The sequence below is a fragment of the Clarias gariepinus genome, chromosome 4 (genome assembly GCF_024256425.1).
Source record: "Clarias gariepinus isolate MV-2021 ecotype Netherlands chromosome 4, CGAR_prim_01v2, whole genome shotgun sequence".
Classification (NCBI taxonomy): Eukaryota; Metazoa; Chordata; class Actinopteri; order Siluriformes; family Clariidae; genus Clarias; species Clarias gariepinus.
Genome location: NC_071103.1, coordinates 12,435,496 through 12,507,584, shown reverse-complemented (window position 1 = coordinate 12,507,584; position 72,089 = coordinate 12,435,496). Strand labels below are relative to the sequence as shown.

The 72,089-nt window shown below is 39.6% G+C and overlaps 2 long non-coding RNA genes across 2 annotated transcripts; one reads left to right on the top strand and one right to left on the bottom strand.

Moving 5' to 3' along the window:
- Positions 1–26,546: 26,546 nt before the first annotated feature.
- Positions 26,547–28,194, top strand: LOC128520005 (uncharacterized). The gene is made up of 3 exons (XR_008357896.1): positions 26,547–26,713; positions 27,543–27,589; positions 27,774–28,194. It is a non-coding gene; the product is annotated as an uncharacterized LOC128520005 (long non-coding RNA).
- Positions 28,195–44,682: 16,488 nt separating this feature from the next.
- Positions 44,683–53,179, bottom strand: LOC128520012 (uncharacterized). Its single transcript, XR_008357902.1, has 3 exons — positions 53,142–53,179; positions 52,917–52,939; positions 44,683–44,747 (listed from the first exon to the last, which is right to left on the bottom strand). It is a non-coding gene; the product is annotated as an uncharacterized LOC128520012 (long non-coding RNA).
- Positions 53,180–72,089: the final 18,910 nt, after the last annotated feature.

The following is a 72,089-nucleotide window of genomic DNA, read 5'->3' as shown; positions in this document are numbered from 1 at the left end:
TTATAGAAACAACCAGTGTGATTCTTATACTCGATAACTAAGAGCAGGTCTAGCGACAATATTTGTCTATATGTATATCTAACATCTATGATTATATTATAAGAATTAGGTTTATGCTGCCGTATATAGATTTACTAGAAAAGTGTATAGTTCTGCAGCAGAACAGAGAATTGAAATGCAGTAGGGTTTCATAACAAATTTAATTATGTAAACAGATGGTTTAAAAAGATTAAATTAATTCTGTAAATGTGTTTTATTTTATGTGAGATGCAAAATAAAAAATACATTACACAGGTATGAATATGCAAATGAGATTCAGTTGAATTATAAGAATGCATTCCCATGCAAATTATTTTGCATTACCAAATAATACAGTATGTACCCAATACACACATTACACATAAGGATTTGATAAGTTGGCATTTTGTAATGTTTTAATTAACATTAAATACAGTATGTCCCATTCATTGGTAAAGCAGTTAAGGTTGAATCTAAAACATTTAGTGTTAGTATCCTGTATGCCAGTTCTTCAAAGACTATTGACAATTTTGTGATTAAAGTAGTCACATAAATGCAATACCTTGCTGGCTTGTTTAATACTCCCCTTTTACAATTATGGCTAAAAATAAATAAAGAGAAAAGGAATTGTTACACATAACCTACAAATACTCAGTTGTTAAGGGAGCCATAAAGTTTTTGTAGCAGCTTAGGGCAAACCATGCACTCTCGTGTCAAATTCTGTAAAAATCAGTATAAAGATGATGCAAAACTCATCTTAGAAGTCCTTGAGAATGTAGCCCCTGGGGTCGTCTCTCCCAAACTCAAAAGAATTCTACTTGTTTTCAAAGCACTTGTTGCACTTGTAATGGAAGGAAGTCCTTTTATTGGCTTTATATGCAAGCAGTTACGTCAAGCAAAATAAAGCAATGTAAGATATACATGGATAACTAAACAAGAATGGGTCTAAAGAGAATAAAATGAGTACAAGGACCAGTGTATCTAAAATGCGAGAGGGAGTAAAATCTTTCCGTGCCACGGGCATATGCCACTCCACATGTCACCGCTGTGCGCGCATGTCACTGGCAGCTGTTATTCCACATGTCACCGCTGTGCGCGCATGGCACTGGCAGCTGTTATTCCACATGTCACCGCTGTGCGCGCATGGCACTGGCAGCTCCCACTCCACGTGTCACCGCTGTGCGCGCATGGCACTGGCAGCTGTTATTCCACATGTCACCGCTGTGCGCGCATGGCTCTGGCAGCTCCCACTCCACATGTCACCGCTACTTGCGCATTGCACTGGCAGCTGTCACTCGCACGCTACCAGTACAGTAGCTGCCACTGATATGTCCGTCTGTCATCGGTCTCAACGCGACTATTAACGTCTGTATACGCCACTGGACTCCTCACGGTTAAATACGTGGGTCACATGACGGCTGTATAAGCCGGTTACGGGACTCATTGTGTGTAAAGTTTTTCTAAAGTTGCGTAGTAGAAGAAGCGAGTTGCTCGGTCCGTCCGCTGTGCTATTGATAAGCTTTTCTGGCGCCAGGAGAGACTCGGTCAAACACACACACGCGTTGTCCGTCAGAAAGGTCTCTGTTTATTAAGAGCAAAGATGGGGTTTTTATATGTTTACACTTTCAGGTACGTTCATAATCCTGTGAAAATTAATATTATTTTATTCTGTCGACGTTAATAATGTGTTTTAATGTCGGTAATAATTTCACGACTAACGCATATTTCTTAATATGATTCAGTGACGCTCCCTGTAACTGTTACCTCTGCTGAGTGATTCTTTTTTAAATGAAGCTCATCAAAACGTACTTGCGCTCATCTATGGCACAAGAGAGCATGAGTGGTCTGGCAACTGTCAGCATCAACTCTGAATTAGAAAAGGCTTTATCATATGAAGAGCTCATGTACGACTTTGCCTCAAGAAAGAAGGCAAGAAGTGTGCCTTTGTAAATTTTAAACATTGGAAAGCTCCAGCAGATGACAGTGTTGATTTTACTTCAGTTTATTATTGTTTTTTATTTTTATTTTATTTATTATAAATGTTTTATTTAAAGTATAATTTTATTTTGTATTTTTTTGCTGTAGAGCTACAATTGTAATTTTTAAATGATACAATTTATTTATGTATTTACTTTTAATAGAATAAAGTTTTATTTTGGCCCCTATAGTAGTAAGTTATATTTTATACTGTCTTAAGTCTTACCTTAGGTTAAACGTTTTTGAGAATTAGACCATCCAGCTAAGATGAATGTTATGTTGTTGATTGATAAAATCTGGATTAAGGATATTTTATTTTATTTTGTTTCATTTATTTAATTTTTAGTTTTTAGTTTCCCCCTGAGGGATTGCCACCTTATTGTGGTCAGGGGGTTTGCGTGCCTCAGTGACCTTAAGATCTATACCAGCAGGAGCTTAGTCTTCAAGTGGGACACCCAAGTTGGACAGGTCTGAAGGTAGAGGCCTGACAAAGTGCCATCCACTTCTTCAGGCTTTGGACGCAGCTAACAACACAATTCAGCAAAGACAATACTGTTACTATAAGCACAGGGGGAAAAAAAGAGTGCTCGATCATGACGTGTACACATGATGCCCCCTTCACATTTCTGACTGCTCCCCCAAATTTTCTGGTCTAGAACCGGCCCTGGTATGCTGAGCAAAATTAAAATAAAACTTGAACGTGCAATCAATGATTCAAAAAGGCTGCATAAAGACGTAAAAGGCTGGCACTAAAGAATAAATCCATACATCCATACATGTTCATATGACAAGAAAAATACAACACAGTAGGCTAATTAATTAAGCCTTGTGAGGCTTGGGGAATTGGGTTTATGAACGGGGTACAAAGGTTTGCTACACACACACACACACACACACACACATACACACACACACACACACATATACTGTATATATCTATATCTATATCTAATATATATATATATATATATATATATATATATAAAGTTAATATATATAAAGTTAATATATACAAATATTAACTTTTAAGAAATAATCCACCACTTCATCCTATGTTTTTCTCATGTTTGTAACTACAAACCGGATGCCAAAATAGTTGGGACACTATACAAATCGTGAATAAAAACTGAATGCAATGATGTGGAGGTGCCAACTTCTAATATTTTATTCAGAATAGAACATAAATCACGGAACAAAAGTTTAAACTGAGAAAATGTATCATTTTAAGGGAAAAATATGTTGATTCAAAATTTCATGGGGTCAACAAATCCCAAAAAAGTTGGGACAAGGCCATTTTCACCACTGTGTGGCATCTCCCCTTCTTCTTACAACACTCAGACATCTGGGGACCGAGGAGACCAGTTTCTCAAGTTTAGAAATAGGAATGCTCTTCCATTCTTGTCTAATACAGGCCTCTAACCGTTCAATCGTCTTGGGCCTTCTTTGTCGCACCTTCCTCTTTATGATGCGCCAAATGTTCTCTATAGGTGAAAGATCTGGACTGCAGACTGGCCATTTCAGTACCCGGATCCTTCTCCTATGCAGCCATGATGTTGTGATTGATGCAGAATGTGGTCTGGCATTATCTTGTTGAAAAATGCAGGGTCTTCCCTGAAAGAGATGACGTCTGGATGGGAGCATATGTTGTTCTAAAACCTGAATATATTTTTTTGCATTGATGGTGCCTTTCCAGGCATGCAAGCTGCCCATGCCACACGCACTCATGCAACCCCATACCATCAGAGATGCAGGCTTCTGAACTGAGCGTTGATAACAACTTGGGTTGTCCTTGTCCTCTTTGGTCTGGATGACATGACGTCCCAGATTTCCAAAAAGAACTTCGAATCGTGACTCGTCTGACCACAGAACAGTCTTCCATTTTGCCACATTCCATTTTAAATGATCCCTGGCCCAGTAAAAACGCCTGAGCTTGTGGATCTTGCTTAGAAATTGCTTCTTCTTTGCACTGTAGAGTTTCAGCGGGCAACGGCGGATGGCATGGTGGATTGTGTTCACTGACAATGGTTTCTGGAAGTATTCCTGAGCCCATTTTGTGATTTCCTTTACAGTAGCATTCCTGTTTATGGTGCAGTGTCGTTTAAGGGCCCGGAGATCACGGGCATCCAGTATGGTTTACGCCCTTGACCCTTACGCACAGAGATTGTTCCAGATTCTCTGAATCTTCGGATGATGTTATGCACAGTTGATGATGATAACTGCAAAGTCTTTGCAATTTTTCGCTGGGTAACACCTTTCTGATATTGTTCCATTATCTTTCTGCGCAACATTGTGGGAATTGGTGATCCTCTACCCATCTTGGCTTCTGACAGACACTGCCACTCTAAGAAGCTCTTTTTATACCCAATCATGTTGCCAATTGACCTAATTAGTGTTAGTTGGTCTTCCAGCTCCTCGTTATGCTCAAATTTACGTTTTCCAGCTTCTTATTGCTACTTGTCCCAACTTTTTTGGGATTTGTTGACACCATTGAATTTTGAATCAACATATTTTTCCCTTAAAATGATACATTTTCTCAGTTTAAACTTTTGTTCCCTGATTTATGTTCTATTCTGAATAAAATATTAGAAGTTGGCACCTCCACATCATTGCATTCAGTTTTTATTCAAGATTTGTATAGTGTCCCAACTTTTTTGGAATCCCGTTTGTATATAACATTTCAGAACTTACACAAAGGCTTGGAAAATAGCGCAATAAGATCCAACAGGATGTTTTTATTTAAAAATCCCACATTTTTTCCAAAGTTGAAAATGAAACTCAGTGAAAAGTTTTGTTTTTTTGACGAAGAACAGGTAGATTCATATTCATTTATATTATTTGCCTTGTCTACAAATGTATATACTTTGAATAAGTTTGTGTTTGTTTAATTTGCTGTATATAAATATATATATACTGTATACAGACAGACAGGATCATTAAAAGGATATACACAGTTACACAATTGCCTAGAGTTTCCCTGGGAAGCACGACCTACATTCTTGAAGTTTTGACCCCTGAGGTAGATATACAGAAACTTTGATACAGGACATGAAACAATATCAATAAATGCACTGTGCATACTGCTCATAACTGTCTCCTAAAAAAAATCTTACATTCATAATTCTGCACAAGACAGAAGGATTTCACAGATTCCAGGCAGAAATGGCTTTACAATCAAACACTGTTATGGAGTAGAACATGTCCTGTTTCTTTTTTAAAGGGTAAAATGTTCAAACCCAAAATGGTTTTAATAGAAATTCATCACCAGAAATGTTGTCCTGTGTGATAATGGAGGCACACAACAACTTTACTCAGTACAGTATACATTTTGGACCAAGGCAAGAGGAGGAGGCCCACTGTTTAAAAACAAAAACAAAATTCTAGGCCCTGTCCCCAACTTCTTTTTAAATTCCTAGTGGTTGAAGTTAAATAATTTCACTGACATTCAAGAATGTATGTAAAAATTGTTAAGTAATTATTTATTTTCATGTGTTTGCATAAATTAATTAAGTGTCATTTATTTTTTATCATAGAAATGTAAATAGGGAACATTGTAGAGGTCTTATTAAAGGAAGTGATTGGTGTAATTATATATAGTGTTTCTTTTCACTTTATTTCTGTCACTTTAGGTTGCAGTTACTATATATTAAAAGCAATATAGTATTACAGTTTAGATTGAAACATATTGCTTAATTTAGCCTTGACAGTAGTCTTAATATTAATGACAAATTTAATTTTCTTGATCTCCTTTGGTTGTTTAATAGTAATTTGACAGAATGCTGTGACAGGTGCATAAAGAGAATACCAGATCAAGTGACTAGTGTACAAATGAACGGTGTAGGAAATGGGGTCGCTATAGGCCTCTGAATTTGTAAAATTTGATCAAACACGAGTGCTTAAGGTATGAACAGACAAATCGGTGAGGGATAATTAAAAATAAAGGGGTATTCAGAAACAATTTAAACGTTATGCAGATTTGCAAATAGTTGGTGTAACTACATAAAACTATGTATTGAAATGTGACCAAAAACAAACAATACTCAGGGACATAAACAAATGTCAAAGATAACATGCGTGTGAATTCCCATCTCGACAAAAATACATAGAAAAACGGATGTTTTTATATAATTACAAGTGCTCTGAACGCGCATCCCTGCTAATTCTCTGCTAACCTCTGAAGTTACAAAAGATACCGTGCCCACCACCACGCAAACTGACCCACCACGCAGTCATTTTCGCCGCGCGCACCTCTGCGACTATAAACCAAGCTTTAAGTAGTGACAGTCGCACGTAGCGGTGACAGGTCGAATGACAGCCAATATGTGAAGACACCATGTCGAGTGACAGGTTCCTATTGCCGTGTCGGGTCGCGTGAAATGCGCGCATGGCCGTGCCGGGTTGGTTGCCATGCGCATATAACAGTGAAAGATCGAGTGCCATGCGCACATAGCGGTAACATGTGGAGTGCCATGCGCACGTAGCGGTGACATGTGAAGTGGCATGCGCAAGTAGCGGTGACATGTGGAGTGCCATGCGCACGTAGCGGTAACATGTGGAGTGGCAGCTGCCAGTGCCATGCTCACGTAGCGGTAACATGTGGAGTGCCATGCGCACGTAGTGGTGACATGTGGAGTGCCATGCGCACGTAGTGGTGACATGTGGAGTGCCATGCGCACGTAGCGGTGACATGTGCAGTGGCATGCGCAAGTAGCGGTGACATGTGGAGTGGCATGCGCACGTAGCGGTGACATGTGGAGTGGCAGCTGCCAGTGCCATGCGCACGTAGCGGTGACATGTGGAGTGGCAGCTGCCAGTGCCATGCGCACGTAGCGGTGACATGTGGAGTGGCAGCTGCCCGTGGCACGGAAAGATTTTACTCTTACTGTAAAATGCTCTAATCTAAGAACAAAATCTAAGTACATCAGAGCTCCCTATATACCCTGGCTCTGTGACTGACGCTTTTCCTTTACAGCTTCCCCTAAGGTTCGCTTTTACCATTAAAGGTCATAAACACTTTGCAGAGATGTGGTCACCTGTGGTAAAACTTAACATACATATAAGATAGGCTTTGGGTTCCTGTTGCCTCTAAGATTATAACCATAAAAGAAAAATAAAATAGAAATAGCAGTCATCTACAGTACAGACTGACAGCTGCTACTGATATCCATGACCCGAACATCACACAAATTCTTCAGAGTTGCAGGTAATCATGTACCAGACAACACACGGAATATTCAAGGTGCTAACATCATTGTCTTTCTCTGTCTGAGTTGCTGTATGCACCTGCTCAAAGACCTTCTTTCTCTCTCCAGAGGTTATTGCAGTTCCAATGTAAGGCAGCAGCTCTCTAGTACCTTTTGCAAGAACTTTATGGAGCTTCTTAAGACTTTTCTTCTCCCTCGAGGCTGCCGTCCTTCTAGCATGCATTTCAGCAACCTGTTCAGCACAGAGCATTACTTACATTACAACTATAGTCAACTAATTGATTCAACCACCCAAAATGAACATGTTGATTAAACAGTGCCACACCTATAAAAGATGCAGAACACATAAGTGACAGTAGAGCAGAACAGTGGTGGGAACGAAATAGCCCAACACATGATAGAGCACATGTGACGCCATACATAATGCTGTAGATGGGTAATTGTGAGTAAACTCATATTTCTGACCTCATCTAGGGTCGTTTTCAGCCTTCAGGTACATCTAGTCAGGGATTTAGAGTAGACCGACACACAAGTGGTTATGAGGGGGTGTTCCAATATTGCGAATATGTTGTTAAGTGTGGGAGCCCCAAAGTAGAAGTTAGAGTGGAACGTTGGGACATAGGGTGATTATGTGTACTTTGGCGGTTAATTCGCAGCACCAAAGTAATGGCGCTTCTACGCTGCTTTGTAACTCTTACAACTAAAGAAGAGAGTTTGTCTTTTACCACAGCATGGAGGCACGCTTCTAGCAGTACGCACCGCCTCACTTCTTATTCTCTTCCCCAACTAAGGAACTCCCCAATATGTGTTTCTAAACCTAAATGTATATCCATATGTACCTTTCGATCTTTTATTTTATTTAAATTTTTTCATTTATTTATTTTTTTATTTATGTTTTCTTTGTGTGTGGGTGTGTGTGTGTGTGTGTGCTCTGGACTCACTTATCTGGAACCACCAACTAATTTTTTTTTCCATTTGACACTTTTTGACACCTTACCCAGGCAACTCTGAACTCTTTCTTTCTCTCTCTCCTTCTCTCTATCTGAGAGCAGGAGTCTTCCTTGATGTTTGCACATGGTGCACTAGTTTCTAGGGGCTTAAGTAGCATACATGTCAGATCAGAACCTAGAATACTTTACTCCCCTTGAAGAGAATGAACTAATTTCACTCATCTCTTCTGCAAATTCATCAACCTGTTTATTAGATCCTTGACCGACACATTTTCCTAAACAGATAGTACCAGCAATAACAGAACCCCTGTTGAGAATAATTAATTCTTCACTCAGCGTTGGTTATGTTCCAAAATCTTTTAAATTAGCATTTATCAAACCTATAATTAAGAAACCTGACCTCGACCCCTGTCAGCTGTCCAATTACAGGCCAATATCAAACCTCCTCTTTATCTCTAAGATTCTGGAAAAGATAGTAGCGGAGCAGCTATGCTCATATCTACATAGAAATGGCATACATGAACTGTATCAGTCAGGATTTAGGCCTCATCACAGCACAGAGACAGCACTCGTTAAAGTAGTAAATGACCTCCTATTGGCCTCTGATCAAGGTTGTGTAACTATGTTTGTATTACTCGACCTCAGTGCAGCTTTTGATACCATTGATCACGCTATTCTTCTTCACAGATTAGAAAATGTAGTAGGAATTAAGGGTACAGCCCTCTCCTGGCTCAGATCCTATCTGACCCATCGTTATCAGTATGTAGACTTAAATGGTAATTATTCTGCATGTTCTCCAGTGGAGTTTGGCGTTCCGCAGGGTTCAGTTTTAAATCGACTGCTGTTTTCCCTTTACATGCTTCCTTTGGGCAACATAATCCGTAAGCATGGTATTAGTTTTCATTGTTATGCTGACGACACACAGTTATATGTCTCAGCATAACCTGATGAGAAAAAACAGCTTACTAAAATTGAGCAATGTGTGCAGGACATAAGAAATTGGATGCTAATTAACTTACTTCTGCTTAATCCGGATAAGACAGAAGTTCTAGTCATAGGACCGCATACAGCTAGGAGTAAAATTTTAGATCACAACGTAACTTTAGATGGCCTTTCTGTTCCATCAAGTGCAACAGTAAAAGACCTTGGTGTGATTATAGATTCCAGCCTTTCATTTGAAGCTCATGTAGATAATATTACCAGGGTAGCATTCTTTCACCTCAGAAATATTGCCAAGATAAGAAATATATTGTCGCTAAACGATGCAGAAAAACTAGTTCATGCTTTTATCACCTCTAGGTTGGACTATTGTAATGCCTTACTGTCTGGTTGTTCAGCTAGGTGCATAAATAAGCTGCAGCTAGTCCAGAATGCAGCAGCGAGAGTCCTCACTAGAACCAGAAGATATGAGCACATCACCCCTATCTTATCTTCACTCCATTGGCTCCCTGTGAAATTTCGCATTGATTTTAAAATACTACTCTTGACATATAAAGCATTAAATGGTCTTGCGCCGCAGTACCTGAGCGAACTGCTAGTGCTTTGTGAACCGCCTCGCCTACTTCGATCAAAGAATGCAGGCTGCTTGTCAGTACCGCGTATTATAAAAAATACAGCTGGGGGCAGAGCTTTTTCTTACAAAGCCCCAAAATTATGGAATAGTCGTCCAAATAGTGTTCGGGACTCAGACACAGTCTCAGTCTTTAAGTCCAGGCTAAAAACATATTTATTTAGCCAAGCATTTTTATAAATAGATTTGTCTTGGGTAAAGGAGCAGATTTGGGGGACTCATGGACGTAGAGTATTATGGTGAACTGGTATGTTTAGATGCTGTCTTCCTCACTCTCATTGATCACTTTGCTGACGGTAAAGTGATGGTTTGCTTTACATCTCATGAAGCCCTCATGTTTGTGTTTCCTTCTGGCTCTCCCTTTTAGTTATGCTGTCATAGTTAGTCCTGCCGGAGTCTCTGCTTGCACTCTACAGTTAATATACATTCACATTATACATTGTGTGACTGTGACCATACCTAACTGCCATCTCTCCTCTTCTTCTCTTTCTCCCCCTCTTTCTCTTTCCTCTCTCCCCCTGTCTCCCCCTTTTACTCTTTCTCTCTCTCTGTCGAGCTACACATGTCGTTCCTGAGCTGCCAGTGATCCAGACTCCCTCTGCCCTCCGGACCTGTCTGACCCATCCTGGTGCCCCGCTTCTGGCTGAAGATCTCGTCACATGGATGCCCCGTGTGTCTCTCTGGGATGCGTCTGGTGTCTGGGGATGATTCTCTCTACCTAGAAGACGGTTCTGGTCTCGACTGGTGTTGGCAACTGTTTCTCTGGGGACTTGACAGTTCGATAGTTCAGGACTAGAACTTCCTACAAGTCTACCTGGGTCTTCAATAACTACCTGGACTCCATATTAACATCAATTACCATCAGTAATGGTACAGTAGCTGACATGCCTGCCACCTAACACACTGTATCAATGCAGATAATTTACTGCTTTCTGTTTCACCCAAATGAGGATGGGTTCCCTGTTGAGTCTGGTTCCTCTCAAGGTTTCTTCCTATGACCATCTCAGGGAGTTTTTCCTTGCCACTGTCGCCCTCGGCTTGCTCACCAGGGACAAACTGACCATTTTGATTCATACAGATTCACATTTCATACAAACTTATATAATTCTTTTGACTGTGTGAAGCTGCTTTGCGGCAATGACAATTGCTAAAAGCGCTATACAAATAAAATAAAATTGAATTGAATTTAATACCCAGTCAGGGAACCAATATCAGCCCTTGGGGTTTGCATGAGTGAGTGCACCACCTGAGGGTGCGGCTGATACAGCCGGATGTGGCTCGGTCATCTCCGGCCCAGACTGCAATAAATTGGGTAGGGTGGCATCAGAAAGGGCATTCACTGTAATATCTACACCTCAGCAAAATATGGGTGTGCAGTGACCCTAATAACTAAAATGACAGAAACTGAATATAAAAAAAAAATCTGCTAAATCTGTAAATCTGCTTCCACAAGTTAAAACACCTTAATGGATAGTTTTCCATTGTAGGTAGACAGATAAAAAAAGCAGATAATTGTATTGTGCTAGTCATAATAAATAAATAAATAAATAAATAAACACAGTGGCACAAAAAAACTGACAAAAGGAGACAAAGCTGGGCACAGAGGATAGATGGACACATGTATTCCTAATGTGCAAAACAAATAAGAAAACAATTTAAAAATCCCAATGTTTCAAATCGTCCTAGACTTATGGACCCCACCATAAGAGTTTTAGCATCCTGGGAGGGGAAAATAACTCTTGCTGGATGTTATAATACTAATTTGGATTGACAATCAAAATTGCTCATTATGTTGCCTAAACATCAAACAAACCTCTAATTTATTTAGGTTAGCCAGAGAGCATTTAACAGAATGAGTGGAGCATAAAAGAGTGCAAACCTAACCAAGTTCTGTTTTTTCCTGAAATATCAAAGACAAGATTCCTAATAAAAGCAATAGTTCAGATGTTCAAAGTTGTGTGGTGTAAGTGCTTTTTAAAGAATCTAAATAGAAGTAGGGTTACTACAAGGTGTCTTGTTTACAAAAATATTTTTAGCATTCACTGAAACTTCTACTGTCTTTTTTGATTATTTTATTTTTATATAAATAAATTTAAACATGTAACAAACCACATGAAACAGAGCTAGGAAAGGGCTTGGTTTAGTAAACTGGTTTTCTATTGCTTTAAATGGACAGTAAATGAGTTTTGAGACATCTAAAGTAGGAAACTGTTATAGTAATAGTTTCTGCATGTGGTTATGGTGATTAAAACAATTAATATGGGAGTGTGAGAAAAATATTGAATATCAACAAGTGTTAATAGGCATTGCAAAATGCAGTCCCCAACCCTATGCAGTACTTAAAAATGCTCTTAAAATTACATGAACAATCATTTAAGTAAGTAGTTAGTATCATACCACTTTTTAAATCTTTTTTTCTTTATGTTTTACACACACATCTAACTGTAATAAATTAGTTGTCAGAGAAGTTCCATACTTGCAATTAGACTTACACCATCACTGCAACATTTCCTTGTGCAAAATGATATGGGGAAAGTCTGTGGACAAAGTCTTGCTCAAAACTCTTTTAGTGACTATAGTGCTATATTGCACAAATGTACACACTATTTTTAAACAAGAAGCATGATTGGACGTGTTTTCCCATCATTTTACATTTTGTATATAGTGAAAATATAAGTGACATTTAGAAGCTTTTAAACTCCTGGGCCTTTGCTAGGGGTGACGCAGCAAGGACTGTGATTGGTTGATAAAAAATAACCTCTGACCTTTGCAAAGGTCTTAAAATGCGCTCTTTGTGAAAATAGACTATATGATAATAAAATAAACAGTAAATTCATAATGTTTGTATATAATGAAATTGTATAATCATGACTACAGGCTACTTTATGCAAAGTGTCTGTTATAGGCTAAATATCTTAAAGTTAATTAAAGCAGTTAAATGTTGAAAATGTGTCTACTTTTAAAGAAATACTTTTAAAATCCAGACCCCCTCTTCCAGTGATCCAGACCCCCTCTGCTCGCTGGACCTCTCTAACTCATCCTGGAGTCCTGCTTCTGGTTGGAGATCTCATCACATGGATGCCCCCATGTGGTCTGCCTGAAATGCGTGTGGTGACTGGGGTTGGTTCCACTTTTCCATGAAGGTGGTCCTGTCCTCGACTGATGCAGACAGCTGTTCTTTGAGGACCTGTGACTTCAGTCGCTCAATAGTTCAGGACTGGAATTTCTCACAGTCTACCTGAGCCTCCAGGAACAAACTGGACTTTAATCTTACACATCTCCTCTTATACTGAACTTCCAGTCTCGCATATTATTATGCACATCAATCCCTGCTATCTGTTTTCACCCAGATGAGGATGGGTTCCCTGTTGAGTCTGGTTCCTCTCAAGGTTTCTTCCTATTACCATCTCAGGGAGTTTTTCCTTGCCACTGTCGCCGTCGTCCTAGGCTTGCTCATCAGGGACAATCATATAATTTTGATTCATACACATTTACATTTCATACAAACTTAATTCTTTTGATTGTGTAAAGCTGCTTTGTGATGATGTAAATTGTTAAAAGCGCTATACAAATAAAATTGAATTGAATTGAAAATTTTAAAGCAAACAATTTGCACACAGTAGTTACTATATTAAAGTCCTTACATTTATTTACCATACTGATTTTATTACTTGTGATCCATTTCAGATTAATGGGAGCAAAATGGCTCAGCTTTTACCAATTTACATGATTGTAGGACAGTCTATTTTAGTTGCACTTTTGGATGGTATGTAGTCAACAATCCAAGAAAGCCCCGCCTCTGCAAATCGGACCCCCCCCCCGTTATTTCTGCTGTTATACCCCTATCTCGCCTGTGCTGTTTGTCTATGCGAGGACCGACGCGCGGAAAGGTGGAAACCTAATTACGGTGACAAAACTTGCGGTGAATTATGATGACCAGCCACCGCATAGGTGAGATAGGGGTACTAGTAGTTAACAGATTATGGGCCAAACTTTGCTGAGTATTAATAGTAGAGTGATTATAAAGGTCGACTAAAACAACATGCATGAGAAATCACAAAGGAGTTTTCATTTTCTGCAATGGAAAAGTACTCTAACTAGTTACTTTTATCAGAAAGCAAATTTATCTGAATATGGCATAAACAAGTTAATTGATTCCATTCAGCTGAATAAAACCTGACCAACACATTTCATATACATTGATGTTATTAACATAGTGAATCTCCTTTAAACTCTTACAGATCTAATTTGTGATAAGATCCACTGATCAGTCAGTGCTTAACCAGCAGCCTAAAGTGGGGTCAAGGTCAATGTCAAATTTATTTATATAGCACATTTACAACAGTTTGTGCTGCCCAAAGTGCTGTAAAAGCAGACAATAAATAATAATAATAAAAAAATGATCCACACAATAAAAATACAAAAATACAATCAAACTAGTTAAAAGGCCATAAACAATTTAGGAGAAAAATAAGCAATTAAATAGTTAAAGTAAAATAAATAAAATGAGTAAAAACATCCAAGTCAACCTGTGCTAAAAGCCAGTCCATAAAAGTGTGTTTTTAATAATGATTTAAAATGCTCCAAAGTTTGTGCAGATCTGACATTCAGAGGCAAACTGTTCCAAAGTCTTGGGCCTGCCACAGCAAATGCTCTGTCCCCTCTGGTTTTTAGCTTTCTTCTTGAAGTGGTTAAAATAAGCTGAGTGCTGGATCTAATGGTTCTGGCTGGAGTATGCATAGACAACAGCTTAGAAAGATAGGAAGGAGCTAAACCATTCAAAGATTTAAACACAAGGAGCTGGACAATAAATTGGATCCTGTATGCAACAGGAAGCCAGTGAAGAGAGGCAAGCACCAGAGTTATATGCTCTTGCCGCTTGGTACAGTACCAGTCAGCAACCCAGCAGCTGCATTTTAAACAAGTTGGAGATGCTGTAATGACAACTGGTCTAGGCTGTAATAAAGGAAGTTGCAGTAGTCCAGTCGACAGGTAACAAAGAGGTGAATAACCTGTTCAAAAACGTGAGCTGGAAGGTATGTCTTTACAGTGGCTAAGTTGAAAGAAACTTGACTGGACAACTGCACTCACTTGCTTATGAAATTTAAAGGACTTGTCAAAGAACACTCCCAGGTTTTTGACATGCGATTTGCAATACAAGGATAATGTGCCCAAAGCACTATCCACTCCATTTGAAACCGCAGGATCACCAAAAAAGAAAGAAAATTAATGGACAGCCACTGTTTAATTTCGGTAAGGCAGTCCATTAAGTGGCTAAAAGATCCTGTGTCTGATCTTAACGGCAAATAAATTTGTTGGTCATCAGCGAAGCAATGAAAAGTACTATTGTATTTGGAGAAAGAGGGCAGCAGAATTGCCATAATCTGTAGTTAAAAGGAGATCGTTAAAAACTCTTAAAAGTGCAGTCTCAGTGCTGTGCTTTAAAACCAGATTTAAAAATAAAATAAAAAAAGACCTAAAATTTTTGAGAGCAAAGGCAGCTTCGAGATTGGTCTATAATTTGACATGACGGTCGGGGTAGATTATGTTTTTTAATAAGTGATTGCACTGTGCCCTGTTTAAAGCAGGATGGAACAAAACCTGTAGCAATGAAAACATTAATTAATTTTAAAATATAGGGCCCAATAGTGTTAAGTGTTTTAAAACAAGCTGGGTGGAAGACAGTCCAGTGGGCAATAGGAGGGTCTTAAGAAATGAATTAATTTAGATAATTCCCTCAGAGAAACAGGCTCAAACTGCTCCAAGACAGCTGTGCACACTGGACAAGCACTGGGGTCTACAGCAGAAGTTAAAGAGAAAGTGGACCTAATTATTAAAACCTTATCTATAAAAAAATGGCAAGAATTGTTTACACATACTAGGTAAGGGCACAGAACCAGCAGTATCACATGGATTAATAATATGATTAAATACATTAAAAAGAACTTTGGGTCTTAAGATATTAGCAGACACAATGTGAGACATAACCTGGATCTTAGCGGTCTTCACAGCATGTTAGTAGGTATATAAACACTCTCTTAATATTTGTAAAGACACATGCAACCTGTCCTTTTCTCATCTCCTCTCAGCGCGTCTACATTCGCGTCTAAGAGCGTGTGTACGCTTGTTCAACCAAGGCTCGGCCATTGGTTTAGAGAGCGCGGGCGCGAGAGGAGCAATGGAGTTCAATATCAACATATTAACACAGGTGAAATTAAAATGTTCAGCCAAGTCCTCAGCACTTTCACAGCCAGAATTGATCAGTCGAGAGTCATTAAAGACTGAGAACATCAGAGAACTTGGAAACGGTGAGGCATTCGTCTCCTGCGCGCAGGAGCACGCTGGTTATTCACCGGAGAGTGTAGCAAGGGTTTAGAGTCACAGCAGAGATGAATATTAAAATCCCCAACAATTAAAAAGCGATCAAATTTAAGAGCAATGCCAGCCGTCAAATCATAAGACTCTTAAATAAAATCTTTATTAAATTTGGGAGGGCAATAAACAAGTGCACACAGGACAGGAGTATCCAGGTACAGCTCAAAGAGCTGAAGTTGAAAACTGGAGACTGAATTCGGTTGGAATAATTGTTGACAGTGAAAACAAGAATTAAAAACTGTGGCCAAGCCTCCACCTTTACCTGAGGTCCGGTGAGAAGTAACAATGTGCAGTCTGGAGGGAGAAGTTCAGAAAAGGCTACAGACTCACCATCTTAAAGCCATTTTCAAAAACAGAAAATCCAACTGCCTCGATCTGAAGAATTCATTCAGTATAAAAGTCTTGTTTGCTATCGATCTAGCATTGAATAAAGCCATCCAAAGGGTACGGTCCTGAATGTCTGAGGGACAGGCACGAGCCAGGGAGCAGAGGTTAGTAAGATCCACGCCACGTCCGTGGATTCGAGGCCGCTTGGGAAGGCAGACCGAAGGAAACTGATTGAGGCCTTCAGGGACAATAGGCAGGATCCAAGAGTGTAGTCCACTAACTCTATGTGACCAGAGGCACAAAAGTAAGCCCTGGCTCTGACGGGCACACCGGCTTGCTTTTCACGCTTTCTTAGGCGTTTTTTCCAAGGTATGGCATAATGGATGCAGCTCAAATAAGCCGGAACAGCTGATTTAAAAGGTGGAGAAGGGAAACTATACTCTTGTCCTCTAGCAAATTGTTTCAGAATTAGTTCATAAGACGCTTAGATGCTAAGAAGTGGTGATCATACACAAGTAGTCCTGAGACATTTCCAAAAATTCCATATAGTAAAACGAACAATATCCAAATCCTGACAGACAGACGTGTCGCTGTAAACACTGTTAACGCCATCTTGTCCGGGCAATCATTATATTTAGCATGCGATGGAGCCTTTTTACCAGGCATTATAAGATAGCTTAAAAAGGAAGTGCACCTCTTACGTTAATCATCCAAGATGAACTTGGATCCATGGACAACGCAACTCTGTTTTTTATCTTGGATAAGTCACAAATTTCAAATGGCAGATAGGGTCAGATTATAAACATGGACTCCCTTTACAATTGGATATATAATCTTTAGCCTGACTGGGCCAAACTGACCTGAAGTAGGCATGCAAAGTGAGTACACCTGGGATGCAAAATGGGATGGATTGCACTGTGCTATAGGGCTTGCATGCAGGCTTTCCACAGGAAAGATTTTTTGGAAGGATACATTGGACAAGTCTCCTGTATCACTCTGAACCTGTAAGTAGTTAATGTTGAGCATGTCTCCAAAGAAGTTACAGGAGATCATAACCAACAGAATGCTAGAGCCACTTGGTGGTTATTGGCAGACATACTGGTCCACATGTCAGCTGTATACAGTATAAATTATGTGTATACTATAGAATTATGTACAGTATATCATGGGAATGTGTTGTGTGTGTGGTTAAACACACAAAACCCCGAGCCTAAGCACAGATATAAGAGCATGGCTTCTGGAAAGGCAGTCGATGTCGCTGTCTTGTGCCTCGGCTCTGTGTAGGATGAAATAAGAATAGTCCTGTAGTGATAGAAACCAGCAGGTGATGAAGGATTGGTATTTTTTTACCCTCAACATTTACTGCAGGGGGGCATGCTCTGTGACCAGGGACAAGTGCCATCCTGTTAGATAGCACCTGAGCTCATCAACCTGATAGCTATGGGTTCCTCGCTTGAGAGCCGCATACTTCTGCTCCAGCGAAATCAGGGTTGCGGAGGATGGAGGAGCTGCTAAGGTAGGTTTTTAACAGCTAAATTGAGTGCTCTGTCTCTTTTATCCACTACGAGTTGGTAATAACCAGCTAGGTCTAAGAATCTACACGCCTGTGCGTACAATACCGCTACCTTTTTTCCTGGGGATTGAGTAGACCGCTGCTAATTCGGTACCCTAGGTACTGCACTTCTGTCAGGCCAAGGTGGCATTTTTTGGGGGGTTCACTGTTAGCCCAGCTTTTCAGAGCTCTTCAAGGATTTGGGGAAGGTGGTATAGATGATCTTCCCAGTTCCATAAAGTCAGAGAGGCCAGATTGAGGTGGTTTGGACATGTTCAGAAAGGTGATTGTGAGCATATTGGTTGAAACTTCCAGGCAGGAGGTCTAGAGGAAGACCAGAGAGGACATTTATGGATGCAGTGAGAGAGGACATGGAGTTAGTTAGGGTAAGTGAAGAGGAAGCAGAGGATAGGGTTACTGTAGGTGGCGGCAGATGATTCGCTGTGGCAACCCCTGAAGGGGATTAGTCAAAAGACAAAGAAGAAGTATACTGTATCAATCTGTGTCTCAGACTTTTAATTACAAAGTAACATTTTACAATGTCTACAACTTTTAATTACAAAGTAATTGAAAGTACAGTGAAACCCCGGATTATAAGTAACGCAGTTGGTCTTGGTTTACGAGTACCGAATATCATGTATCACGCATGCGCTTCTTGTTTTGACGCCGAGCGTCACGTGATCACAAATGAGCCAATGGTTTTTCATCCTCTTGTGGAATTGTGGGTAATCATATCCCCTGCTCGGTCTTAGTGCACGTCTCTTACAGGTATAATCAACATCCATGCATGCGTGTACTGTTTACTATAACACTGTGACCATGTGTGTGCACGTAAATTATATTTTATTTTGTGCCTGTATGCATGTGTGTACATTCGCATGTGTAAAGCAAAAGCAAGTCTCATTAGAGAGGTTAAGATCCATTTTCTCTCTCTGCAATTGAGGGTCATTGGAGAGATTTCTTGTTTATTTTTGCAATAAAACAGTGTTTCCGTTGTGTGTCGGGATTTATTTTTACTTTTTTTTAAAGGTAAAATGCAGTTTAATTTGTTTTATTTTTACTTGATATTTTGTATTCATTATTTTTATGTATTTATTTTTTTGGGCTGTGGAACGAACAATTAGAGTTTCCATTATTTTCCTATGGGAAAATCATATTTGGAATACGAGCCCACTTCCGGAATGAATTATGCTCATAATCCAAGGTTCCAGTTTAGGTCTGTATGGTCCACAATACTACTATTATTTACAATAATAGAGGACAGAGCATGCTGAAGACCACATTCAAAAGCAATCACAGAAGCACTTTAACCAAGACAAATCTGATAATTTATCAAATTGCAATTTGCTCTCCACCTCCGATCAATTATACTACTTTGGGTGTTTGAGACAATAGAATCTACAACCCTAATGCAGTAGCTTTTCATTAAACGCCATTTGGGATCCAACCACACAATACAGAAGTTAATAGAACTGATATTCTGAAATGGAATAAGTGAAACTATGAACATAAATTTAGAAGATTTACAGGACTGTCCCAAAATTCCATGTTTTATTTTCATCACATAGGATTTTTCAGAATTTTACACTATTTTCATCCCTGTGAATTACACAAATTTTGGGTCACTGTCGGTCACCAGCTCTGCCAATCGGGGTTATTTTCGCCAGTCAGAACAGCCATGCTATATCCAGCAGTACACTACAACATTAAGTGTGATATTTCTTAACTATAAACACTACCGTTCAAAACTTGAGCTTGTTCAAAAGTTTGGGGTCACTTTCTAACTCCATGATGGTTCCTGATTTTTATTTCTTTCTACATTGTAAAGGAATGCTGAAGGCGTCCAATGCTCTGTAAAGACTTCATAACGCCTCTAATCTGAGGTGCTATTAATTGGCCATTTTTCAGGCTGATAACTCTAAATGACCTTCTCGTCTGCGTCAGAGGTAGGTTTTGGTCTCGCCCTCCTGGGATGGCCTTCATGAGAGCCAGTTTCATTATGGTGCTTGACGGATTTTGCAATTGCACTTGACAATACTGTTCTTGCAAGAACTATTGCAGAAAGGCTGACCTCTGTGTCTTAAAATAACAACTAACTGCTGTTTTAGTTGTTGTTACGTAATTACCTAATTCCATTTGTGTTATTTTATAGTTTTGAAATCCCCAGTATTGTTGTAGAATGTAGAAAATAAATCACTAAAAAAAAAAACAAAGACATTTGCAAGTGACCCCAAACTTTTGAACGGTAGTGTAAGTGTTGTTTATATTCTTTTCCATCTATCATGAAGAACTTTAAGGGACAAGTTTTAGTTACATTTTCTCCTTTAGATTTTCAAGAAATCATATAATTTTTAATAAAAACAAATATTATAATAAAAATTATTAACTATAAGAAAATAGACAAACAAACCACTATCTTGTAATAAAATATGGTGTATGAGCTCTTTTTAAATACTTTATAGCCTAAACAAACAAAATATCACAGAAGTGTCATTAAACTGTCTCATCTCACTTCATTCTTCTTTTTCTTCTTCTTTTTCTTCTTCTTCTACTTATTATTAAATAAACAATATCAACAATGATCAGTATTATTTGCCATCAGCTACATTTTATGATTTTTATTGCGGTCATCACACATACCTGCAACTCCATTTTGATTATTCCCTCTCGACTTTGTTTTTGGCCTAAATAACAGTAAAATATAGGTCAGATTTTACAGTAACACATATTTCAGTGCATTTCTTTCACAAGATAACGTTTGTGTGACATAGATTTTAAAAAGATTAGATCATAACATTTTTATGAACGTATGTATTTAACTTAAATTCTAGTACATTTCCATAAACAGGTCCTGCAGACATGGAATCTCCATTTCCATCGACAGTCCCAACAGTCTCCATTTCCACGACAAAAAATAAACAACAGATCATTCTTTCACAGATAAAAAACAGGCCTGGGATGTGGTGGCCTTTGTATATTTTGAGATTCCCACTAAATTATTTGCTAACATTCATTTTCCCTAATGAGATTAATTAAAATTGTGTATACCTGGTTACAAAAAAAAAAAAACAAGAAATTTATCCAGATTTTTTTTCTTATGTATTACAACTACAAAAAAAAAAACCTTCTGGAAAATTTAGTAGCTAAAATATTACCAGAAAAGAATGTGAATTCAACCTGCCTGTACCCGCCTCTTCACCTACTTTCCACACTATCTATTGCTCTGGACCGTTGACCCTAAGTACTTAAAGTCCTGCACCTTCTTTACCTCTGCTCCCTGTAGCCTTACCATTTCCCTTAAGTTCCTGTCATACAGATACATGTATTCTGTCTTGCTACGGCTAACCTTCATTCCTCTGCTTTCCAGAGCGTACCTCAACCTCTCTAGATTTTCCTCCACAGATTGTCATCTGCAAACATCATTGTCCACGGAGACTTCTGTGTAACCTTATCTGTCATCCTGTCCATCAATTCAATTCAATTCAATTTTATTTGTATAGCGCTTTTAGCAATTTTCATTGCCGCAAAGCAGCTTTACACAGTCAAAATAATTATTTAAGTTTGTATGAAATGTGAATTTGTATGAATCAAAATGGTCAGTTTGTCCCTGGTGAGCAAGCCGAGGGCGACAGTGGCAAGGAAAAACTCCCTGAGATGGTAATAGGAAGAAACCTTGAGAGGAACCAGACTCAACAGGGAACCCATCCTCATTTGGGTGAAACAGAAAGCAGTAAATGATCTGCATTTATACAGTGTGTAGGGTGGGAGGCAGTTCAGCTATAATAGCTGATGTTAATTGATGTTAATATGGAGTCCAGGTAGTTATTGAAGACCCAGGTAGACTTGTAAGAAGTTCCAGTCATGAGCTATCGAACTGTCAAGTCCCCAGAGAAACAGTTGCCAACACCAGTCAAGGCCAGAACCATTTTCTAGGTAGAGAGAATCATTCCCAGACACCAGACGCATCCCAGAGAGACACACGGGGCATCCATGTGACGAGATCTTCAGCCAGAAGCGGGGCACCAGGATGGGTCAGACAGGTCCGGAGGGCAAAGGGAGTCTGGATCACTGGCAGCTCAGGAACGACATGTGTAGCTCGACAGAGAGAGAGAGAAAGAGTGACAGGGGGGGACAGGAGGAGAGAGGAAAAAGAAAGAGGGGGGGAAAGAGAAAAAGAGGAGAGATGGCAGTTAGGTATGGTCACAGTCACACAATGTATAATGTGAATGTATATTAACTGTAGAGTGCAAGCAGAGACTCCGGCAGGACTAACTATGACAGCATAACTAAAAGGGAGAGCCAGAAAGAAACACAAACATGAGGGCTTCCTGACATGTAAAGCAAACAATCACCTCACCGTCAGCAAACCTGAGTGATCAATGAGAGTGAGGAAGACAGCATCCAAACATACCAGTTCACCATAATACTCTACGTCCATGAGTCCCCCAGATCTGCTCCTTTACCTATGGCAAATCTATTTATAAAAATGCTTGGCTAAATAAATAGGTTTTTAGCCTGGACTTAAACACTGAGACTGTGTCTGAGTCCCGAACATTATTTGGAAGACTATTCCATAACTTTGGGGCTTTGTAAGAAAAAGCTCTGCCCCCGGCTGTATTTTTCATAATACGCGGTACTGACAAGCAGCCTGCATCCTTTGATCGAAGTAGGCGTGGCGGATCGTAATACACTAGCAGTTCGCTCAGGTACTGCGGCGCGAGACCATTTAATGCTTTATATGTCAAGAGTAGTATTTTAAAATCAATGCGAAATTTCACAGGGAGCCAATGGAGTGAAGATAAGATAGGGGTGATGTGCTCATATCTTCTGGTTCTGGTGAGGACTCTCGCTGCTGCATTCTGGACTAGCTGAAGCTTATTTATGCATCTAGCTGAACAACCAGACAGTAAGGCATTACAATAGTCCAACCTAGAGGTGATAAAAACATGAACTAGTTTTTCTGCGTCGTTTAGCGACAATAAATTTCTTATTCTGGCAATATTTCTGAGGTGAAAGAATGCTATCCTGGTAATATTATCTACATGTGCTTCAAATGAAAGGCTGGAATCAATAATCACACCAAGGTCTTTCACTGTTGCATTTGATGGAACAGAAAGGCCATCTACAGTAAAGTTAAGGTGTGATCTAAAATTTTACTCCTAGCTGTATGCGGTCCTATGACTAGAACTTCTGTCTTATCCGGATTTAGCAGAAGGAAGTTAATTAGCATCCAATTTCTTATGTCCTGCACACAATGCTCAATTTTAGTAAGCTGTTTTTTCTCATCAGGTTTTGCTGAGACATATAACTGTGTATCGTCAGCATAACAATGAAAACTAATACCATGCTTACGGATTATGTTGCCCAGAGGAAGCATGTAAAGGGAAAAAAGCAGTGGACCTAAAACTGAACCCTGCGGAACGCCAAACTCCACTAGAGAACATGCAGAATAATCACCATTTAAGTCTACATACTGATAACGATGGGTCAGATAGGATCTGAGCCAGGAGAGGGCTGTACCCTTAATTCCCACTACATTTTCTAATCTGTGAAGAAGAATAGCGTGATCAATGGTGTCAAAAGCTGCACTGAGGTCAAGTAATACAAGCATAGTTACACAACCCTGATCAGAGGCCAATAGAATGTCATTTACTACTTTAACGAGCGTTGTCTCTGTACTGTGATGAGGCCTAAATCCTGACTGATACAGTTCATGTATGCCATTTCTATGTAGATATGAGCATAGCTGCTCCGCTACTATCTTTTCCAGAATCTTAGAGATAAAGGGGAGGTTTGATATTGGTCTGTAACTGGACAGCTGACAGGGGTCGAGGTCAGGTTTCTTAATTATTGGTTTGATAACTGCTAATTTAAAAGATTTTGGAACATATCCAATGTTGAGTGAAGAATTAATTATTCTCAACAGGGGTTCTATTATTGCTGGTACTATCTGTTTAAGAAAATGTGTCGGTACAGGATCTAATATACAGGTTGATGAATTCGAAGAAGAGATGAGTGAAATTAGTTCATTCTCTTCAAGGGGAGTAAAGTATTCTAGGTTCTGATCTGACATGGCTAGATTAACATCTGCATCAATTACATTGTTCGGTTTCAAAACCTCAATTTTATGCCTAATATTTACAATTTTATTATTAAAAAAGTTCATGAAGTCCTCACTATTGCATGATGTTGTTGTGGAGATTTCTGCAGTGGTCTTATTTCTGATTAATTTGGCTACAGCATTAAATAAGAATCTAGGATTATTTTTGTTATTTTCTATAAGAGTGGAGAGATATGTTGATCTAGCTACACTAAGAGCTTTTCTATAGTTCAGGATGCTCTCCTTCCATGCTATTTGAAATACTAGTAATTTAGTTTGACGCCATTTACGTTCTAATTTCCGAGCGGTCTGTTTTAAAGTGCTCGTGTGATCATTATACCAGGGAGCAAGTTTTTTATCTCTAATAATTTTTCTTTTGACTGGAGCTACATTATCTAAGGTATAGCGAAATGTCGACTCTAAATATTCAGTCGCCTGATCGAGTTCTGTGGGGTCAGACGGTGATCTAATCGAAGTTGGGAACTCTGGGAGATTACTGATAAAACTCTGTTTGGTAGTTGATGTGAATGTACGTTTCATACGGTAGCGCGGCGCTGTGTGTACATTATTATTGTGACACACTTGAATTGAATTGAATTGCCATCACCATAGCAAACAAGGAGGGGCTCAGAGCCGATCCTTGATGCAGACCCACGTCCATCTTAAACTCTTCTGTCACACCTACAGCACATCTCATCACTGTCTTACAGCTCTCATACATGCCCTGCACCACTCCAACTTCTACTTCTCTGCCAATCCAAATTTCATACAATACCACAGCTCCTCTCTCGGCACCCTGTCATATGCTTTCTCTAAATCTACAAAGCCACAATGAAACTCTTTATTACCTTCTCTGTACTTCTCCACCAGCATCCTCAAAGCAAATACTGTATCTGCTGTACTCTTTCTAGGCATAAAACCATATTGCTGCATACAAATACTTACATGCCCATAACCTAGCTTCCACTACTCTTTCCCAAACCTTCATTGTATGGCACATCAGCTTTATTCCTCTGTAGTTGCCATGGCACTGCACATCCCCCTTGTTCATTGCATGCAAACACATCTAGACACGCTAAAAGGACATTTTGAGAGAGATACTCTTGCAAATAAGTTGTTTTTGAAGAAAAAATATTTCAGATGTGAAATGAAGGAAGGAGAAAATATAACTGATAATTTGAAATGAATGAAAGAATTAACTGATCAGCTGAGCGCGATAAGTGCTGTGATTGAAGAGGAGGATCAGATTGGAACATTGCTGGGGAGTTTGCCATCAGGCTGTGCTACAATTATAACTGCACTGAAAACTAAGTTGGACAATTTAATGCTGCAGTTTGTTCAGCAAGCATTAATAAATGAAGAACAAAAGTGAGTGTCTGCTGATGGTAACTATGTCGGCGCTGTGTCTAGTGGTACTGCGATTAGTAGTGTGTCGGCGATGTCAACGTAAGTTCGCGGTGATACACAGTCCAATTCCAAAACAGTAAGAACTGAAAGATCCAACTTGTGAAGATGTTACAAGTGTGGAAAAGAGGGACATATCAAGCGTGACTGTCCAAATAAGAAAGGCAAAACATTTAAAACCCACAAGGCCAAAAACGTAACATGTGAACATTCAGAAGACACTCATCTGAGAGTGCTTTTATTGTTAAAGAGGCAAAGCAGGATAACTTGATGAAACAGATCGATTGGTTAGTCGACTCTGGAGCCTCAAAGCACATGGCATGTCATTAAGAAATCCTCCAGAACTATCAGCAATTTCCAAAACCACAGTCTGTAAAACTTGGTGATGGCAGAGTGGTTGATGCCATTGGACTTGGTAATGTTAAACTAAGAATGACATTCGAAAAGGGTGGTGTCAAAAAGGTAAATATGCTAGATGTGTTGTATGTTCCCAAATTATCAGGGAATCTCTTTTCGGTGGGAGCTGCTGTCAGTCAAGGAAATACAGTGCAGTTCAAGAAGTCTTGCTATTACATTCGTAGTAAAAACGGAAATCTCCAAGGAATGGGAACAAAAAGATCTGATGGACTGTATCAGCTGGATGTTGAGGAGAGTCTGCCAAACTGTCACTTTGTGTCAAATGCTTTAGCAGCAGCCAGCTTGTGACATCAGCGACGAGGTCATACCACCGAATTATAGGAACTTAAACTACACTCTAAAAAATGATCCTGCGGCCTTGTAAATTTCACAGTTATAAAAAAGTTATGTTACCTTAATAAAATCTCTAAAAGTCACATACATGATTGTTTGAGTTAGACAAATCAAAATAAATGCCTAAAAAAACAATTATTCATTTTGTCTTAAATTTACACTATAATTTAAGTTTACTTCACTAGTAAAAATCAGTATTTGACTAACTGAATTATATTTTTAACATGCACTTAATATTTTTTTATACATTTCAATCAAAATATCTGTTAATGGAGTAATTGTACTGATTAGTTTCAAAAACTACAATTATAAATTATTCCAACTCAATATTCTTTATTTTTAACAACAAAAACTTAAATAATTGAGTAAATTGCCCTGTGCAAGTGCTCATGGGAAGTCTGGTGTAACATCAGAGACAAGAAGGCTGTGAGGATGTGAGAATGGACATGAAGCACCTGGAACATTCTGGAACATTCCTTACAAATCCTGGTGAGTAAACAGCTAACACAAGTTACTGTAATAATGACTCTGTCTGCCTGCACACACAACTTTATAGGGTGTGAGTTACTGTTCTGAATCCTGTCACAGCCGAGCTCCAGAGCTAACGATAGCTAGCAACAGGCCAGTCCTGGGGTTCAGTGTGCTTTAGCTTGTTTGTTCCAACCACCAAACTGCTCAGCTAAAGCGCGTTTAATACAGACACTTAAAATCTGGTGTAAAAGGAGAGATTTAACACCGAGCAGCAGCGCGTGCATGTTCGGGTTTTTTCCGGGTTTCCCGGTGTAAACGGCGGCGGTTGTGCCGCAATATTTGAATTTCTCCCGCCAAATGCAGTGATTTTGCGCAGCCTACCGCCACTGTGGCGAGGATATAAAACTAGCATGTGTACCGGTCCACCTCACACACTGAACCGCGAGTCTGCTCGGTCACTCCGACACTTTAAGGAAGAAACTCAGAACAAATCCGGTTTAAACAGCAGAAATGCGGTGCAGTGTCCGGACTCTGGTACTGTTTTATACGTTACTGTATATGAGTATTTTTAACATGATTAAACACTAAGCAAGCAGCAGCAGCAGATATTATAAAATAAAAGTGCTAAGTACTGTACTAATAATTAAAGCTATGAAATATAAAGATTTAGTGAAAATACAACATTTCTCTCAGAATTAGAATTGGGAGAAAGTAATAAGAAATTAAAATATTGAAGTGAAACATTATGTATGTTCTGATATGTAAGTAAGAGAACCTAAAACTGATTGATTTTGTGTGTGTGTATTTGTGTGAAACATGTTATATATTTTCTATATCTCTTTCACAGCACCAACACCACTAATGAAGAGAAGTTGAATGGAGATAAAACAGGAGGTAAATGTCAACTTTTTTTAAATGTTACAGAAGTATGAAATGTTTAACCATTGAATCAAAGATAGAAATAGACTATTAGTCCAAAAAGTATGTATTTGAACAGAAGTACTATTTTACCAGTCTGGTAGACTTTATATTAACAGTCACACTTGTACTTACTTGTATACTATTGTTCCTTTTTCAGGTGCCAGCATTATGGGATGGCGGTGTAAGCTCTGCACATTTGTCGTATCATCAAAAGGAATTTCGATCATTATCGAGTGAAGCATGGTACTGTTGGTCATGGATATTTAGTGTCCTGTGTTCATTTAGACTGTCATTGCTTCTTTAAGACCTGAGAAGGTCTGCACACACATTTGTATGGATCCCACAGTTTGCAGGAAACTGAAGTGTGAAGGTGTGCAATCTTTCAGATGTAAAATGTGACTCATTAGATTCTAATACAAAAGTCTACTTTCCATGTGTTAACTGTATAATACTTGTGGCAGGAGTATTGTTTCTGAAACTGTTTACTAATAACATAAATTCAGCTCTTTGTTTATGATCTTGTTACATGTCATTTGCAAAGTAAACCAGGTTGAGTTTAGATTTCATGTCTTGTCAAATTTGCCAAATAAATGTTTAATTAAAATAAAAATGTGTGCATTGTTTCTTTCATTCAGTTAAATATTTAGTAAATGTAGCACATTTGTTTATTAAATAATAGTATAATTTTCAGTATCTTCTACCTTCCATTTCAATTATATCTACTAATTTTCACTTTTCATTAACTTCTAATTTTCATTACATTTACTCAATTTTGTACATCATTGTACTAAATATAGTTATTCAGGTCTACTTAATTTTTTTACTGACTTGTACTCAATTCATGAAGTATATTTTACATGATTTTTATATTTTTTTATATTTACTCAATATTTTTAAGTGTAAAAATGTTTCACCAAAAAAATTGAGTACAGCACAGTTTTATTTTTTAGAGTGTAGTGGTAAATGGAGTAGACATTGCTATAGAGAAAGAGGTTTCTTTCTGTGGAGCCTGCGTGGAAGGCAAGTTGTCTAGAAAGCCTCACAAATCAGTGGGAAAAATCCGTTCCAAGCGCAAGTTGCAGTTGGTCCATAGTGATGTCTGTGGCCTCATGCAGACAGAATCTATAGGTGGGTCAAAGTATTTTGTGACTTTCATTGATGACTATTCTAGATGTTGCAAAGTATACTTTATGAAACACAAAAGTGAAGTTCTTAGCAAATTCAAGGAATTTGAGAAAGCATTCTGTAGCCACTGCAGCTTATACACAGAACAGACTGCCCACATCTGCTCTGAACCAAGAGACACCTTATCAGAGATGGTGCAACAAAAAGCCAGATGTACTGTAAGTCATATGAAAGTGTTTTGTTGCATAGCTTATGCACATACTTCAGAAGTAGAGGGAAGAAAGCTGGACAAAAAGTCTGTAAAGCTGCGATTCGTGGGATATGCCAACAATGCAAAAGGCTATCGATTGTTTGATAAAGAAAAAAGAAGGATACTAATTCATCGAGATGTGATCTTCAATGAGTCAAATTTTGACTGAAAACACGGAGAGGACACACCTTGTATGGAGAATGAAGTTGTCTTGAAAACTGATGAGCAAACATCTGTCGATATTATTGACAATGAAAGTGCTAAAGAAAGTGTCAGAATCAGAAAACCACCCAAGAGGTATGGATATGATGAGTATGCTGACCTGGTGACTGCTCATTATGATCATTATGCTAGTGTTTGCTGTTACACAGAACCAAGCACTTTGAAGGAGGCAATGATGAGTGCTAATGCAAAAGAATGGCAGGAGGCGGCTAATTTGGAATATGAGTCACTGCTGGAAAATGAGACTTGGGATTTAGTGGAATTACCAAAAGATCAAAAGGCCATAGGGTCGAGATGAGTGTTCAAAGTCAAACATCGGAATGATGGACAAGTGGAGAGATACAATTGCAGACTTGTCGCTGAAGGATATTCACAGAAGTACGGTACTGACTATGATGAGACTTTTTCACCTGTGGTAAGATTTAGCTCAATTCTTACTTTGTTTTCCTTTGCTGTCCAGAATAACTTGCATGTGCATCAGATAGATGTTGTAACTGCTTTCCTAAATGGACATTTGGATGAGGAAATCTACATGGAACAGCCTGAGGGATTCGTCAAAACAGGAGAGGAAAATCTGGTGTGCAAACTGAAGAAGTCAATCTATGGACTAAAACAGTCTTCTCGCTGTTGAAACAAGGTTTTCACAGAGTTCATGAGAGACAATGGTTTTCAACAGAGTGCATCAGATCCATGTGTGTTCGTGAGATCTCAACAGGAGCTGGAGATATTGGCTGTATATGTTGATGATCTGATTTTGATTACAGGGTCAATGGAAAGCATGGAAGAACTTAAACTAGTTTTAGTTCTTAAAAAACGCTACAAGATGAAGGACATTGGAGAGTTGTCCTATATCTTGGGTATCTTGGTAATCCAAGACAAAGAGAAGAACTGTATATACCCTCATCAGAAGCATTATATTGAAGCCATTCTTCAAAAATACGGCATGCATGATGCTAATCCCATTGCAACTCCTGCTGATGCAAATGTAAAGCTGAGAAAGAATGACGGTGTCAGTAAGCCTGTGAACTCAAGTACTAACCAGTCCATGGTAGGTAGTCTGCTGTATGCTGCAATGGCCACACGACCTGACATAGCACAAGCAGTGAGTGTTGTATCAAAGTTTAATGCAAACCCAAATGCTGCACATCTGACCGCAGTGAAGAGGATTCTGAGGTACTTAAAGGGTACGCTAAAACTTGCACTCAAGTATGAGCAGTCAGAGTCTGGAACCTTAATCGGTTTTTCAGACGCTGACTGGGCTGGAGATCAGGACGATCGTCATTCAACAACAGGCAATGTGTTTTTACTGAGTGGACGAGCTGTGAGCTGGCTCAGCAAGAAGCAGTCAGCTGTTGCTTTAGTCAAGCAGCTCAGAAGAGTACCTGGCTTAGGAGACTACTACATGATCTTGGAATGGATGTTACACCTGTGGTGATTTAGGAGGACAATCAAGGAGCAATTGCAATTGCAAAGAATCCTGTTGACCATTCACGAACCAAGCACATTCGTTACCATTACATTGACATTCGTTACCATTACATTCGTGAATGTGTGTTGAATGGACAAACTGCAATACTGTTCTACCGTTGACATGAAGGCAGATATATTGACCAAACCACTGCTAAAACAGAAGTTTGAATATCTTAGAAGTCAGATTGGACTTTATTTCATTTAATTTTGTGTTTAGCCTAATATTTAACAGGCTGGACTGTGTTTAGTGTTCAAGTGTTCAACTGTTCATTTTGAGTATTTAAAAATTTACATGGTAAAAGAACAAAGGAAAAGATTTTGTGTTAGTTCTATTTTTTTTTTTAACAGTAATGTGATTTACTATAATTAGGTTTAATGCTATTGGAAATTAAGCGGGAGTGTTGTAGTACTCTAATTTACCAATAGGTGTCATTGTCGTATTTTTTGTTAGTGTGTTACGACGGTTCTTTGGTTATTATTCCTTCTTCTTCTTCTCTCTGTTGTGTAAAAAAAATCGAACATTTTTTTTTTATAGTCCAATAATAATTATTGGCTTTTTGTCACTTGCTGATGACAAAGCTGCATCTTTGTGAAAAGTGGACATAAGTATCACACTCTGGTGTTTTTTTGAACAATATGAAACAACCGTGGTGGTGTCTGTAAAAGCAAATTTTGAAGAATATCCTGTCCTTCACCTGCAAAATTTTGGCAGGCAGCTCAGGTATATATATATTTTTTTACTGTGCCCACCATGGTAAGTTTCCACCTGAGAAGTTCTGGTCCAAGGTCATAGCTGGTAAAGAAATTGTCACATGAAATACTGTGACCCCGCAGTCCAGTAGTCATATCAAGGACGTTTTCCCTGATTTTTCTCAGAAAAGCCACTTGCATGTTTGCCATGCATAGCTGCTCTTTGCATCATAGGCTGTCCAAATTATTATGCTGTATTTCCCTGGCTTACTAGGCATGTACTGTCCGAAAGGGCGTTTTCGACGGAAAGGGACAAAACGTTCATCTACTGTTACCTCTGCCCCTGGGTTGAACATTAGTTGAAGGAGCTGCACCCACCTTTCCCAGACATCCCTGATGGGAGCAAGCTTGTTTTCTCTAGTTTCTCTGTTGTCAAATCTAAGGACTCTTGATATCATTTGAAATGACTGAAGTGACATTGTTGCCCAGGAAATATTTTTGCCTGTCGACGCATCCCATCAGTGGCCTCATTGCTGGATTTGTAAACACCAGCAAGAAGAAAAACACCAGTATAAGAAGTATAATAGAACAGAGCACAAAGTATAAATGGGTGTGATTCTGAATTTTAAAGTAAAAAAAAAAAAACAGGTGTGCTTCAGGAAACTATAATAATAATAATAATAATAATAATGAGAAGAAGAAATAAATAATCTCCACAAACTCATGCTGTAAAACTTTAAAGGAAAGTTAATTACCTTTATTAGCTGACTGATGTAAATTAATATTTACAAAAATATATATAAAAAAACTCATTAACATATTTAAGTTAAAGTTAAATATAAAACCTTATCATTATTAAAAAGTAGATTTTAAATGTTTGCACTTAATAAATATTTAAGTATTTTCACTTGTAACAAAGTGCTTTTAGGTTCTACTTTAAGTCATCGAATAAAAATAAATATGATGCATGAACAACATTTTATTTCATTATCATATAAGCAAGTACAGTAAAAGCAGATCCGTGGCATATTATAAAATTTTCATGGATACTGTATTTCTCATTACATGCTGGGTAAACACTATATACAGTAAAATGTGGGACATCTCACCAAAATTTTAAGATACAGTTAAAATTACAAAGAGAATTACAATTTATAAAGCTCACAGCAAATTACTATATAAATGTTTTTAAAGCTGTATCTTATGTGTACAAGGAAGTACATTTAATTCTAAACCATCAGATGCTTTAACACATCCTGTTCACCCTTTAATTTTTAATACAGAAATACTTAGGAAATACAAAATCTTATTTACAGCTGTTAGTCAGAAATGTGGGAATGCATTGTACATTTTGTTATTTTTATTTTTTTATTTTAGTTTTTTATTTGTCGCGTAACCTGTGTAATTTAGTCAATGTTTAACCAAATATGCACTTCCTCTTCCACATCCTCAGGGTCCTCTGGAAAACATTAATTCCTGTAACACATCCATATAGTCATTGGAGTTAATGTGTTCTAAACTGAATTATAAGCAAAGAACTCAAAGAAAATATTTGTGAACCTTAATCCTGATCAACATTTACAAATCACACATGTACAAATCCTAGACTAGAATAGCTGAATTCTGGTTAAGGGAAAAAAAGGTGTGTTTTTAAAACTACCAACATCACTAACAAGGAAGTAGGTAAGACCAAAGAGCATGGAACAGTAAACACACAACCGCTGTATGGTTATAAAATGCATTAATAATTAAACCTTATTAAGAGCAATCTAAGACATAAAAGCTCAAATGGAAATACTGCCTCCTGAGGACAGTGAAGGAATCAAAAAAGACCCAAAAGACCCCCATTTCAGAACTGTACAGATTGGATGAGTTTTGTGGTCTGTTGTGCTTTAAGTAGTTTGGAACTTCTTTATAAAAGAAGCTCATAAAATAAGTTCACCAAATACCTCCTAGCAACACTGACAATACAGATAGAACTGTGTGTTGTAAGTCTAAAAGAGTTCTTGTGAATAATGAATGATGCATTTCTGAAGAAAAGTTTAGGTTTTACAGTATATATAATATTATACCACACAATTTTTTTTATATTATTGAACTTAGTTTACACAACATTTAGTTCTAGTCTACTAATTTAACTTGACAAGCGATACTAAAAGAGTGACACTATTTTATAAAACAGCTCTAGAGCATTTACGTTTTTATCACCCCACTTATTTTCAAATAATTTTCAATTTAACACTAGAAGCGCCGAGCAGCGGTCATTTGACCGCAAGGGGGTAAAAAAAAAAATACTTCACACTTGCCCTCTTCCTGATTTCTTATTCTTTTGCATGTTTGTTACACTTAAATGTTTCTGATCATCATACACATTTAACTATTAGTCAAAGATGAGAGGTGGTTGGAGGGTGTTACTCTGAATATAAACAAACAAAATACAGCTTTTTTCCTTAGAGGTAAACAGAAAAGTGAAGTTGTTCAGCTGTTTAGTGTCACTATGTCATAAACAGTGAAACAACGTGGACTCATCGCTGTGCTTGTTGTTCCTGCCGATTAGGCACGTGGTCTGTTGCCTAGCAACACTGAACGAAATCGCTTATTTATTAGCGATAATTTCACGGAAGCGAGTTCAGAACTAGGGTTAGGGTTAGTTCCCATCCCGATGTCAAAGTGCTAGCTCCTGAGACTGAGCCAGAATTAGCCAGTCGTCTAATGTGCGGGGTGAGCTAGACCAAATGGAAGGACCCGATACTGGTAAGCTTCGCCCCCGGAAGCGAACCCCAGGAACTTCCTGTGTTGTGGCAATATTTCCATATTCAGGGAGCCCTGGAACCTTCACATGTGAAAATATGCATCCTTCAGATCGATTGTCACAAACCAATCCCTTGGTTGGATTTGAGAAACAATCAACTTGATATTCAATATCAAGTATATCCCATACTTGGCAGTACAGATGTCGCCATTAAAAACGCACGTTTCGTGAAAAGGGATCCCGCGACTTGCCGCGCCTTTGCGCGACAAGCTGTGAAAATGCCCTTAATTACCTGTAGGGGGCAGTCGTGTTTCAGTCCGAAGTATTGTGTGTCTACTAAAGCCGAAATTGTGTTCTCTCTCTTAGGTACCCATTGACAGCAAGCGACAGAGCTCATAAACGTGTCGAGCTCAAACTATAAATACTAATATGTATTTATTCTTCATTTTCTTCTTTCCTTTAATGATAGTACTTCTTTGACTGCGCTTTCTTCATTCAGTATTATAATTATTATTAGTTGTAGTGCTCCGAATTTATTCTTCTTCTTCTTATTATTATTGTAACGCACCCACACGTGTGTGCAAAAAGACTACAAAGATGTATGATATGTTAGCCTAAAACATTGTTTTATTGTGTTTATGCGCTTTAAATATACACTAAACAATAACCACTGTCATGTGCAAAGTGAAAGTGAGTTGCGCGTGCGGCTTTTTGATCAAAAGGCTGATAAACGCGTGCGCAGATATGAGCAGATTTATCAATAAAACAACAGACATGAAATAAAAAAAAATTACCACAAAAATATGTACTACTCTCTGAATACAACGCAACAGCACACAGAATCCCCGGGCTTTCTCCATTCGTTAGTACTGTAGTAGTACACGCTGGGTTTCTGTAAACACATCGTTGGGTTGTTTATGCTGGGTCAAAATTCTGTGTTATTTCGGGTACTTTAATCACACTATTGGGTTGCTTTTGCTATGAATACTAAAAGTGCTGCATGAATATGTAAGCATGTTTTAATTAACATATATTTAGATAGGCAAGAATATAAATAAGATTACAAATGTACCATTATTACAAAGCGAAAAAGACAGGAGTAAGTCAGAAAACAGCGGTACCCGAAACCTGCCCATGCAACTAGAACTAGAAAGGAAGCATGACAGGTCGTAAAACATAGACGAGATAAGGCGCCCGGTGTTGGACGTAGCAGAGACTCGAGCACACCTAATGAAGGATTGAAACAAGTGTTAGATACACGTACATATGTTTAAATAAGAATATAGACAAATATCCAAAAGACACACAAACAGTTTTAAGAATACTGAGCTTAATAAAGTAGACACAAAATAAACTAGTATGTGTATGATACCAAGTAAAGAGATGCTTATACAGTACATGGTCTGTCTTTTGAGAACTGTAGAAAAGATCAGAAGCAACTAACAGATAACCAGATAGAGTAATGAGTGAAACATAAAAGGACCAGAAACTAAAATAATGAATGAAACTAAAGTAATAAGGATGACCAGGCCATAAAGTCGTACACTGAAACTAAACTTGAAAGGATCAGGAATCTCCCTACGAGACAATGTGTGTGCGTAGATGGCCAGGTGGGCAGACTGGTACGAGCTGATAAGAAAGAGACACAGAGTCAGTTTTATAAATAATATATTTTAATAGGAGTAAACACCGAATAAAAATGTGTATCTACATGGTAATAACAAGATACAACAGTATAAGAGGCCCAACGTTAAATACAAAACATAAGGGGCCAGGTTAAGCATCAACGGAAATAGAATTACATATCAAACCTTCTCTGAGCAAGGACAACACCAAGAGGAAGGTCAGTGAGGGGAATAAAAGCAGAAATGCCACGATTTAACAAAGGGACAGGGGCCTGAGGAAAATCTGTTTGAGTGCCAATGGAAGTAGTCTCAGTAGTCTGTGTACTAACAGACACTTTAAAATCAGTTACATGGCACCCAGGTCCTCTGACGGATGGAGCTGGGGTGCTGGACTCTGGCCTCACTGGCTGAAAAGAACAATGAGGACTCTCAAAATCCAAACGGCGTCTCTTAGAAGGAACAGGTTTAGAATTATCCCTTTTAAAATAAGTGAGTCCTTTATCTCGTAGATAGTGCATCAGAGATCCAGACAACTCAGAATCAGCTTGGACAGGACTCACGGCTCAGTCGGGTTGTAGTCCGCAGAAGGAACACGATCTGAACTGTTCTGGCTGTCCGAATCATCCCAAGGGATGAAGTCATCAATGGAGAAGTCGCAGTTAGCTATAAAATAGAACAAAATGTTTAAAAACATTGAACTGGGTAAAATAAGGCAAATAAGTAAATTAGTTTAAAGGAGATGCTTACCCATGGCTGGTCTCTTGAGAAATGAAGAACAAACCAAAGAAAAACAAATAAAAAGCCTTGAAAACAAACACCACCCTATATTTTTTTTATAAAAAGGTACGAAAGGTATAAAAATAATGGAAATTAATTATTAATGAAACTGAATTATAATGGAAAAAATTATAAGCGTAGGAGGAGTCAAATAAGCGCAGGGAGGTGTCAATTGATGAGGTGTAATTATAATGAAAAAAATAATTGATAGAAACTGGATTATAATAGAATAAAATTTTGCTGTGATCAATAGATGAATGTACAGGGGAGGAGACTGGGAATTTACCCTCTGAACTGTATAAAAGGAGCGTGCTTTTCACTGTGAATTCAGTCTGACTTTGGCACTGCTTGTGGTCTGATCCAAGGCATTGCCAGGCTGGCTCATCTGGGTTCTTATTGCTGCAATAAAAAACCTGAATTACTTCATCAAGCTCTACGTGGCGTCTGAAATCTTCTTTAACTCTTTAATTCTCTTTGTAAGTGATTTGTTAAATGTTTGATATTTTAAATTAAAAGCAACTTCAACAGGTGGAAGAATTATCTCACACAATTAAACTCAACACAAAAAAAAAAAAAAAAAAAGAAAAAAGAAACTTCTCCGTTTTGTCCCTAGACCTTTTGTTCTGGTGTTTATGCAGTAAACCCATGGGTGAACACGATGATTTAAGAATTTAGTTAAATACGAATATAAGTGCCATTTTAATTTAAATCCAACATTTTAATGGTTAGTGGTTAGTGCAAGGGCATCAACTCGCACGTTCTGCGATATTTTATTGTCATACATACTGCCGTAGTTTTAGAGCCCTAAAAAAAGCATTCACTAGTTAGTAAGTAAGCAAATAAAAGATAAATGAATAAATAGCTTTAAATGGTACTTCAGCGTAGTAAAAGTACCATATATATATATATATATATATATATATATATATATATATATATATATATAAATATTATGTATAAAGAAAATATAATTTATATACTCGTGTTTAAAAAACACTATTTTTTGGGAAAGAGATTGGCTTGTACAGGTTACTATGCGAGTGCACACCTGAGCCGAGGTAGCCATTAATCTAACTATAAATAGCTGTTTAGTCTGGGAAACTGGGTCGAGCATTTTTTGTTTAACCACTGTCATTTGTGTGGGCATTTTGTTGTGTTTTTTGTTTAGTTTATATTTTGATTTAAGTTGTGTTGACTTGGGCTCTCAGTTTGGCAATGTTTTTTGTAAGGGTTCTGTGTGTCTGTGTGTGTGGAGCTGATTCAGTCATGTTATATGTGTATGTGAGTTTTGTGGTTTAGTCCTCCTGTTTCTTGTGTGTTTAGCTAGAGCCAGGTAAGTAGCTAGGTGTGTGTTTGGCTAGAAGTGTGTGTGGCTAAAATCTAGGTTGAGCTAACTAGCATGCTTCTAGCCATAGCCCCTTTGTGTCTCTAGCTATTCTGTGTTTCCTGTCTCCCTAGTGTCCCAGTGAGCTTGACCTTTGAGTGTCTCCTAGCCTAGCCACTGGGTATCCCTTGTCTCTGTGTTTCTGTGCCCCCATTCCCTAGTGTGTGTTAAGCTATTAGGTAAGTGTAGCTTAGTGCATGTTGGGGTTAAAGACATGCTTAGCTAGGTGAATGTGTAGCTAACTGCCATGGTAAAGTATAGCTTAACCATGTTTAGCTAAAAGCAATGCCTAGCTGATTGCCATGTCTTTAGCCCTAGTCCCGACTCTCTCTTTGTCTCTCTTTGTCTTTAGTCTCCTGTCTCTTCTGTTTCTAGTCTCCTGTGTCTCTAGTCTCCTGTGTCTCTAGTCTCTCCTCTCTTGTCTCTAGTCTCTCGTCTCCCTCCCGTCTCTCTCTAGTGTCTCTCGTCTCCCTCCCGTCTCTCTTTAGTGTCTCTCGTCTCTCTCCAGTGTCTCCCGTCTCTCTCCCGTCTCTCTCCAGTGTCTCTCGTCTCTCTCCCGTCTCTCTCCAGTGTCTCTCGTCTCTCTCCCATCTCTCTCCAGTGTCTCCTGTCTCTCTCCCGTCTCTCTCTAGTGTCTCTCGTCTCTCTCTAGTGTCTCTCGTCTCTCTCCAGTGTCTCAGGAGAGTGTCTCTCGTCTCTCTCCTGTCTCTCGCTAGTGTCTCTTGTCTCTTTGCAGTGTCTCGTCTTTCTCCAGTGTCTCGTCTCTCTCCAGTGTCTCTTCAGTGTCTCTCTCCCTTTTTTTTTTTGGTTACACCACCCCTCTGCCTCTATGCCTGCTCTCTACGCCCACGGCGATCAACACCAGCCATTACACCCTGTTCGTGACACACGTAAGCCAGGGTTGGTTGGTTGCTTGGAAGCACTTTTGAAGGAGAGGATAACGTCTCTAAAAATTAATATTTAGGCCTAAAAAATGCTTTAAAATTCATTCATCGGCGTGTATAAACCCACAGCCTTAACAAAAGGCAGTGTTTTGATCAAAGGGATGATAAACGCATGCTGAAAAATCCAGACATGAAGGACTATACTCGACAAGAATATAGAGAATAAGAATCATTTTTATAATAAGATAATTTATTAAATAATAAAATTATATCAAATAAGAACTTTATCTAAAAGCCAGACCGATCAAATTTCTCATTCACTGCTGAAGTACAGTGGCTTGCAAAAGTATTTGGCTCCCTTGAACTTTTCCACATTTTGTCACATTACAGCCACAAACATGAATCAATTTCATTGGAATTCCACGAGAAAGACCAATACAAAGTGGTGTACACTTGAGAAGTGGAACGAAAATCATACATGATTCCAAACATTTTTTACAAATAAATAACTGCAAAGTGGGGTGTGCGTAATTATTCAGCCCCCTTGGTCTGAGTGCAGTCAGTTGCCCATAGACATTGCCTGATAAGTGCTAATGACTAAATAGAGTGCACCTGTGTGTAATCTAATGTCAGTACAAATACAGCTGCTCTGTGACGGCCTCAGAGGTTGTCTAAGAGAATATTGGGAGCAACAACACCATGAAGTCCAAAGAACACATCGGACAGGTCAGGGATAAAGTTATTGAAAAATTTAAAGCAGGCTTAGGTTACAAAAAGATTTCCAAAGCCTTGAAGGTGAAAGAAGGTGCTCTGGTCAGATGAGACCAAAATGAAACATTTTGGCCAAAATACAAAACACTATGTGTGGCAGAAAACTAACACTGCACATCACTCTGAACACACCATCCCCACTGTCAAATATGGTGGTGGCAGCATCATGCTCTAGGGGTGCTTCTCTTCAGCAGGGACAGGGAAGCTGGTCAGAGTTGATTTGAAGATGGATGGAGCCAAATACAGGGCAATCTTTGAAAAAAACCTCTTGGAGTCTGCAAAAGACTTGAGACTGGGGCGGAGGTTCACCTTTCAGCAGGACAACGACCCTAAACATAAAGCCAGGGCAACAATGGAATGGTTTAAAACTAAATATATCCATGTGTTAGAATGGCCCAGTCAAAGTCCAGATCTAAATCTAATCGAGAATCTGTGGCAAGATCTGAAAACTGCTGTTCACAAACGCTGTCCATCTAATCTGACTGAGCTGGAGCTGTTTTGCAAAGAAGAATGGGCAAGGATTTCAGTCTCTAGATGTGCAAAGCTGGTAGAGACATACCCTAAAAGACTGACAGCTGTAATTGCAGCAAAAGGTGGTTCTACAAATATTGACTCAGGGGGCTGAATAATTACGCACACCCCACTTTTCAGTTATTTATTTGTAAAAAATGTTTTGAATCATGTATGAATTTCTTTATATATATATATATATATATATATATATATATATATATATATGTTTTTTTTTCCAATTTTCTCCCCTAATTTAGTCATGGCCAATTCCTCCCCGTCACTAGGGGGCTCCCACATTAAGGCTACTACTACCGGGAGGGCGAAGACTATCACGTGTTTCCTCCGAACCGCGTGACGTCAGCTGACCGCATCTTTTCGAACTGCTCGCTCACACACCGTTAGGGGCAGAGTAACACACTCGGAGGAAAGCACTAGCCGCTCCTTCCGCGTGCGCGAGCTCACAGACGCCCCTGATTGGCTGTAGAGCCGTGATTAATGTGGGAGCGCAAGTACCTCTCATCCCTCCCCCCTGAGAGAGCTCGGCCAATCAGCTCTCTCTGTGCCTCCGGCTGTCACTGTAGGTAAATATGCTTATACTGTAGATACGTAGGTTACATTTTAAAAGTACAATCGCAAGTAAATTACAAACGGCATGTAATGTTGTAAAATATGAATAAAACAGTATTAGACACAAATGTTTGATATGGTAGTATATATGCAATGAAAAGCTATTTACACATGAGTGTTCAAATGTAAAGCAAACGCAATTATTAATTTATTGATAATATTTAACTTTGTTCAGCCGTTTAAGTTATAGGTAAAATGACGTTCCTACCAGCCCACTATTATTTTTTGTTCAAATTTAAAGATGCCCGCGTGTGTGCACAAATTTTACAAAGAATACCAAAGTGTATAATATTTAATAAAGTTAGCCTAACTTTATTAAATATTAGCCTAAAGTTAGCCTAATACAATACTGTTTCCAATGCTGAAGCAAATATGATTTTGTTTTAGTCTATTCTTTGAATACAACATGACAGTGCACTCCGAGGTGAAGCGCACCCACAGAACACCCAGTTATGCCTCTTCTCACCTTTCATTCATGATAGGTGCGAAGTTATCAAACCGGTTTCGCTGATGGGGGAATTCGCAGAATTGGGGGTTGTAAAATAAAGACCGAGCAGACGTCTCTGCCTAAAATGATTTTCACCAGCAAAACACCTCTCTCTTTCTCTCTCTCTCATGGCTCCTCATCTTATGGATATCTATGAGATGAGGATCTATATATATATATATATATATATATATATATATATATATATATATAGAGAGAGAGAGAGAGAGAGAAAGAAAGAGAGATTCTGATTGACTTTTCAAATGCAGATACAGGATATGTGAAGCGGGCGTCAACACACACAAACTCTTCGTGCACGCGCACCCAATCTCTCCGCGCGAAAACAACACGAGTAGCCTACATACAGTACATGTATTTGTCTTTGGTGCATTTTTGGCCAAAAATGTCTGCATTTTTATCGATAAATCGCGCGCAATTAGCAGCCTTTTGATCAAAACGCTGCCTTTTGTAAAGTGAAAGTACGAGCCGCGGGTTTCCACACGGCAAAGAACAGCTTAATTTATTTCAGTCATAAATTCACAATTACATTCCAGCTCTTATTCCCAGCCGTGGTCAAATAATGGATGAAATAATTATTCAATGCTGGACACAAACAGCAAAAAACATGATAAAAAGCCCTAAGCACTTTTGTGTTCATAAAATAATATTTACTTAATATGATTATATAGTATATATATATATATATATATATATATATATATATATATATAGTTCATTCATGTCTATTTATGATGGCGACACATTTTTACGTTTTAAATAAGATATGTTGGCATATTCAGTTCCCTCTCACGAACTGCGTTCGTTACATACATATCCACAAATACTTTAACAACATACACTTATCACGAATTGCATTTTATATGAATTTCACATATGAGACACGCACACAAACACATACTAATATAATATATTCACATAACACATACTGTAAACACATAAAAAAATAATATATATTCAGTAAATTTCTGAATTACACTCAAAGTAATTATGAAGTCTGATTTGATTAGTACCATTAAACATTTTATTTCTATTTATTCTGTGTGTTATTATTTCTATTTATTCTATGTTTTGCTGGCGAAATACATTTTAGGCAAAGACGTCTGCTCGGTCTTGTTAAATAGTTTTAAACCCCTCAATTCTGCCAATTCCCCCATCCGCGAAACCGGTTTGATAACTTCACACCTACATCAAAGGTGAGAAGAGGGATGATAACTGAGCGCGCTGTCGCGTTGTATATACTGTACACACACACACACACACACACACACACACACACACACAGAAACACACACACACACACATACATATATATATATATATATATATATATATATATATATATATATATATATATATATACATATATATATATATATATTGTTCATTCATGTCTTCTGAGGATGGCGACACATTTTTACGTTTTAAATAGATTTAAATATTTAAAAAAGATATGTTAGCATATTCACGAATCAGGACATTCGCATAGTTAATTAGATATCACTATCAGACAGCGTACTATCAGGAAATTAAATTAATTTTAATACCATTTAAACCGAGGCATTGCCATGTCTTTTATTATTTTGTCCCTGTTAAGACATTACAAAAACTATATAAGAAACTTTTAAAGCACGAATTTGGGCATCTCATTTCATCATTATGAAAATAACATGAAGCACATATACGCATGTTCATTATGAAATATCTGTTGTAAAACAAAATGAATTCATATTTGCTTCAGCATTGGAAACAAGATTGTTTTTGGTTAACTTTATACACAATTCATCGTTGTACTTGGCTTTTAGAAAAAGTCCTTCCATGCGCCACCTGGCGGATATTAGGTGAAGCACAAAACATTTATTTTAAATTCCCAAATGTTGCCTCCGGCAAGTCACGGCACGCCGCGTGCTAAATTGCGGCATCTCGCGGAAAACACGCGCAGTCTTAATGGCGACATCTAAAGCTTCCACGCTGCCAGTTTCTCCGAAAGGGGGAAAAGGTCCACGGTCCTGGGGGAATGAGCCTCAAGACTTCTTCTTCGTGAAGGTCTGACTTCTTCGAGGCGGATTGCGAAGCGTCGCACACCGCACCCCAGTCTTACGAGGGGGTGCCTGGCTCATAACACTCTCTCTCTCTGTGCTTCACGCCTCGCGAGAGTCAGACCCGGTCGGGACTGGGTGGCCAACAATCTCCACTCTTGAGCACGGCGGGGAAGGAATTTCCAAAAAGGTTGTTCATATAATTTCGCCTCTCCAACCAAGCGGCGACGCTAACGACGTCGCCAAACAGGCCGGAGGGCGAGATGGGGGGATGAAGGATAAACGCACGATCCTTATCCTTGATTCCTGTGAGATTTAGCCACAGGTAACTCTCCGCGGAACACCACTGCAGCCATAAAAACAGCCGATAGCACGGGCCGTCTGACGGAATGTTCCGGTTCACTCCTATTTATAACCTGCAGGTGCGCTTCATCAGATGATGTCACCTGACCGAGGTTATATATGCTAAGATTTGGCGTGTTTGATACACACATGCCTCACAACCGGCAACACAGAAAGATGTTCCCATAGCGTTTTCACGAGCATCGAGTGTAGCTTTTAAAAGGGAACTGTTACTACACTGACTGCAGATGTCAGATAATGCATTGAAAAACATTTGGCCATATTGTGTCTGAAATGTCAATTATTCAGTATTAATTTAATGTTTACAAAATTATTGTATAATCATCAATCTTGCTGCTGTAATAAATATCAGCACTCGGCCTGCAAGCTCAATATTGTAAGTCAAATTACAATATTGTGCTAATATTCAGAATAAATGCAAAATTGCTTAACATGCTCATGAAATATTGATTTATTACAACTAGTTTCTGGTTATTGGGGAGGAGACTCCATATTAATGTTATTTCTGTATTTTTCCACTCAAATATTCAGAGTTAAGTTATTACCTACAGTAGTTCCAAATTAATTTGATAAGATATACCTTTATTCCTTTATTTGTCCAACATTGGGGAAATTTACAGCAGCAAAAAACAATGTGCAAACATAAAGTAGTGTTTAATGATTATACATGGAACAATGAATGCATTAAGACAAAAATAGAAAAATAGACATAATTAAAAATAAATAAATTATTTATACACAGTACAGTGTATAAATACAAAGGTAGTGAAAAAACAATACAACACTGTATTTACACTTTTAATCAAATCAAAATGCACTAGCTTTAATCGATGTAAAGCTGCTTACCTCATTATCCTCAAACAGATGTGTATGTCCTAAACCTGGACAGATATCTGCTCATCAGTTTTCATATATTGGTTCCTAGATAATGAGAAAAACGAGAACTAATAGAATCGAAATGACTATTTGACAATGTGTTAGTATAGTAAAAGCTAACTTTATCAACATTGGGCTGAGATTAAACTAAAATTGGATTGCAAATAAACTAAATAGACTGCTTACATCATCAGGTTGAGCGGTGTGAACCATCTGGGTGTCCGTTCTACTCATAGTCATATTTACATAGTGTGAATCCTAAAAATAAAATAAAGTGAATTGGTTAGTAATCAACACATTAGGGAATACATCCAATAAACTGCATTTAAAATAATGAATGCATCATTATGACTTATTAGCTGACTATTAGTTAGACTAATTATGGTAATTAGGACTTCTGCATGCTGTGGGGGAAATATAAAATTCTAAGGTAAATATCGTCTCGGGTTACTTTGTTGTAACCCTGTTCCCTGAAAAGGCGGGAACAAGATGCTGCGTGAAAACGCTATGGGAATATCTTTTCGTGTTGCCGGTTGTGAAGCATGTGTGTACCAAACACGCCAAATTTTGGCTTATATAACCTCGGTCAGGTGACGTCATCTGATTAGATGCACCTGCAGGTTATAAATAGGAGTGAGCTGGCAACATTCCTCAGATTGATTGTCTGAACGGACGTCCGGTCACGTGGGCAGTGCGGCATTGGGATGCAGCATCTCGTTCCCGCCTTTTCAGGGAACAGGGTTACAACAAAGTAACCCGAGACGTTCCCTTTCAAAGGCTACACTCGATGCTGCGTGAAAACGCTATGGGAACGAGAGTACCAACGTCGCCGCACTGCGAGTTTCTGGACCCCGCATTGTGTAGCGTGTGCGCACAAGGCTGAGAGGTCTTAGAACTATGTCTGGGAAGCTGACTCGAGGACTCGTGAGCCCGGAGTGACAGGAACATCCAGACTATAAAATCTAATAAATGTGTGCGGAGAGGACCAGCCCGCCGCGTCACACACTTGTTGCAGGGGAATACCTCTTGCTAGTGCAATAGATGAAGCAATCCCCCTGGTTGAATGAGCCCTGATTCCTAGAGGCAAAGTGAGCCCACGCGCCTCATAGGAGAGAGCAATAGCATCTCTCACCCAATGTGACATGGTCTGCGTAGTAGCGGCCGCCCCCCTGTTGCGGCCTCCATAGCAAATAAAGAGCTGCTCTGATCTACGCCACTGGCAGGTGCGTTGGACGTAAATCCGAAGAGCACGTACTGAACATAATAGGTGAAGTTTCTCCTGCTCCGAAGCTGTAAAAGGCGGAGGACAGAAGGCTTCAAGAACAACAGGGTGCATGTTTGAAAATGGAACTTTCGGAAGATAGTTCGGGTGAGGATGCAAAATGGCCTTGACTAGCCCAGGGGCAAAGTCCAGGCAGGATGGGGAGACTGACAAGGCGCGCAGATCCCCAATCCTCTTGAGAGAGGTAATGGCCATAAGAAAAACCATCTTAAGAGTCAGAAGCCTGTCCGGCGCTGACTCTAGTGGTTCGAAAGGAGTGTCAATTAGACCTTTGAGCACGATAGATAAATCCCATGAAGGGGTCGTGGCTCTAGTGGGTGGCCTCAACCGTTTAGCTCCACGAATAAAACGGGCAACTAAAGGGTGTTTTCCCACAGTAATCCCCTCAATTAGAACGTGGCAGGCTGAGATAGCGGCCACGTACGTCCTAAGGGTACTAGGGCACAAGCCCGAGGACAACTTATCTTGCAGGAACTTCAGCACTGAAACAATTTGGCAGTGGACTGGGTCTACCTGCTTCGTCATGCACCAACTTTCAAAAACATTCCATTTGAGGTCATAAGCTTTTCTAGTGGAGGGAGCTCTAGCGGGTAGAATAGTGTCAATAACGCTGGCTGGGAGACCAGCTTGACTTAGTTGGTCCCGTTCAGGGGCCAAACGTAAAGGTTCCAAAGCTCCGGTCGGGGATGAAATATTGTCCCCTGCGCCTGAGACAGAAGATCCCTCCTCACTGGAATCATCCAAGGTGAGCCATCGAGGAGAGATATTAGATCCGAGAACCATACTCTGACCGGCCAACGGGGCGCTATCAGTAAGAGGCGCAAACTGTGTTGACGGACCCTCGCCAGGACTCCCGGGAGCAGAGATATTGGTGGAAACGCATAAAGGCGTAAATTGGGCCACGTATGGGCCATCGCGTCCAGACCCACGGGAGCTGGATGAGTCAGAGAGTAGTAGAGAGGACATTGTGCTGTCTCTTGGGAGGCAAAGAGGTCCACCCCTGCTGTAAAGAATCTTTCCCAGATTTGGCTGACTATGTCGGGGTGGAGTTTCCATTCCCCGTTTGTCACAGCTTGTCTGGACAGTAAATCTGCTCCCACATTCATGTGCCCTGAAATGTAAATCGCCCTGAGGGACAGGAACTTGTCCTGTGCCCAGAGCAGAACCTGATGCGCTAGCTCGTTCAAGCGGCGCGAGTGCAGTCCGCCCTGGCGATTTATGTAGGAGACTACCGATGTATTGTCCACCCGCACTAGAACATGGTAGCCTCTCAGCTGCTGGAGGAAGTGCTGTAGGGCCAAAAATAAAGCCATCATTTCGAGGCAATTGATGTGCCATGCGAGAAGATGACCTCTCCAGCGCCCTTGAGCTGGACGGCCATCCAAGACCGCACCCCAGCCGGTAAGGGAAGCGTCTGTCGTTAGCATTTTGCGACGACAAGACGGACCTAGAGTGGGACCCAAGGTGAAAAACTGAGGTCTGAACCACATAGAAAGGGTACGACGTCCTTCGAGCGTAACCCTTATTCGCCTTCGGGGATTGGCCCTTGTATGAAATCCCCTGGCTCTTAGCCACAACTGAAAAGCTCTCATGTGCAGAAGGCCCAAAGGTATCACCGTGGATGCAGCTGCCATGAGGCCTAAACATTTTTGAAAGTGATAAATAGTCACTTCCTGGTCTAGTCTGATTTCCTTGAGGGCGCTGAAGATGGATTCGACACGAGCGGGAGACAATTGTGCCCGCATAGTGATCGAATCCCATCTGACACCCAAGTATGTTGTCCTCTGAGCCGGAACGAGTTTCAATCCCAGCGAATGAACATGAGCTAGGACGACATTGCGATGTCGGAGCGCTAGCTGCTGAGACTGGGCCAGGATTAGCCAGTCGTCTATGTAATTGAGAATACGGATGCCCTGGAGTCGCAAGGGAGCCAGGACAGCATCCATACATTTTGTATATGTGCGGGGTGACAGAGCTAGACCGAATGGAAGGACCTGATACTGGTAAGCTTTTCCCCCGAAAGCGAACCTCAGGAACTTCCTGTGTTGTGGCAAAACTTTTATGTGGAAGTATGCGTCCTTTAAATCTATCGTCACGAACCAATCTTCTGGTTGGATTTGCGAGACAATCATATTGATGGTTAACATCTTGAATCTGTACTTTTTGAGATAGCGGTTCAACCCGCGAAGATCCAAAATCGGACGCAGCCCCCCGCCTTTCTTGGGAACCAATAAGTAGCGACTGTAGTAGCCTGACTCCCTGTCTGGAGGAGGAACCTGTTCTATGGCTCCCTTCTCCAGCAACAGCTGGAGTTCGGAGTTTAGCAGATGCGCTCTCTCCGGTATCACGGAAGTGTAGACCACGCCGTTGAAACGCAGAGGGCGAAGAGCAAACTGAATCCTGTAGCCTTTCTCTACAGTCTTTAGCACCCAGGGAGATATGCCTGGCAGTAGCTTCCACGCTGCCAGTTTCTCCGAAAGGGGTACAAGTTTTAGTGCGCGGGGGGGTGTTAGTGGTTCGGCATCCTGGAATATAGCAGGATAAAACCAAGGCACTAACATATCTCTGGAGGTCGGTGAGGTCCGAAACACCAGAGGCGGCGGGAAAATGAACACCGACCCCCTGGGGGTGTCCGGGGGGGCATGCTCTTATAGGAAAGAGAGTTGAGTGCCGTTCCCCGGGGGGGATCACCCCCACAGTCCTGGGCACGTAGGCTTCAGGACTTAGTCTTTAAAAAGAAGACAGTGCGGCGATCTGCTCTTTTGGAGGCAGCCTGTTGGGGGCGACGAGCCGTACCCCAGTCCTTACGGGGGGGGTGCCCGGCTGCTGACGCTCTCTTTCTGTACCTCTCGCCTGGTGAGATTCAGATCTGGCCGAGGCTGGGTGGCCGAGGGCCTCGACTCTTGAGCACGGCGTGGGAGAAATTTCCCAAAAGCCTGTTCATACAATTTAGCTTCTCGGAACCTAGTGGCGACGGAATTTACAGCGTCGCCAAATAGGCCGGAAGGTGAGACAGGGGCATCAAGGAGGAATCTTTTATCCTTGTCCTTGATGCCTGTCAGGTTTAACCACAGGTGCCTTTCAGCGGTCACCAAGGAGGCCATGGAACGGCCGATTGCACGGGCTGTCTGTTTAGTCACACGCAGGGATAAATCAGTAGCCCAGCGTAATTCATTGAATGCGTCATGATTCAGTGTGCCGCTCGTGCTCAAATCTTTCAGCAGATCAGCCTGATACGCCTGCAAAACCGCCATGGTGTGCAAGGAAGCGCCGGCCTGACCTGCTGCTTGGAACGCTTTTCCTACCAGGGTAGAAAAAGTTCTACACGGCTTGGAGGGAAGTGTTGGTTTCTTTAATGAGGATGATGTTCCAGGAGAGAGATAGCCCGCAAGCGTCTCTTCTATCTGGGGCATCACCACATAACCTCGTGCTTTTGCATCAACGATGTTCGAATAAAACGAAGTCGATTGTACAAAAATACGGGAAGAAAAAGGATTTCTCCAAGAACGAAATAACTCGTTGTGGAGGTCATTAAAAAATGGGAGAGAGCGGTGTTTTGGCTCCATCTCCTGGCCACCCGACAGAAATCTGTCATCTAATTTAGATTGTTTTGGGTGAACCTGCTCCTGTGGCCAGTCAATATGCAGTCGTTCGACTGCACGCGTTATAACTTCAAGCAATTCCTCATATTCTCTTTCATCTTTTGAGGAGCGTTCTGAGGAAGCAACTTCCATTTCCACAGAAGCAGGAAAACGAGTCTCTTCAACACACCCGCGAGAAGCACCAGAGTGCGCTCGTGAAGTGGAAGGAGAGACATCGGGATCGGGGGAGAGGGCGAGAGAAAGGAGGGACTCTGTCTCTCGCTCCTCGGCCAGATCTGCTTGTGATCCCCATGAGTGCAGCGCGGCTCGTGGTTCCCTAAAGAACGCGAGGCGCGCGCGAAGCAGCTTCATGGGGAGAAGATCACAGTGCTCACACTCTCCATTAAGCCCTTCAAAAGCGTGCTTTTCACCCAAACATTCGAAGCAGAATGTGTGCATATCGCCCTCCGAAAGGAAATTTTCAAAAGGAGGGGGACATCTAGTTCTAAACTCCGCCATAATAACTAGTGAGTTTTATAGATTCAATTCTGCTTATTTTTGTTATGCTTGCTGACACACACACGTGCACAATGCGGTGAAGAAAAAGATCTGAGCAATGTTGCCGGCTCACTCCTATTTATAACCTGCAGGTGCATCTAATCAGATGACGTCACCTGACCGAGGTTATATAAGCCAAAATTTGGCGTGTTTGGTACACACATGCTTCACAACCGGCAAGACGAAAAGATATTCCCATAGCGTTTTCACGCAGCATCGAGTGTAGCCTTTGAAAGGAAACTCATTGTGTAGCAATAGTATAGAATAACTACAGTATGTCTTTCAGGGAAGAATTATGTAAATTCAATATAAAAGTGGGTCTTACTGAGAAGAGAGCAACTGTCTGCTAAAAATCACATTTAACCCACTTACAGAAGTACTTTCACCCAGAATCTGGTAACATTATGTTATCTTAAAAACACTTTGACATTGATACATCAGTGCAGAAGGGTGGCATTTTAGGTATGCCTGGCTGTGTGGAGCATACCGGTATAGTGACTATTGCCAGAGAGAACAAAGGCAACCTGTCAGTGTTATGGCTTTACCTAGCAAATAGCTCCATTCCACATAAGTTAGTCCAGCTTACTCTGATAAAGCATCATGTTCCAAACAGGTGCAGAGACCTCATAGTCGACTACTATAACAACTTTAGTATAAGTGTTTCTTCTGGAACAACTACATCAGCTTGGCATAGGGTGGAGATGGGTATCATCACAGGTTGCACTATCTCTGTGACGCTGTTCTCCCTGGCCATGAATATGCTCACCAAGTCCGCTGAGCCAGAGTGCAGAGGGCCCCGAATGAATTCTGGACAATGGCAGCCATTTACCAGGGCGTTCACGGATGACTTAACAGTTACAACAGAAGCAGCGCCAAGCTGCCGTTGGATTCTGAAGGGACTTGAGAATCTAATGGAATGGGCCCAGATGCATTTCAAACCTTCCAAATTAAGATCTATAGTGCTAAAGAAAAGCAAGGTGGAGGAGAAGTTCTGGTTTTACACTTCACGTACAGCCATACCATTAATCTCAGAGAAGCCAGTCAAGAGCTTGGGCAAGGTTGCTGAGTTGGATGACTGGATGAAATCTGTGGATAAGTATGGTCTATCTGGAAAGTTCAAAGGCTTGTTCTACCAGCATGGCATCCTTCCTAGAATTCTGTGGCCCCTCCTTATCTATGCTGTCCCAATCTCTATTGTTGAGATCTTAGAGAGGACAGTCAGCAACCACCTTTGGAATTGGCTTGGGTTACCATAAAGCCTGAGAAGCATCGCACTTTATGGGCGCAACAACATACTGCAGTACAAGTGTTGCCGTACGGGGACCCTAGTGATCCAAAGGTGGCTGAAGCTGGGAATCAAGTGAAGACAGGCAGGAAGTGGAGGGCAGAGGAGGCGGTTTGGGAGGCTGAAGCAAGGCTGCCGCATAGGAGCATGGTGGGAGTGGTCTCAAAAGAAAGAGCCGGCTTAGGAACCTTTCTAAGTTTTCGAATAAACATCAGAGGTAAGGGGAGGTGGCGCCTTGTTCAAAAGGAGGTAAGAGCAGCAGTGGAGGAGACGAGATCTTGCAAGGCTGTGTGATTAAGCCTACAGGGGGCCTGGACAAGATGGGAAAATGCAGTTGAGAGGAAAGTGAACTGGACTGAGATCTGGAAAGCCGAGTCTCACCGCATTAAATTTTTTATTCAGGCAGTGTATGATGTGCTTTCAAACCCATCTAACCTACACACATGGCGCATAGCAGAAACACCAGCATTCCCATTGTGTTCCAAGAGAGGCACCCTAGAACACATCCTCAGCAGCTGCAGTATGGCACTCGGAGAAGGACGATACCGGTGGAGACATGACCAAGTCCTTAAGACTATCGCTGAAGTTATCAGCACGGGACTGGTGTGGGCAAAGAAGTTTCGTGCCTCCAAGAAAACAATCGCCTTTGTTAGAGCCGGGGAGCAGGTAGCCTAAGCCAAAAGAACTACGGCAGGGATCCTGACCTCAGCTAGAGATTGGCAGCTTTTGGTGGACCTTGAACAACAACTGAAGTTCCCCAGCCACATTGCTGTCACCACCCTTCGACCAGACATGGTACTTGTGTCTGAGGCTACAAAGCAAGTTGTGTTGTTGGAGCTTACAGTCCCATGGGAAGATCGCTTGGATGAAGCCTTTGAGAGGAAGCTCACCAAGTACGCGGGACTGGTCAGTGACTGTCAGCAGGCTGGGTGGAGAGCGAAGTGCCTTCCAGTAGAGGTTGGATGCAGAGGTTTTGCAACCCATTCTTTAGCCCAAGCCCTAAGCAGTTTAGGCATCATTGGAGAGCGAAAGAGGAGAGCTATCCGCAGTACCAACGAAGCGGCAGAGAGGGCCTCAAGATGGCTGTGGCTTAAGTGAGGCCAACCATGGAGTCGTGGTAGCTAGTTAGCCATCCGGACACAAGCTGGGGTCTGATCAACCCCAGCTGGGTGATCTGGTTGAGGGTGTATGATGTTAAAAAAAAATATATATATATTTACTGCACTGCCTGCCACCTCCTTGGTACCGGTAAGGATTTAAAACTACTTTTAGCCCTGATCTTTACACAAACTGTCAGTCACCAGCTTTACCAATTGCAGGCTAGTTAGTTCTGACAGTTGTGGAAGGATGTGTTGGGGGACCAAAATAACTTGTTAAATAAAGAAACAAATCATAACTTGTTTTGAATATTTAAGTAATATCACACTCAAGGTCATTCTATACTGCTGGATATTGCACGGCTATGATGCCATCGGGCATTCGGGCTATGCCCGCATGCCTATATATACCCCACACCCATGTTTTATCAGTACAGAATGACCTTAAGTTTGATATTGCTTAAATATATTAGTTGTTTATGTTTTTTTTTCATTAATCAGGAAACCTCTAAGGGACGTTTTTAGTCACATTCTCTCCTTTTGATTTTGTTCAATTCATATTTTTTTAAATAAAAACCATTATTATAATTATGTTTATTTATTATCATAAAGAACAGGACTTACTTGTTGTTGTGCATTGTGTGTTGCTTTATAGGAAAGAATAAAGACAAATTAACCAGAAGCTTGTAACACAATTTGGTGTATGAGATAACAAAATATCCCAGATGTGTCATTATACTGTCTCATCCTACTCTCATATAGACAATATTAACAATGATGTCAGTATATTTTGCTATAAGCTACAGTACATAGCTACAGTCTGTTTTTTTAAGTGATCCTCACACATACCTTTATTCTGCTGATTCCCGCTAGACTTTGTTTTTGGCCTAAATGACAGTAAAATGTATTATTAAATACTATTTATTTATATATTATTATATTATATTTATTTTGTATTATTATTTTAAGTAATACGTATATAAAACAGCAAGTAAATGAGAAATTAATGTTTACTTACATCTCTTTTGCTTTCATAAAATAGAAAATTAAACCAGCAGTTCCAGCGAAACCTAATAAAACTCCAATCACAATCCCAGCTATAGCTCCTGCAGACAGGGAATCCCCATTTCCACTTGCAGTTCCTTTATCTGTTAGAAAATAAAAATACAAAAACCAGCAGATCATCCTTTTACAGCTAAAGAACAGGCTTGATATTTGGTAGCTTTAGTCGATTTTAAGATTTCCTCAAAATATTCTATTCACTTCAATTTTATTTGTATAGTGCTTTTATCAAAAAAAAAACACTTGTCACAAAGCAGCTTTACAGAATCACTCTCACTCACTTTCTCACTCATCTTCTCTACCGCTTTATCCTGTATTTAGGGTCACGGGGACCAGGAGGCTTAGGGCACGAGGCAGGATACACCCTGGACAGGGTGCCAATCCATTGCAGGGCACACACACTACAGGCAATTTGGGATCGCCAATTAGCCTAACCTGCATATCCTTGGACTATGGAAAGAAACCGGAGAACCCGGAGGAAACCCACCAAGCACAGAGATAACTTGCAAACTTTATGCAAACTGAGCCTGGCCGGGAATCGAACCCGGACCCTGGAGGTGCAAAGCGACATTGCTAACCACTACACCGCCTTTCAAAAGAATGGAAATGAGTATGGAATGTGTGAGAAAAATGATCAGTTTTTCCTCATGAGCAGGCCAAAGGCAACAGTGGCAAGGAAACCTTCCCTGAGATTTCAATAGAAAGAGGAAACAGCCTCAACAGGAAACCCATCCTCATTTGGGTGATAATAGATATCAGGAATTGTTTTGCACTCATGCTGTGAGTTAGGCAGCTGGAAGTTCAGTAAAACAGAAAATGTGTTTAAGTTAATATGTTCAGTTTGTTATTGGAGGCTCAGCTACAAAACAGTAGGAAATCCAGTGCTGCAGTCACAAGTCCTCAAAGAGCACCTGTCTGCATCAGCTGAGGCCATGACCGTCTTCATGATAAAATGTAACTGTTTATGGTTACCACATGCATCCCAAGCAGACAACACAGTGCCTCTATGCAAAGAGATCTCCAACCAGAAGCAGGGCTCCTGAATGAGACAGTCCAGAGGACAGAGGGGGTCTGGATCACTGGCGGCTCATGAGCAGCATGTGTAGCTCAGAGAGAGAGTGAGACAAAGAAGAGAAGAAAAGAGAAGAGATACACACACCTCTGTTTGCTAAAAATCTTATTTTCCCTAAATAAATTCATACAAATCTGGCAATTAAAAATGCACGTTTCGAGAAAAGGGATCCCGCGACTTGCCGCGGCTGCGCTCGGCAAGCTGTTAAATACCCTTCATTACCCGTAGGGGGCAGTCGTGTTTCAGTCTGAAGTATTGTGTGTCTACTGAAGTCGAAAATGTGTTATCTCTCTTAGGCACCCATTGACAGCAAGCGACAGAACTCATAAACGTGTCAAGCTCAAACTGTAAATACTGATTTGTATTTATTCTTTATTTTATTTTCTCCTTCAATGATGATACTTATTTAACTGTGCTTTCTACATTCAGTATTATTATTATTATTAGTAGTAGTGCTCCGAATTTATTATTATTGTTATTATTATTATTATTATTATTATTATTACTGTAACGCACCTGCGCATGTGCAAAAAGCCTAAAACAATATTGTTTTATTGTGTTCATGCGCTTTAAATATACACTAAACAATAAACGCTGCCTTTTTCAAAGTGAAAGTGAGTTGCGCGTATGGCTTTTTGATCAAAAGGCTGATAAACGCGTGCGCAGGTATGAGCAGATTTATCGATAAAACTACAGACATGAAATAAAATGAACACAAAAATATATGCTACTCGCTGAATACAACGCGACAGCACGCAGAATCTTCAGGCTTTGACTGCCCTTTGTCCATCCATTAGTAGTAGTAAAAATGCTGGGTTTCTGTTAACACATCGTTGGGTTGTTTATGCTGGGTCAAAATTCTGTGTTATTTTGGGTGCTTTAATCACACTGTTTGGGTTGCTTTTGCTATTAATACTAAAAGTGCAGCATGAGTAAACGCAAAAAATGGAAAAAGAAACTTCTCCGTTTCCTCCCTTTTGTTCCGATGTTTATGCAGTAAACCTATGGGTGAACATAATGATTTAAGAATTTAATAAAATATGAACATATATATATATATATATATATATATATATATATATATATATATATATAAGTGCCATTTTAATTCAAATCCAACATTTTAATGGTTAGTAATTGGTGCATGGGCGTCAACTACCACGTTCTGTTATATTCCATTGTTATTCATATTGTCGGAGTTTTAGAGCCCTTTACTTAAGCATTCGCTAGTTAGTAAGTAAGCAAATAAAAGAGAAATGAATAAATAGCTTTAAATGGTACTTCAGCGTAGTAAAAGTACCCTAGCATGAGTTAATATATAATGAAAATATTATGTATAAAGAAAATCTAATTTAGATATTTGTGTTTAACTAAATTCTTAACATTTAATGGTTACTGTTTGTTGCAGACATTTACACTATTTTTGGGAGCAGAGATTGGCGTGTACAGGCTACTTTACACTGATCAGCAGTCGACGCCCCGCCATAACCAGCAGATCAAAGGAGTAGTTATCGGCTATGACACGTAGCCTTCTGAGTTTGGAGGCCAGGGTTGGTTGGTTGGTTGGAAGCACATTTGAAGGAGAAGATAACGTCACAAACACACACACACAAACTCTCCGTGCATACACACCTAGAGTACAGTATGAGACGTGCGCACAGACACACACAAACTCTCCGTGCACACACACAAAAACTCTCCGTGCACACACACACACAAACTCTCCGTGCATACACACCTAGAGTACAGTACGAGACGCGCGCGGACACACACAAACTCTCCGTGCACACACACAATGCACTTCGTAATGCACCTGGTCATTAATAAAAATGAATATTTAGGCCTAAAAAAGATGCTTTAAAATCCATCTAAAATTCATTTATCGGCGTGTATAAACCCGCGGCTCGCACTTTCACTAAACAAAAGGCAACATTTTGATTAAAAGAATGATAAACGACAAATTTATTGATAAAAATGCAGACTAATAACTAAACCTGTTTCCTTACTAGACCTTTTGTACCACACTGTAAACCCTATAGTGCTCAAAGTCATTAAACATATGAAGTATTATGTATTTATTACATGCCTCTTCTGTAAGTACCTCAAACCAGAATTTATTAATGGCAGTTATTAAATCGGATTTTGTAGTCGGTTTTGATTCTTTTCGAATATAGTCTTTCAGAGCATGCCACACCATTTCAATGGAATTCATGTCAGGAGATTTAGCGGGTGTCTTCACCCAGTTAATTCCCTCTTCAGCGATCACTTTTCTTGCAGCAGTGTGCTTTCGGTCATTGTCCTGGAAAAACGGTGATTAATTCTGAAGTTTTCCTTAATGTATGGGGCAGCGGTTCCTTTTATAATCGCCTCTTCGAAGAAAGACCTGTCCATTATTCCTTCAAAGATGGCAATAGGTCCTGGTCCAAGTCTAGAAATGGCTCCCCAAACATGAATTTTAACAGGATGTTTCGGCTTAGGTTTGAACACTTGTCTCCCTGTTTTACAAAAGGACATTGTGGCAAAGCGATCCAAAGCCACCGTAGTTTCATCAGTGACAATGATGTTGTGAAATCTTTCCTCTTCATTGATCCATGTCTGAGCTTGTTTTGAGACTAACACAAAAAACATAGACATGTATGCTTTGGATCTACCAAATAGATATAGTGGAACCTTGGATAATTCATTCCGGAAGCGACTCATATTCCAAAACACTCGAAAACCAAATTTAATTTTAAAAACATATTAATGGAATCACTGCTGTAAAGTAAAAATAAAACAAATTAACCTGCACTTTACCTTTAAAAAGAATCTCGACAGAGCAGTGTTTCTGTGTAGAGCAGAGAGAAAGAGTGTGTGTGTGTGTGTGTGTGTGTGTGTGTCTGTGAAGGCAAAAGTAGGCGGGGTTTGTGTGTGTGAGGCACGGTAACAAGTGACACACGCGCACACGCACGCACACACACACACACACACACAGCAGCCAAAGAGCAGCCTAAGCCTAGAGCAGAGAAAGAACATGGATTTTTAACGTCTCTAATGAGACTTGCTTTTGCTTCACATGCACGCTGTACACACGCATACAGACACAAAATAAAATATGTTTTACATGCACACATGGTCACAGTGTTATAGTAAACAGTACGCGTGTGCACAGACGTTGATTATACCAGTAAGAGACTCGCACTAAGACCCAGCAGCCTCTGCTATGTATCTTTCCTCTAACTCCGCTCGTATATTTTTTTTCTTTGCTTCGCCCTGTCTATGAGGTGCTGAACTCGCTAGCGTCAGTGCGCGAGACCGAGTGTGGGTTCTACTAAAGTTTTTATTTATTATAATCAAATGTCTCCGCGTCGTGCGACACAACGAATCGATTTTATGAATCGATTTTTATGAATCGATTTTTATTGATTTTATCAATTAGTTATTGCAGCCCTATATATAATATTTCATATTATACACACACACACCCTCACATATATATACTGTGTATATATATATATATATATATATATATATATATATATATATATACATACAGTATAATCGTATATTCGTGTCTAATTAAATTCATAAATCCTTAAGGTAAACATTTGTGGTATTTAATAGCATTCACTGGTTATCAAGTTGATTCAATGATTACCAAAATCAAACATATCAAAGTACTGTATAATAATAAATAATGCATATTCATCGTGTTCCGGTGTTCATGCTATAATTTGGTCATGTTCACTTATGGGGTAAACAATGGTGGCATTTTAATTCAAATCCAACATTTTACTGGTTAGTGATTGGTGTAAACACTATTTTGTTCCTACAGATATTAGTAGCAACAGACATGGAGGCAAAGACGTTTTATTCTACGAAGAATGTTTCCATTTGTGCGGTCAAAAAACAAAGGGTAAGAAAGCCTATTAATAATATATAGTAGTTATTCAGTTACCGATTTTTCTACTGACTTTATTTGACATTCAGATTTTGTTGTACTTGTATCCTAACTCTTTACCGTTTGTACAGCGTTCTGGAAAAGAGAACAAGTCACCTCAAGGCACAAAAAAAATGTGACCAACCGCCCGGCTCGTTAAAAAGAAAACGGTATATACAGTGGTTACTCAATCGTAATGTAGGTTCTACCGTCGCGGCGCTCGGCGGTACTGTTTGGCTTTGTGCGTTTGCTGGCTTTTACCGCTGAGTGGCGCTATATAACTACAGACTGACGCCTTATGCCTTAGTTCATTCTCTGCTGGATTAATTAGACACGGAGTTTTAGAACTGCACGTAGTAGCGCTTGTGTTTTTGCGTTATTAAAACAGAGCTCGCGCAGCTCTTTCTCAGTAGACTGCAGTAGACTGTTATGATTTGTAAGGGGTTCGACCCATGTTACCCAAACGACTCAGTTCAGATGTAAGTAAATGGATAGAAAGTAAATGGCTGTGCTGGGGGAGGGAGGTGCTAATGATTTGGTCGGCTCTGTGTGTGTGTGTGAGAGAGAGGGGTGTTGCGGTGGTTGATTATTCAGTGAAACAAAAGCTCAGCTGAAAAATGTTAGGCACATCAGTCACTTAACCCCCAATAAAAGGTTTTTAGTTGTAATATAACAGATGCGCACTAAATACCAAACCTAAACCAGGCACAAGGATTAATAAAACAAGATAGCCCCCATACCCGTTTTTTTAATAAAAATACCAAAGAAGATTATTGTGTATAGACTGATTAAAAACAATGCAATTTACGCTATTATAAGGAAAATCTCAAGTTCTTCCATTCCAAGGATTAAAAAGGCAACAATGTTAACTTTTAGAATCTAGATCCAGAAGATTAAAATTACACAAATTTAAAACACTGAAAGTCAGCCTCAGATTCAAGAGGTTTTTAAAGTGGGGAGAAGTGCATTTCAGTTCCTCTGAATGTATAGGTGAGAATAGCCGATTCACACCTGGGGAGGGTGGATAATTTGTATTTGAATGTTGTCTGGCATTGTAAAGCACTATAGTGACACTAAAAGAACAACCCAGGATTAATAGGAATTATTATACTGCATAATTATTATTTAGCACAAAAAAATTCCTCGCACTCGGGAAAACTATGCGTGCGGTTGAGCGCCGATTAGACTTTAGTAAATTAAAGCGGAGGGTTTTTATTTAGACTATAAAAAAAATAACCTGCGTCTATTTTTAGGCGTGCCAGCTGCCACTTTTTAGTTAGAAGTTTTCAATACATATCTTATAATGCCCACATGACATGACGGAATAAAGGCACGGCTTATTATGATCCCGGGCTTGCACCCCGCGCTATAAAATACTTAGGGTTTGTTGGGTTACAGTGGATTTTACTACGCGGTGTAAGTGCAATGGCCATTCGTCCGCTCGCGCTGACTCTGCTCTCCGCAGATGGCCGGACCGGCCCCTCCCACCTCTCGCTCCTTTGAAGTCCCCGGGGCGCGTTCCATTCGCCCTGTTTGCATGCCGCACTTCCGCGTTGTTGCACGCGCGTTGCATACACAGCGCGTAGTAAAATCCACTGTAGCCCAACAAACCCAGAGTTTTTTATAGCGCGGGATCATTAGCAACGATAGCTCCCCAGTCATGTGTAATTCTGCGTTCCCGCTGCTTCGCATGTCTGAAGGGAAGGACGCCTAACTAGTGAGCGAGGAGCGATATTGATTTGGGCGCACGCCGTGACAGGCTGAAAAAACTGTTGTCAGATTAATGTGCAAAAACTATATAATAAAACTATATAAGACTACATGGCCTTTATAAGACTTAACTTTTATTTAAGCGCACTCACAATAACAAAAAAAACTTAATGATTTTGTAAATGTTTGAAAGCAAATAAGGTGCGCTGTTCTGTATTGTTTTTGGTGAACTTATGCGCGTCAGAAAATAAACGCAAACGTTTTTTTTAAATGGTCAGAGTCAGTCTGCTTGCTGTTTTCCCGACGCATCCATAATCAAACTTCATGGAAAACTTCATGAGTGCTGATTTAGACTATGGAGTAAATTAAAGAGGAGAATCACGATGCCGAATCAAAGTCCTGAGCCCAAACCTCATTTAAATTAAATTAACAAATATTATAAGTAAAAAACAATAGCCCACGTTTAGAAATTCTTTCCGACATGAGTTGGCCCGGTGTTATGTGCAGAGCGCCGGGAGATTTCCTGAAGCTCCGAAATCGCGGGGCATTTTTTTCTAAATAGATGCTATCTTTAATAACTGATGGAGGTTTTGAGCTGTAGACACACGCATTCCTGCCTAAACAACTCTTAAAACTACACCTGTGACACAATAACAGTAATATTTTGAACATTCTGCAGGCTGATATTTGGAGAAACGAAAGAATAATGAATAAACCCGTTGTTGGGTCAAAATAACCCAACCAGGTGTTCATTTGTAAACTACATCTCATATGAGCCAACATGAGCAACCCAACAATGTGTTTAAAGTACCTAAAATAATACAGAACTTAAATAACAATAAACAGATACAGAGATACGCTGTATAACGAAAATGTCACTTTGCGCCACCTGGCGGCCATTTTACGAATGACTTTAAAATGCAACTGATTTATTTTGGCCGCTGACGTTTTTACACGGCGGTGAGCGCGACGGTAATAACCATTCCAATTGATCAACTACTGTGCAGGTCTGGCCATTAAAAACGCATGTTTCGAGAAAAAGGATCCTGCGACTTGCCGCGGCTGCGCACGGCAAGCTGTGAAAATGCCCTTCATTACCTGTAGGGGGCAGTCATGTTTCAGTCTGAAGTATTGTGTGTCTACTGAACCCGAAAATGTGTTCTCTCTCTTAGGCACCCATTGACAGCAAGCGACGGAGCTTATAAACGTGTTGAGCTCAAACTGTAAATACTGATATGTACAGGGGTTAAAGTAAAAAAAAATCCTGAGCCTGAACTTTTTTTGGGGGGGACTTTTTTATTTGAAGGACTTACTTCAAATATTGACAATAATAACAAAAATAAAGTAACAAGAGCTTAAAGTGCTTAAAAAACTGCTAAACAATAGCAAGTGCTTAAAGTGCTTAAATAACAATGCAATTCCATGAGTGTTCATGTAACTCGCATGTTGATTTAAAACCGACAGGCTAGTTAACGCTTTTTTGTCTTCTGCCAGTTTTTTTACACAGGGTGACCAGTGGATGCGAAATTCTGAATGACAAATCATGTTCTGCTATAAATGTGCACAAACGTATTTTTAAATCGCAGACACGGTCAGTCATCGACAACGGTCGTCAGGTGTAACAGTTGCTCCCGGCAACGTTGTGGTAAGTTTGAGTGCACGGGCAGCGGCTCTATGACCGGAGTCTAAATCATGACGAGCAAGCACTTTCTTACCGCTGCTGGCAAACAGTAACTTCCTCGATCAAATCGTGCAGAAACAAGCCCCGGGCTCTCTCAGTTTTTTGCACCAACTGCCAAAAGGATCGCCATCTCTACTTTCTTCAATCCACGACCAGCACCATTCATTTTTAAGTCCTTTATCTATTCTAGGACATCATCCCCAGGCTTCATAAACTTGCGCTCCATTTTTTTTCTTCAACAACGCTAACGTGACATTGACGTATGGGTGTCAATCATACCGTGTTACAAGGACCGCCCTTCTCTGCTTCTGATAGGCTTGTAACGTTAGTTATAGCTGCGTTCCCCTCATATGATTGGTGGGTGAAATAATTGGTTCGAAAATATTAAACCACATGCGCAGGCTCTAAAATATTATAATTTTTTTCCCTCACGGCCGCACGCTGGAGATCCGGCACGGTGCTGGAATACTTTAAGCCCTGTATGTATTTATTCTTCATTTTCTTCTCACCTTCTATGATGATACTTCGTTAACTGCGCTTTCTCCATTCAGTATTATTATTATTAGTAGTAGTAGTGCTCCGAATTTATTATTATTGTTATTATTATTATTATTATTATTGTAACGCACCCGCGCGTGTGCAAAAAGCCTAAAACAATATTGTTTTATTGTGTTTATGTGCTTTAAATATACAATAAAACAATAAACACTGCCTTTTGCAAAGTAAAAGTGAGTTGAGCGTGCGGCTTTTTGATCAAAAGGCTGATAAACGCGTCACAGATATGAGCAGATTTATCGATAAAACTACAGACATGAAATGAAACAAACACAAAAATATGCACTACTCGCTGAATACAACGCGACAGGACGCAGAATCCCCGGGCTTTGATTGCGCTTTGTCCATTCATTAGTACTATAGTACACAAAAAAATGCTGGGTTTCTGTAAACACATCGTTGGGTTGTTTATGCTGGTTTATTGCTTTTGCTATGAATACTAAAAGTGCTACATGATTAAACTCAATGCAAAAAACAGTGTTTATGCAGTAAACCCATGGGTGAACACAATGCTTTAAAAATTTAATTAAACACGAATATATATAAGTGCCATTTTAATTCAAATCCAACATTTTAATGGTTAGTGATTGGTGCATGGGCGTCAACTCGCACGTTCTGTTATATTCCATTGTCATTCATATTGACATTGTTTTAGAGTTCTTTACTAAAGCATTCTCTAGTTAGTAAGTAAGTAAGCAAGTTAGTAAGTAAGTAAGCAAATAAAAGAGAAATGAATAAATAGTACTAAATGGTAAAGTTTCAGTAAAAGTACCCTAGCATGAGATTATATATAATGAAAATATTATGTATAAAGAAAATCTATTTTATATATTTGTGTTTAATTAAATTCTTAAAATTTAATGGTTAGTGTTTGTTGCAGACATTTACACTATTTTTGAGGAAGAGATTGGCTTTTACAGGCTACTTTACACTGATCAGCAGTCGACGCCCCACCGTAACCAGCAGATCAAAGGAGCAGTTATTGGCTATGACACGTAGCTTCTGAGTTTGGAGGCCAGGGTTGGTTGGTTGGTTGAAAGCATGTTTGAAGGAGAAGATAACGTCACAAACACACACACAAACTCTCTGTGTGCACACAGTTCTCATGGTATAGATGTCTCCAATATAGAGATTTTACCTTAAAGTAATGATATAACAGATCATCACCTCCTGATATATACTCTACCCGTAGAACAGATTAGCTGTGTCTCCCCACGTTATCGATTTGTTAGAAATATGAATCCGACTACTAAAGAGAGATTCACGAGTAATCTGCCGGATCTGTCCCAAATTCTCATTAGACCGCTAAATGCAGACGATCTAGATGAAGTGACTAGCAGCATGGGTACTATTTTTACCAGTACATTAGACACTGTTGCTCCCATCAGATTAAAAAAAGTTAGAGATAAAACACTTGCTCCTTGGTACAATAGTCATTCTTGCGCCCTAAAGAGAGCAACCCATAACCTCGAGCGAAAATGGAGAAAAACTAAATTAGAAGTTTTTTGAATTGCGTTTAAAGACAATATGTGCAGCTATAGACGGGCTCTAAAAACTGCTAGGACCGAGCATCTTAGCCAACTGATAGCAAGAAACCAAAACAATCCCAAGTTCTTATTTAGTACAGTAGCCCGCCCAACAAAACCTAAGATGCCTGCAGAGAGTACTCCACAACATTTTAGTAGTGAAGATTTTATGGACTTCTTAAATGAAAAAATCGATAGCATAAGGAAGAAAATAGCGGAAGTTCAACCTCTAATAGTATCTCATGATCTAGTTCAGCCTAAAGTTTCACATTTAGTTTTTCAGTGCTTTACAGGTGTAGGACAGGAAGAGCTTTATAAACTTATCACCTCAGCTAATTCAACAACGTGCCTTTTAGACCCAATCCCAACCAGATTTTTGAAAGAAGTGATGCATACGGTTGGAGAGCCACTTTTAAACATTATTAATTCTTCATTATATCTAGGTCACGTCCCTAAACCTTTCAAGTTGGCAGTTATTAAGCCGCTTCTTAAAAAATCTAATTTGGACGCAAATGAAATAACAAATTATAGACCAATTTCAAATCTCCCCTTTATATCTAAAAATATTAGAAAAAGTAGTATCAGCCTAAATATGCACATTTTTGCAGGAAAACAACATCCTTGAAGAATTTCAATCAGGTTTCAGGCCCCATCATAGTACAGAAACTGCACTAGTTAAGATTGCAAATGACTTGCTTTTAGCCTCAGACCAAGGCTGCCCCTCAATTCTAATCTTGCTTGATCTTAGTGCTGCATTCGACACTATACTGTAGATCATAATATTCTCATAGATCGCTTACAAAATCACATAGTTATTCAGGGACAGGCATTAAAATGGTTTAGATCATACCTGTCTGATCGATTCCATTTTGTAGATCTTAATGGAGAACTGTCTGGTGTAATGCCAGTGAAATATGGGGTCCCACAAGGGTCAGTTTTACTGTAGGACCTCTGCTGTTCTCAATATACATGCTTCCCTTGGGTAACATCATTAGAAGACATGGGATTAGTTTCCATTGTTATGCTGATGATACCCAATTATATATCTCAACAAAACCAGATGAACTACCTATATTGTCTAGATTAACCGAGTGTGTCCAGGACATAAAAGATTGGATGACCAATAACTTTCTTTTACTAAACTCAGACAAGACAGAGATATTACTCATCGGCCCAAAAACCAGCACACAACAGCTTTCACAATTCAGCCTGCGTTTAGAAGGATGTACTGTTACTACTAGCTCAACAGTAAAAGACCTGGGCTTAATATTAGACAGTAACTTGTCTTTTGAAAATCATATTTCCAATATCACAAAAACAGCCTTTTTCCATCTTAGAAATATCACCAAACTTAGGAGCATCTTATCTGTATCTGATGCAGAAAAGCTAGTTCATGCATTCATGACTTCCAGACTGGACTATTGTAATGAATTACTAGGTGGTTGTCCTGCATCCTCAATAAACAAGCTTCAGTTAGTCCAAAATGCACCCGCCAGGGTTCTCACCAGATCCAGAAAATATGATCATATAACCCCAATATTATCATCCGTGCACTGGCTACCTGTTTAGTTTAGAATTAATTACAAAATAGTATTACTTACATACAAGGCTTTAAATGGTTTAGCTCCCACATAGCTAACCAGTCTTCTGAAACACAATAATCCACCACGCTCCTTAAGATCACAAAACTCTGGACTTCTTGTAATTCCCAGAATTTTTAAATCTACAAAAGGGGGTAGGGCTTTTTCATATTTAGCTCCAAAACTTTGGAATAGCCTTCCAGACAGTGTTCGGGGCTCAGACACAGTTTCCCAGTTTAAAAGTAGACTCAAGACGCATCTCTTTAATCTGGCATACGCGTAGCTCATTCCATAACTTCATACTTCAGTACATCTATCCTGAATGGCAACTACGCTAATTCTCTCCATCTGTTCTGTACTTTTCTACCCATCCCGAGGCATCTGGAGATTGTACCAGCTTCAGTAGACAAAGGCCAACCCTGCGAGGATCCTGAGGCATCCAGAGAAGGACCAGCTCCAGCTGAATTCTGCCTTATTATGGTTCGAGCTACACATCCTGCTCCTGTGCTCCCAGTGATCCAGATACCATCTGCCCTCTGCACCTACTGACTCATCCCTATGTTGAACTGGACTTCATGTTAATTTAAAGAATTTGTTATATTGTTTAATTCAATTCAATTTAATTTTATTTATATAGCACTTGTAACAATGGTCATTGTCTCAAAGCAGCTTCACAAAGATGAAAGAAATTCACAAAAAAATAAATAAATAAATAAAAAATAAAAAATAATAATAATAAATTGTGTATGTGTGAGAAAAGTGTCTCTAGATAATAACGAGATGAATGAATGAAATTTCTCTGATGAGCAAGCCAAGGGTGACGGCGACAGTGGCAAGGAAAAACTGCCTGAGATGGCAATAGGAAGAAACCTTGAGAGGAACCAGACTCAACAGGGAACCCATCCTCATTTGGGTGATAACAGATAGAGATAATATAACACCATGTGTGTTATGCAGCTGAGAGTACAATATAAACAGAAATTATTTAAATTAACATGAAGTCCAGTTCAGCATAGGGATGAGTCAGTAGGTGCAGAGGGCAGATGGGGTCTGGATCACTGGGAGCACAGGAGCAGGATGTGTAGCTCCAATCATAATAAGGCAGAATTCAGCTGGAGCTGGTCCTTCTCTGGATGCCTCAGGATCCTCACAGGGTTGGCCTTCATCTACTGAAGCTGGTACAATTTCCAGATGCCTCGGGATGGGTAGAAAAGTACAGAACAGATGGAGAGAATTAGCATAGTTGCCATTCAGAATAGATGTACTGAAGTATGAAGTTATGGGATGAGTTACGCGTATGCCAGATTAAAGAGATGCGTCTTGAGTCTACTCTTAAACTGGGAAATTGTGTCTGAGCCTCGAACACTGTCTGGAAGGCTATTCCAAAGTTTTGGAGCTAAATATGAAAAAGCCCTACCCCCTTTTGTAGATTTTGAAATTCTGGGAACTACCAGAAGTCCAGAGTTTTGTGATCTTAAGGAGCGTGGCGGATTATAGCGTTTTAGAAGACTGGTTAGGTATGTGGGAGCTAAACCATTTAAAGCCTTGTATGTAAGTAATACTATTTTGTAATTAATTCTAAACTGAACAGGTAGCCAGTGCAGGGACGATAATATTGGGATTATATGATCATATTTTCTGGATCTGGTGAGAACCCTGACGGCTGCATTTTGGACTAACTGAAGCTTGTTTATTGAGGATGCAGGACAACCACCTAGTAATGCATTACAATAGTCCAGTCTGGAGGTCATGAATGCATGAACTAGCTTTTCTGCATCAGATACGGATAGGATACTCCTAAGTTTGGCGATATTTCTAAGATGGAAAAAGGCTGTTTTTGTGATATTGGAAATATGATTTTCAAAGGACAAGTTACTGTCTAATATTACGCCCAGGTCTTTTACTGTTGAGCTGGTAGTAACAGTACATCCTTCTAAACGCAGGCTGAATTGTGAAAGCTGTTGTGTGCGGGTTTTTGGGCCGATGAGTAATATCTCTGTCTTGTCTGAGTTTAGTAAAAGGAAGTTATTGGTCATCCAATCTTTTATGTCCTGGACACACTCGGTTAATCTAGACAATTTAGGTATTTCGTCTGGTTTTGTTAAGATATATAATTGGGTATCATCAGCATAACAATGGAAACTAATCCCATGTCTTCTAATGATGTTACCCAGGGGAAGCATGTATATTGAGAACAGCAGAGGTCCTAAAACTGACCCTTGTGGGACCCCATATTTCACTGGCAATTTATTGTACTGTACTTTCAGCTGCATAACACACATGGTGTTATATCATCTCTATCTGTTATCACCCAGAAGAGGATGGGTTCCCTGTTGAGTCCGGTTCCTCTCAAGGTTTCTTCCAATTACCATCTCAGGGAGTTTTTCCTTGCCACTGTCGCCGTCACCCTTGGCTTGCTCATCAGAGAAATTTCATTCATTCATCTCGTTATTATCTTGATTCATTTTTCTCACACATACACAATGTATTATTATTATTATTATTTTATTTTACATTTATATATATATATATATATATATATATATACATATTTTTATTTTTTATTTTTTTTATTAATTTCTTTCATCTTTGTGACAATGACCAAAAACACACACCCACACACACACACACACACACACACACACACACACAATCTCCCCGTGCATATATACCGTGCAGGAAACAACTTCACTTCGTAATACACCCGGCCATAAATAAAAATAAATATTTAGGCCTTAATGCTTTAAAATGCATCTAAAATTCATTTATCTGCGTGTATAAACCCACAGCCTTAACAAAAGGCAGCGTTTTGATCCGTGCATACACACCTACAGTACAGTATGAGACGCGCGCGCGGACACACACAAACTCTCCGTGGACACACACACAATCTTTCCGTGCAGATAAACCGTGCAGAAAACAACTTCGTAATACACCTGGCCATTAATTAAAACGAATATTTAGGCCTAAAAAAGATGCTTTAAAATCCATCTAAAATTCATTTATCGGTGTGTATAAACCCACGGCTTGCACTTATATAGGCTACTCGATAGATAAACTCTGGTTTTTCCAACACGCCAGCGCGCTCCGATGTGAGCCGATTTATTCAAGTCCTATTTAGAGAATATAGAGAGAGATAACAACCTAGAGAAAGCATAATGCGACTGTCCATACAGGAAATAAAAAGAAAGGTATAAAATCCAACTATTAAGTCTGATTCAATTGCTATCATTAATCTATCTATTTAAACCTATCTATTTTCGGCATAGACATCCACTCTGTCTTGTTAATTTATCTAAAAACCCCCGTACAGTATTTGCCAACGGCGCACACAGTTTGATAAGTTCACACCTATCGTGAATGAAAGGTGAGAAGAAATTCCACAGAATCTTCTGACACAGTGCTTGCTCTGAAGGACTATACTCGACAAAAATACAGAGAATAAGAATCATATTTATGATAGAATACAAAAGTGAATAATCTTTAATAAAGTTAGCCTAATACAATATTGTTTCTAATGCTGAAGCAAACATGATTTTGTTTAAATCTATTCTCTGAATACAACGCGACAGGGCTCTCCGAGGTGACACCCAGAACCCCAGTAACTGTAATCCCTCTAATCACCTTTTATTCACGATAGGTTATCAAACCGGTTTCGCTGATGGGGAAATTCGCAGAAATGGGGGGTTTAAAACGATTTAACACGACCGAGCAGACGTCTCTGCCCAAAATGTATTTCGCCAGCAAAACATAAAAATATTCTGTATTTAATAAAACTGTATTGAATCAAATTGTGTATTCTCCTTATTTAATATCGCTTCCGGAACATTGTTGTCCAAACGTTGTATGTATATGGAAGACAGTGAAACCTAAGCACAAACAGAAAGGACGAATAAAGGAGTTACTGCATTACGTTTCAAGACATCTTTTTATTAATTTTTTATTAAGACATTTTTTTTACTAATTATATTGTTACGGGGTGCGGTGTGGAGATCCACACCACGAGATGTTTTACTGATTATAATAGCCCTGACGCAGGGCTTTAGAGAGGGTCAGTAAAATAGGAGTTGTTGTGAGAGCTTATGACAGACACGGGAAGACATTTCCGTTAAGAGATAGCGTGGGATTATAAATTAATAAACTTAAAAGGAAACCAAAAGAAAACTGAAAACACAAAATAAACGGTCCGCCGTCTAACCGAGAACGAATGGGATTCTGGGAACTAAAACAAAAAAACTAAAAGATGCTCTCGGGGCTTATGCCCTTACTAAAGAATTATTGGAAGAGAGAGAGTAGAGTTTGTGCTTTGTGTACTTTAACCGGAGAGCGCGCTCTAAACTGATGCGTGTCGCTCTCCCTTACTTTCTCGACGGTGTCTTAGACAGACAGAGGCTTGGGCTTTGCCTGTGTTTACTCAAGCGCGCTTAGTCTTTGGCCCTGACACCTTTTACTGGTGCGACCGAATGATCAAACGGAGTGTCGCGGTATCACGACCTGGCCCGTTCTGAACAGTCGCGTGAGGGGCAAAACATACATATCCACAAATACTTTACCAACAAACACTTATCATGAATTGCATTTATTATGAATATCACATATGAGACGCGCGCACAAACACATACTTATATAATATATTCACACACAAACACATACTGTATACACATAAAAACATAATATATTCAGTAAATTTGTGAATTACACTCAAAGTAAATATAGAGTCTGATTTGATTGGTACCATTAAATATTTTATTTCTATTTATTCTATAGCTGGCAAAAAACATTTTAGGTAGAGACATCTGATTGGTCTTGTTAAATCGTTTTAAACGCCTCAATTCTGCCAATTTCCCCATCAGAAACCGGTTTGATAACTTCACACCTACATCAAAGGTGAGAAGTAAAATGAAAGTATGAGCCACGTCAGTCATAAATTCACATATGACTAAATAATTTCAGTTATAAATATACAATCACATTCCAGCTATAATTTCCAGCCCTGGTCAAATAATAGATGAAATAATTATTCAATGCTGGACACAAACAGCTAAAAACATGCTTATTATTATTCTAAAAAGCCTGAAGCACTTAGTGAATATTTACATAATGTGATCAAGTACACAGTGGTGTGAAAAACTATTTGCCCCCTTCCTGATTCCTGATTTCTTCTTCTTTTGCATGTTTGTCACACTTAAATGTTTCTGCTCATCAAAAACCGTTAACTATTAGTCAAAGATAACATAATCGAACACAAAATGCAGTTTTTAAATGAAGGTTTACGTTATTAAGGGAGGAAAAAAAATCCAAATTTACATGGCCCTGTGTGAAAAAGTGATTGCCCCCCTTGTTAAAAAATTACTTAACTGTGGTTTATCACACCTGAGTTCAATTTCTGTAGTCACCCCCAGGCCTGATTACTGCCACACCTGTTTCAATCAAGAAATCACTTAAATAGGAGCTACCTGACACAGAGAAGTAGACCAAAAGCACCTCAACAGCTAGACATCATGCCAAGATTCAAAGAAATTCAGGAACAAATGAGAACAAAAGTAATTAAGATCTATTAGTCTGGGAAAGGTTATAAAGCCATTTCTAAAGCTTCGGGACCCAGCGAACCACAGTGAGAACCATTATCCACAAATGGCAAAAACATGGAACAGTGGTGAACCTTCCCAGGAGTGGCCGGCCGACCAAAATTACCCCAAGAGCGCAGAGACAACTCATCCGAGAGGCCACAAAATACCCCAGGAGAACATCTAAAGAACTGCAGGCCTCACTTGCCTCAATTAAGGTCAGTGTTCACGACTCAACCATAAGAAAGAGACTGGGCAAAAATGGCCTGCATGGCCAATTTCCAAGGCGCAAACCACTTTTAAGCAAAAAGAACATTAAGGATCGTCTCAATTTTGCTAAAAAACATTTCAATGATTGCCAAGACTTTTGGGAAAATACCTTGTGGACCTACAAGACAAAAGTTGAACTTTTTGGAAGGTGCGTGTCCCATTACATCTGGCGTAAAAGTAACACAGCATTTCAGAAAAAGAACATCATACCAACAGTACAATATGGTGGTGGTAGTGTGATAATCTGGGGTTGTTTTGCTGCTTCAGGACCTGGAAGACTTGCTGTGATAGATGGAACCATGAATTCTACTGTCTACCAAAAAATCTTGAAGGAAAATGTCCGGCCATCTGTGAGTCAACTCAAGCTGAAGCGATCTTGGGTGCTGCAGCAGGACAATGACCCAAAACACACCAGCAAATCCACCTCTGAATGGCTGAAGAAAAACAAAATGAAGACTTTGGAGTGGCCTAGTCAAAGTCCTGACCTGAATCCTATTGAGATGTTGTGGCATGACCTTAAAAAGGCGGTTCATGCTAGAAAACCCTCAAATAAAGCTGAATTACAACAATTCTGCAAAGATGAGTGGGCCAAAATTCCTCGCTTGATTGCAGTTATTGCTGCTAAGGGTGGCCCAACCAGTTATTAGGTTCAGGGGGCAATTACTTTTTCACACAGGGCCATGTAGGTTTGGATTTATTTTCTCCCTAAATAATAAAAACCATCATTTAAAAACTGCATTTTGTGTTCACTTGTGTTATCTTTGACTAATAGTTAAATGTGTTTGATGATCAGAAACATTTTGTGTGACAAACATGTAAAAGAATAAGAAATCAGGAAGGGGGCAAATAGTTTTT